This window comes from Tenrec ecaudatus, chromosome 16, assembly GCF_050624435.1.
Source record: "Tenrec ecaudatus isolate mTenEca1 chromosome 16, mTenEca1.hap1, whole genome shotgun sequence".
Lineage (NCBI taxonomy): Eukaryota > Metazoa > Chordata > Mammalia > Afrosoricida > Tenrecidae > Tenrec > Tenrec ecaudatus.
In genome coordinates, this window is record NC_134545.1 from 112,652,747 (window position 1) to 112,720,924 (window position 68,178).

General features: G+C 52.7%; 6 protein-coding genes across 6 annotated transcripts; 2 read left to right on the forward strand and 4 right to left on the reverse strand.

Moving 5' to 3' along the window:
* Positions 1–745: 745 nt before the first annotated feature.
* Positions 746–6,363, reverse strand: FUOM (fucose mutarotase). Its single transcript, XM_075534246.1, has 6 exons — positions 4,503–6,363; positions 3,932–4,000; positions 3,562–3,632; positions 3,377–3,475; positions 2,557–2,630; positions 746–2,292 (listed from the first exon to the last, which is right to left on the reverse strand). Exons 1-6 carry the CDS (start codon positions 4,585–4,587, stop codon positions 2,226–2,228), a joined length of 465 nt encoding a protein of 154 aa, XP_075390361.1. The 5' UTR covers positions 4,588–6,363; the 3' UTR covers positions 746–2,225.
* A 125-nt stretch (positions 6,364–6,488) lies between these two features.
* ECHS1 (enoyl-CoA hydratase, short chain 1) lies at positions 6,489–12,709 on the reverse strand. Its single transcript, XM_075534245.1, has 8 exons — positions 12,545–12,709; positions 11,632–11,829; positions 11,185–11,312; positions 10,546–10,645; positions 9,911–10,015; positions 8,706–8,825; positions 7,322–7,389; positions 6,489–6,634 (listed from the first exon to the last, which is right to left on the reverse strand). Exons 1-8 carry the CDS (start codon positions 12,630–12,632, stop codon positions 6,569–6,571), a joined length of 873 nt encoding a protein of 290 aa, XP_075390360.1. The 5' UTR covers positions 12,633–12,709; the 3' UTR covers positions 6,489–6,568.
* Positions 12,710–15,639: 2,930 nt separating this feature from the next.
* On the forward strand, positions 15,640–23,523 carry PAOX (polyamine oxidase). The gene is made up of 7 exons (XM_075534297.1): positions 15,640–15,893; positions 16,191–16,677; positions 17,515–17,714; positions 19,428–19,680; positions 20,044–20,156; positions 20,475–20,632; positions 23,178–23,523. Exons 1-7 carry the CDS (start codon positions 15,704–15,706, stop codon positions 23,316–23,318), a joined length of 1,542 nt encoding a protein of 513 aa, XP_075390412.1. The 5' UTR covers positions 15,640–15,703; the 3' UTR covers positions 23,319–23,523.
* A 2,275-nt stretch (positions 23,524–25,798) lies between these two features.
* Positions 25,799–34,626, forward strand: MTG1 (mitochondrial ribosome associated GTPase 1). The gene is made up of 11 exons (XM_075534375.1): positions 25,799–25,934; positions 27,254–27,318; positions 28,580–28,684; positions 29,402–29,482; positions 29,595–29,651; positions 29,817–29,907; positions 30,249–30,310; positions 30,566–30,662; positions 31,076–31,157; positions 33,815–33,927; positions 34,155–34,626. The coding sequence occupies exons 1-11, from the start codon at positions 25,823–25,825 to the stop codon at positions 34,286–34,288; spliced, it is 999 nt and encodes a 332-aa protein (XP_075390490.1). The 5' UTR covers positions 25,799–25,822; the 3' UTR covers positions 34,289–34,626.
* An 834-nt stretch (positions 34,627–35,460) lies between these two features.
* Positions 35,461–38,595, reverse strand: SPRN (shadow of prion protein). Its single transcript, XM_075534389.1, has 2 exons — positions 38,323–38,595; positions 35,461–37,676 (listed from the first exon to the last, which is right to left on the reverse strand). Exon 2 carries the CDS (start codon positions 37,658–37,660, stop codon positions 37,202–37,204), a length of 459 nt encoding a protein of 152 aa, XP_075390504.1. The 5' UTR covers positions 37,661–37,676; positions 38,323–38,595; the 3' UTR covers positions 35,461–37,201.
* A 16,247-nt stretch (positions 38,596–54,842) lies between these two features.
* LOC142428707 (olfactory receptor 226-like) lies at positions 54,843–55,778 on the reverse strand. The gene has a single exon (XM_075533493.1). The coding sequence runs from the start codon at positions 55,776–55,778 to the stop codon at positions 54,843–54,845; it is 936 nt and encodes a 311-aa protein (XP_075389608.1).
* Between the last annotated feature and the right edge of the window lie 12,400 nt (positions 55,779–68,178).

Below are 68,178 nucleotides of genomic sequence, written 5' to 3' on the forward strand. Positions count from 1 at the left end.
TGGCGTCCTGGTCTCGGGCTCAGCTGTTTTTCCAGCTGCTTCAGGGCCCAGAGGAGGACCGAGACCACATCTACCACTCTGAGGAGCGCTGACCGCCCTGCATGCCCCTCCTCCCTCAGAGGGCCTACCCACCATCTCTGTCCCCAAGAGAAAAAAATAAATAAATGTCTGAAGGCCGAAGGCCAAAGGCCATGTGTGGTGGTAGCCAGCCTGGCGCTGTCTGGGGGTGGGGATGGTACATGAGCCCACCCTCCTGGGGGCCATGGAGTGCTCCTGTAGGAGCAGAGAGGCCATGCTGGGTCCAAGGCCATTCACTGCCAGCTCCAGCAACCCCCCCCCCACCACTCTCCTGATGCTGAATGGGGCAGGGGTGTGAGTCTCTGGGGCCATGGCCAGCATCTGGTCACGAGGGTCCAGTTTGGGCTGAGAAACAGGGCTGGTACTGGGCCCACACTGCGGGGTCAGAGGAAGCAAGGATGTGGAGGAAGGAGGACCAGGCTGGAAGCCTGAAATTCACATCCCCATGATAGAGCAAGCCAGTCCCTAAAACTGCTACCCACCATGAGGGAGGGAGCTGTACCAGATACCATAACAGGGGCGCGTGCATGCGCACACACATCACCTCACAGGCTACAGAGGGACTGCAGTGTCTACTGGGCTCTCGCCCCCTGTTGGTGAAAATCTAAAATGCTGTATTTTAAAGACAATTTGGCATTTCTTAAAAAGTTAAGCACACATTTCTGGTTGTATCTGGTCGTTTTGTCCTCAGGGGAAGAGAGTATGTCCCTTCAAGATCTGTGTGTGAGCGTTGACAGCACTTTCACCTGTGAGAGCCCTTGCCCCCAGCCACCTGCCGCCCCCAGTGCATGCTGGGAGACTCAGGGAGTACAGGGTCCACCTCAGTGACCTCTCTGCCTGACAGTCCAGTTTAAAACACGGAAAACACAAACTACCTTATCGGAGCAGAAGCCACTGAGGAGATCTGGGGTGAGGAGACTTTTCTGCGGTGATGGGCTCATTCCCTCTCTAGCTGGGGAGGGTCTTCCCAGGTGCTGGTACACATCAAGGGTTAACACTTCCTCTCAATATGTGCAGTTCATGTATGGACACCTCCAAAGGCCCCCAGGTAGTTAGTGAATAGAGTCCTGGAAATGCCCAGATAGCGGTGCGAGGGCTGGTAGCTCAGTGAGGGAGGAGTCAGGAGTTGCTTCAGTGGGCACAGGAGCCCAGGGCCACAGGCAAGCACAGACCAGGGCCCTCTCTGAACTCCAAATCTCTGCCCACCATTCCATTTACTCTCCCGGCTCTGCTCCTTGCCCCCTCTTCCCCCAGAGTGTAGGTGTGGGTACAGCGGAGTGCAGCAGACCACCTTCTGGTGCCTCAGTGCTGCCAGGCTCTCCCTTCTGTCCTGGGGCCTCAGTCCTCTCTCCTCCCTGAAGGTGTGGCTATTGGGTGGTTTGAGGGGTCAGTGAGAGGTCCCATGGAGAGCAGCCTGGGTCCAGGACAGTGGCCCAGGGGGCATTCCTCAACACCCTAGCCCCATGGGCCCTTCCCACCTGGGTCTGGGCTCTGTGGGGAACACCCTCCTGTGCTTCCTTCTGTCCCCCAGGATGACCCTGGAGTTGGGCACCAAGTTCCTTTTGAAGATGGCGCAGTGCTCATGAGCCTCCAGCCCATGCTCCAAGCTGCACACCTGGGTGGCCAGCCGCCCTCTCCAGAAGCTCCCCAACACATAGGCACTCTGCTCCCAGTTCTTCCTTTGCAGCGTCCAGACTCCCAACTCCTACCCTATCTAGTCCTTATTGTCACCACCAAAGTGTCTGGGGCAGGGGAGGTGGGAGAAGGCAAGCACAAGCACCCCTCATCCAACTCAGGACCCAAACTAACCCCCAGCCCTCTTCCCTTGTGTCCCCCCCCCCAGAAGGTGGGGACCTTCTTTCTACCTGAACTGCCCAGCAGAGGATTTGCATGTGTGTGAGGGCTGTTTCTGTGCCTCTAGGGGCTGGCGGCAGAGCATCAAACAAGTCTCCTTAAGAACAAAGCTCTGGTCTAAGTTCAGACTCCACACAGGAAGCTGGGCCACCCCACCTTGCGTAGATCAGGAGGAGATGCCCCAGGTTCAGTGGCAAAACCCAGAGGTACAGCCCCCAGCTACCCTGTGGGCCCAGGCGGGGCAGATGGGCTGGGCTTGTCTCTGTAGGGCTCACAGGGCAGCATCCCCAGGTCTAGAGCAGTTCTTCAGGGGCCAGCACCCCTTTCTTCAGGATGATGTTCCCGTAGGGGGTAGTCTCACTGCAAGAAGGGCCAGGCAAGTGGAGTCTTCAGGGGCCCAGCTCAAAGGTGGGGCTACAGGAATGGCCTGTCAGGACCCTCCCTGGCAGGGGCAAATGCCCACTGCACGGACACTCGGGGACAAAACCCTCCTCCAATACTTGGCAAATCCTGTTCTCAGGAGGATGTTGTCCGAGCCCCCTACCACTCCCCCACCCTCATCCCTGGCCTGGGCTGCTCCTGAAGGGTGACCTTTGTGGAGGTGGGGCGGGACTTGGCACTCACCTGGTGGCCACCACAGCAAAGGCCTTTTTAGCTCGCTCGTAAAATGCGAACCGCTCCACGGGCTCCAGCGGCTTCTGGAAGACAACCACTGGAAGTGGGGAAGTGGCTGCCACCTCATGGGGGTCTGACTAGGTCACCCAGTCAGTTTTGTGTTTGCAAGCCTCCTCTAGCAGTTTGGGCTTGGGCCCTTCCTTCAGGCTGCAGGGCCAGTCCCCTGCACCAGGGTAGCTCCAGCAGGCTGGGCAGACTCAGGCCAGGGACAGGCTTCTACTCTTTCCTGGGTTCTCCCAGCACCAGTCTAGCTCCAGGGGCCTGGGGTGTGTGTGTGGGGGGTCCACTAAGGGGGCCTGGGGATCCAGGGGTCCAGGGACTCTGGGGTGCTATACAGGAAGTCAGGAGAGGAAGGGGCCCAATTCCTCTTAGAGCTGTGACTCTTTCTCCCCCCCTCCCCCAACACTCCAAAGGGCAGTCAGCAGACTGAGGCTCCCCACTGTCCACCTCCGCCCAACTGGAGACTACTCCCTATTTAAGAGAATAGGCAAGGTGGGGTGTGGGCCACAACCAGGGCTAGAGGGGTGTGTATGTATGTGGGTGTCCCAGGAACCTCCTCAGGTTCCACCTAGGGCCTGGCTAACTCTAAGGCGGGGCCCCACCCAGAAACCCCCAAACCAGGATCAGCAGAGCCTGGGTCCCCAGAGAGCAGCCCCTGGGGTTCATGAGGCAGTGAAGACCCTAGGGTGTATAGGCCACTCCCACCCTCCCGCCCACGTGGCTCCCCCTCCTCAGCCCCAGGTGGGTGCAGGTGCAGAGGGAGGCTCACAGTGCAGCCTGCCTGGCGCAGGAGGGCCATGTAGTCCTTCCATATTGGGGTATGGAGGCCCCTGTCCCGGTCACTTGGTACCAGCTCCATGACTGCAGCCTGGAGAGAGTGCGGACAGCTGTGCCCACTGGCACACACCTCCCCTTCCACAGCACGCAATATGGAAAGGAGGGCACTGGACTCACCGGACTTGCCACATAGGTGTCCAGTGGCAGCAGCTTCAGCACGGCTTCCAGGAGCTGTAGGGTGCCCAGGCCTGTGGGAGGGGTGGAGTCCTGCTAGGTCACTGCCCTGCCCAGTCACAGGGTGGTCCTAGGTTGGCCGAGGCACCCGGGCACACACTCCAGGGAGGCCAGTGTGAGACACAGTGGAAAGGTGGCCAGGTGACAAGGGATCTCGAGTCTGGGGCCAGGGTCAGCCACAGTCATCACAGCGACACTGTAGGTCTAGCCTGGATGGGAGGCCTGGGGCTCACCCCAGGGGTCATAGGGCTCTGGGTCATTGGGGATCCCCCCCAGACAGGACGGCGGGAGCTGTGGAGCAGGGGCAGCTCACCGTCGGCGCGGATCTCCGTGGGGCCGCACTGGCACAGGGCAGAGGTGGGAAAGTTGGCGTCTGCAAGAACTGACAGGGAAGGCGGGTCAGCCCACACTACTCAACACACCCGTGGTCAGAACCTGTCGCACGGGGCCTGGCCGACTGCGCTGCCATCTCCAGCATCTGTCACCGTCGGGTCGCATAACCTCCCGTCCCCAGCCAGGGCAGGGCGCCCACGGGGTTGGGAAGGCTGGCGCTGTTCCTGGCACTCCAGGACAGCAGGTGTGGGGGTGACTAGTTGGGGCCCCAGGGCCTGTTAAGCAGAGGAAGTCCTTCCTGGGACCAGGAGAGAATGCTGGCCCAGCACCCAGGTTTAGGGAGGGGACGGTGCATCTGCTCGCAGCCCCGCCTAGAGCACAGGTGCCCTTGTGACCGATGGGGTGTCTCTCAGAGCGAAAGGACAGGGCAGACAAAGGCTGTGGGCCAGGCAAGGGAGGGGCTGCGCTGCTCTCCAGGGATACCCCACACCCCCAAGGAGTAGGGGGTACCCTGCTGCCAGACATGCCAGGCACTGAGTGGTTGCCCTCACCGATCTCGTCTCCGTGCCTCATCCGTGCCAAGGCATAGAGCAGCTCCGGAGACAGCAGCGCAGGGACACCCTTCAGCACCACCATGGTTACGCAGGGCCAGAGCAAGGAGATCCAAGCAGGAAGTCCGGGAGTGGGCAGGGCTAGGCCAGAGGGGGCAGACCATGCTGGGCAGGGCTAGGGCTAGAACTGAGGACAGGGCTGGGCTAGGGCCTTGGCGAGTGGGGGGGGTCTTCTTGGTCTCGGGGAGTGGGGTTCTTCTGGGGTGGGGGGCTGGCCAGAGAACCCCACGGCCTTAGCAGTGCCTGGTAACTGTAAAGAAAGCCCCTCAGATGTAAGGCTGTTCCTGGGATACACCTCCCTGGAGGTTATGGGTAGTATCCACAGTGCTGTATTTCAGGCAGGAAACATGTGGAAACCGGCTTTTATATAAACAGATATGAAGCACCATGCACAGCCTCAAGGGCAAACCCAAGCCAGGTCAATTCCGAGAAGTTCAGCTGTGCAGGTTGGTGTGGACACTCCTGGCCTGCAGATCTCCTTCAGCTCTTGTCCCCAGGTAGGGTCTGGCTGGAGCAAGAGAGAAGGCCCCAGGCCCTCGTAGGCCTCGTGAAACTGGCCCTCCAGGCAGGCCCAAGACTCTTTTTGGCTACTGGCCAGTGCCTGCCCAAGGCCTAGATGTCCCCAAGCTGCCCCATCGATGCACCCAGTGAAAGGCTGGGATGCTCCAGCTCCTCCCTGGGTGCCTGGGCGTCAATTACAGAATCTACCCAGATGGTGCGCCATAGAGCACACTCATTCACTTAGCTTAAGACCCCTATAGCCACATCTGTCTCCCCTGGGCTTCTGCCCCTGGGGCAGGTCCACTGCCTGCTGTGCCTGCCTATCAAGCACCCTGTGCGCGTCCTGCAACCTCAACTCAGCCCACTGTCATGAAGTCCGATCTGATTGAGACATGTATGGGCAGCGGGTAGGTTTGAACCATGGACCTTGCCATTAGCAGCCAGCCCACTCGATAAGCCCCCAGTGCCACCAGGCCTCCTTCCCAGGCCTGCCAGGCACCTGTAGACAGACTCCCAACCCCTTGGTCTGAGCAGAGACCTGCAACTGTCCTCTTGGCCTGTACTTGTCTCCCAGGCCTCGAGAGGACACAGCCTCCAGCCAGAATGTGGAGCTCTACCAACTTTCCAACTGCCACTCGGTCTGCTTCTGGTTTCCAGACAAACGGTGCCCAGTTGGCTGCCCTTCCTACATGGATTCTTCTCCAGCTGCTGCGGGGCTGTGTGCTCCCTGCAAACACCCCGGCTCAATGCAGGACCTCAGGACATTAGCATCTGAGACTCCAGCTGTCACCTGGCTGGCCTCACCCCAAGAAGAGTCCTGGGGGCGGGGGTGGGTTTGTGTGTGTGTAGGGGCACACATGACATGACCTGGGCGGTCCCCAGTGCTGCAGGCCCACTCAGGACCTTCAGACATGCTTGGATTAAAGGCAAGCACTTATGGACAGTCATTCACTGTGGGGTCACCATTGTGGTCCCAGGGAAGCATGAGTCAGTCCAGGCGCCATGAGCTCCCTGGGTCATAACAGGGGTATTGTGAGGACGTGGGCAGATGTGGTTGTGGGACCTGCACGTGGGAGGCCGGTCACAGGCCGGCTGTGGGTGTGAGAAGCCCCGATGTGTGTGCCCATGGGGGGTATGGAGGGCTCACTCACGTGGGGCCCTTGCTCCGCTCTGGCTCACTCACAACAGAAAACCGGAAGAGCAGCACATGCAAGTTCAGTGAGACTTGCAGGCCACTCACCTCCTCCATGGGAGCCTGCCAGCGAGCGTCCCTCGGCACAGACTGGCTGGGCAGCTCTAGGTCACATGACCCCACGTGAACAACGTGCCGTGCGCACAAAGGCCCTGAAGTCAAGCACCGACATATGAGTACTCTGAGGCCTGGCGGCCCCACGGCGCAGCTGCACGCCAGAGAAACGGGGGGCGCATGGCTTGTCAGAGTTTATTTACTTCTGAGGCTGATAGGTGCCTCCCCTCCTTCCACTGAGATTCAAGGAGGTGATCTTCTACTTGTCTTTGAAGTTGGCTTTTCTCTTCTCCACGAAGGCGGTCATCCCTTCTCTGCGGTCATCCTGATGGGAGAGACACGGGAGCAAGGTTGATGTCCTCCCATCTGGTCTCTGTCCGCCCGACACAGGGCAGTGTCTGTGCCGCTGGGCCAGTTGTCAGCATGTGTCCTTTCTTTTGCACGCTGGCACACATGTACACACACGCTGTTTTCACTCTCCTCCAGAGCCCAAACCATATACTTTCAGTCCTGCTACCAGACACCAGAAGCTAGGCTACTGACAAAAGAACCAGGCTACAATGTTGAGAGGGCACTGGCAGGGTCTTGGGGCAGACTACTATGCTCTACGTTCAGTTATGTTAACATGTGGTCACTCACTGTCATCTCACAGTCACTGAGGCGATGCCGACTCACAGTGACCCTACAGGACAGGGTAGAACTGCCCCTGTGGGTTTTGGAGACAGTGAGCCCGCAAAGAATAGGAAGCCTGCCCTTCTCTGGCAGAGCAGCTGGTGGGTTAGAACTGCTGACCTTGTGGTTAGCAGTCCAATGCACGGCCTCTATGCTACCAAGGCTCCTTAAACAAGGGTGAAGAGCTCTGCATTTCAAACCCAGGAGCTTGCCCACGGCAGCCAGCTGTTGGGGTTCCCACGTGCGAGACCTGTGCTTCGGGGACCGGCTCAAGGGAGGAGGTGTTGCGGGCCGTGTCAGAGGGAATGCCAGGGGCTGTGTGGGAGTGCCGTTTACTCACAGTGGCAAAGGTTGAATAGAATAGCTTCTTCTCCAACTTGTTTCCTTCTGTTAGCGTCATTTCAAAAGCTGGGAGAGAAAAATCTGGGTGTTAGGAGCTGAGCTGGCAAAATGGGGGCTTTCTCACCCTCCTGCACCCACCACCTAATTCCACTAGGATCTGAAACATTACAGTAAGCCCATTCTTGCTCCATTTCCCTGCCTTCCTTGGTTTACACATCTTCCAACCCCCCCACCCCCCACCGAGACCGCCTCAGAACCAGCTGCTGGGGTGTCCTTGCCCACAGACGCCTGGCGGCTAACTGGTCAGGGTGGACCCTCATCCTGAGCACAAGAGGGTCCACAAACAGCATGTTTTTCATCCACATATAACTCCAGTGGCATGGAATTGAGCCACAAGGTGCTGACCAGCCCTGCACACAGGGCCTATGGAACACGCGGAGTGTGCAGGCCTGGGAGTCCTGGGAGTGCAGGGGTCAGGCTGGGCTGTGCAGGTCTGGGAGTCCTGAGAGTGCAGGGGTCAGGCTGGGCTGTGCAGGCCTGGGAGTCCTGGGAGTGCAGGGGTTAGGGCTGGGCTGTGCAGGCCTGGGAGTCCTGTGAGTGCAGGGGTCAGGCTGGGCTGTGCAGGTCTGGGAGTCCTGGGAGTGCAGGGGTCAGGGCTGGGCTGTGCAGGTCTGGGAGTCCTGGGAGTGCAGGGGTCAGGGCTGGGCTGTGCAGCTCTGGGAGCTCTGTTGGTGCAGGGGTTAGGGCTGGGCTGTGCGGGTCTGGGAGTCCTGGGAGTGCAGGGGTTTAGGGCTGGGCTGTGCATGTCTGGGAGTCCTGGGAGTGCAGGGGTTAGGGCTGGGCTGTTACCCACAGAGCCAGCAGTTTTAACCCATCTGCTGCTCCTCAGGAGAAGGAGAGGATGTCTGTCCCCTTTAAAAAGTGAGTCTGAAGCCCACAGGGACGGCTCTACTCTGTTCTTTGGGGACACTGTGAGTCGGAATCGGCTTGAGGGCAGTGGGTTTTGAATATGTGCAGGTCCCCTAGCGGAGCGACACCACAAACATTAGCTGTTCCAACTTCAGGCCCCAGAGGTGACAGAACTAGCCCAAGGACACACTCATGTTCCAAAGTCAGTGACTGGTCCATACACACCAGGATGACAGATTTTCGGTCATGGCACCAGAACGCACATAAGATGGGGGCCTGGGCAGATGGGAGCTGGGTAGGTCTGAGCTCTTGGCTGTCAGACAGAATGAAAAGTTTCCAGATGGACAGAGCTGACTGTCCCCACATGTTCACAGCATATGGGTTCAGGAGGCTGTTCTACTGGGACAGACCCTGGATGTGGCCCCAGTCTGGGCTGCAGCGTGGCCCCCCCCTCCCCACCCGCAGAACCCTACCTGCATGGACTGACTCCTTGGCCATTGCCACCACGATTTTAGAGTTGCTGGCGATTTTTTCTGCACACCGGATGGCTTCCTCAACCAGGGTCTCCACAGGGAAAACCTTGCTCACAAGACCTGGAACAGAGAAGGTTGGTGCCATGTGGCGGGACACAGGTGCCCTCCCGCTTCAAGGCGCCAGGGTCCTAGGAACCCCAGTTGGCCAGCCAGCAGGCCTGTGGCTGTCCTCTGCCATGGCCTTCACAAAACTCCCAGGACAAGGTGGGAGGTGATGATGGAGACCATGGTCCCTGTGGCGGCAGGTCTGATATAGAGCCTGCAAGAACTTCGAGCTGTTAGTGGGTCTGGGTGGTGCACCTTGTGGGTGTGACTTATAAACGAGGTGCTGACATTTCTGATTCAAGCGACTACAGATAGAAATTTAAAATGCCATTTTGAGTTAAACTAAGACATTCATTTGCACGTTTCTAAAAGCCCTGCCTCCTACACACCTTACTTTTAAGAACTTTTCTCGGTCAAAGTGCTCCTGTTTGGGAAAACTTAGGTGGCAGGGCTTCTGTCTCTCTCAGCCAGGCAGAGCTGCTGTCCTTTGGACCTGGGATCTCCATACCGGAGACAAAACGGGGCCAACAGGGATGATCAGCAGCAGAAGACCAAGGTGATAGGGTGCTTTGGGCATGGACAGGGGCTGGTTGACGGGTAGGGCACCTCAGGAAACTTACTGAGTAGCTAGAACTCAGGAACAGGCCAGGCCAGCCCAGGAGGACCATGGAGAGGCTGGCCATATGAAAGGTGGAGAAGAGGTTGTCTTGTCTGAAGAACTGTGTCTTGAGTCTTTCCTGGCCCTGAATTGTAACCTGTTACTTCTTTAATAAACACCTAACAGTGAGTGTGGCCCATGAGCTGTGTGTGGCTGCTTCAATGAAGCCAGCAAAGGAGCAGAGAATGGGAAGGGTGGTTGGTGTCAGAATTAGTGGTAAGGTTGGGCGGGGTGGGGTGGGGGGGGGCTGTGTGTCTAACTGCTGCCTTTTAAGAACCAGGCTGGGGCTGTCAATCTTGATTCTCCTTCCCCAGGAAAGTCAGCGAGAAGGTCTGATACTGCCCCCCACACCTTTCCTGCAGTGGTGTGCCTGCTGGTTCCTCTGCGGTGTGGGATGGGGTGAGCGAGTGACAGCAGCAGGCAGCCCTCAGCTCCTGCTCACCTGCCTGCTTGGCCTCCTGGGCTGAGATTCGGTCACCGGTGAGGATCATCTCCATGGCCAGCGACTTCCCAACCGCCCGAGTGAGCCTCTGTGTGCCCCCAGCACCTGCAAGGACCCCAAAATCAGTCAGTTTGAGATACAAGCTTGCCCTGGCCTGGCAGCTCTCCCACATTCAGCCACTTGTCCAGGCCCCACATCCACGCCTCTCCTTGGTTAGTCCATCTACTTTCTAGAAATGTCCAGCACTTGCTGTTCTGGGCCTCTTCCCAACAGCTCCTGGGCAGGGTCAGATTACACAAATGCTTGCTTGCTGTGCTTGGCCTCCAGCATCTGATCTCAGACGCCAAGGGCAGCAGGGGCAACCCTGAGAGAGGCTTGCTCCCGTCAGGGTGCCCCACACCTCTCCTGGCCCTTTGGAAAATGCCTCCAGGCTGGAGCCAGACTGCCCAGGTGGCACCTCCCCACTTTGCCCATCCCTTGACCCAGAGGGTGGCTGCTAAGAGTACCGGTCTCCACACTCAAGTCCTGAGTTAGAAGTCTATCCACTCACTGCTGACACAGTGCACCTGCAGGTGTCAGTGCGCGTGCGGGGGAGGCACCTGGAAGGCCCATGTTCAAAGCCAGCACCTGCTCACCTGGGATGGTTCCTAAGAGGATCTCAGGCTGCCCAAACTGCGCCTTCTCCCCTGCGTAGATGATGTCACACATCATGGCCAGCTCGCAGCCACCACCCAGCTGTGGACACAGAGCCCAGATAGAGAGCTGTTCTGTGAGCCCAACGATGTTGCTGGGATGAGACCCACAGACAGGCTGCCCACGGGGTGTGGCTCTCGCTCTGTGTCCCTCGGCTCTGAGGACTGAGTTCTGTCAAGTGAAGGGCTGGTTTGGAGCTCCCCTTCGTCCTCCCAAAGGGCTGGCTGCGTGCCAAGAACAGTTCATTTACCAACAGGAGGGATGTGGGCAAGTGCTTTTTGGACTGCAGCCCCGAGGACTTAAGCTCACAGGGGCACAAAGGGCTAAACATCATGAAGAGTTCGGACGGCATGGAACAGTGAATGCCTTGGGGAACTGGGACAGCCAGCATAGGGACCCGGAGGTGTACTTCCTGGCCTGGAAACCACACTCAAGAGTCAATAGAAACCTGGCACTTTATACACCCAGGCTCCTGGCCCAACCTGTGGGGGCAAGTAGGGTGCAGTGCAGAGGGGCACCTTACACACCCAGGCTCCAGGCTTGGCCTGTGGGGGTTGGGGGGGACACAGAGTGGCACTCACTGCATAGCCATTGACGGCTGCGATCACAGGCTTCCTGATGCAGGCTACTCGGTCCCAGTGGCTAAGGAATCCAGTGGAGTAACAGTCCTGGAATGTCCGGTTCTGCATCTCCTTGATGTCAGCTCCCGCTAGGAAGCAGGCACAGATACTCAGGAATCCCCAAGTGTAAGGCCCGCCTACCCCTCAACACCTGGTGGACAGGGTGTTAGGTGCATCAAGTGTATGCAGCAGTGCTGCTGGTGGAGGAGGCTGGCTGCATGCCCCGGGGGCATACGTGGCTATGGACACGCTCTTTCCCAGGCAGCAGTGTGCCTCAGCTGGCACTGGCCCCATGCACTTTCCCCTGGTACACCCAGGACCCCAGGCCATGCCTGGCTCCCAGAGGTGCCAGCCTGCCCTGCACCATTCTTTCCTGCCTACTGCCCATACCCCCTGTAGCCTCCCCACCTGCAAAGGCCTTCTCCCCGCCCGTGAGGACGATGGCCCCCACGGCCGGGTCCCCTTCAAACGTCTCCAGCGCCTGGTTCAGTTCCACCATGAGGCCGTCACACAGTGCGTTCAGCACCTTGGGTCGGTTCAGCCGGATTAGCCCCACACTGCCGCCCTTTCCAGTCTTCTCCGTGGTGATGTACTCCAAGTTGCCACCTGCCAAGACAAGGTAGAGAGCACTGCTCACATGGAACCCCTGCCTGCCCTCGTGGCAGTGGTGCTGCCTGGGGCCCAGTGTTTTTTGTGCCACTGGCTTCACCCAGGGCTGACTGACACAGAACAGTAGTCACCTGGCCCTCCTGCTACAAACTTGTCATACCATGTCACACAACCATGCACTCTCCTTCCAACGGACGTTGGTGAGGGCAGTCGGGTGGGGGGGGGCACAGAGTGGCAGGGCTAGCTCAAAGTGAGCTGAGCCATCCTGGAGGCTGGGGAGCGGCTTGGAGAGAGAGAAGGTAACAGTGGGCAGGCGGCAGCAGGTGGGGAAGGAGACAGGCTGAGAAGACATTCCCCGTCTGTATCCTAAGGCCAGGAGATGTCCACCGCCATTCCCCTAAGGGGCGGGGCTAAGGGGTCTTCCTGGCCGGGCTTCCCAAGGTCCCTCCAGCACGGCGTCCACGCTACAGGGACACTAGGGTGTGTGTGTGTGGGGGGGGTTGGCGGAAGCGCAGATCACGTGGGGGCGCTGCCGCAGGTCCATAAACGCTGAGGTGGCCACACGAGGGGGTGACCCCACCCGGGCCTCCCTTCCCACTGGGCTGGGGCGCTCTGGTGGCGGGCGCTGGAGGACGCCGGGGTTAAGGCGCGGTGCAGGCCAAAGTGAGCCCTGGGGTCAAATTGGCGGCCTGTGGCCGCCCGTCCCGCTCACCCGAGGCGAAGGAGCGGAGCATCGAGCAGCTGGCCCGGGGCCGCAGCGGGCCGCAGACGTGGGTCAAGAGGACACGCAGGGTGGCCATGGCACAGTCCCGAAGCCTAGCCGGCGCAGCACCTCCGCGCGGAGCCGCCCCTCGCCTGCGCCACTCCGGGCTCGCACCGCCCCCAGGCCGGCTATCGCGAGACCACGGGAGGGGCAGGGCCTTGCTGGGGGCGGGGCTACGCAGCACGGGTCAGGTCCAGGTTGGGGCCGCGGCAAGAGGGCCCAGAACGGGATCGAGGCTGGGGGTGTGGCTACGTGAGTCGGGCGTAGGATCTACACGGGGGAAGGGCTGCGAGGGTTTGGGAGAGCAATGGAACCTGGGGGCGGGGCTTCGAGGACCCGGAGCGGGATCGAATGTGGGCGGCGGGGTACTAGAGCTAGGGAGCTGGACCCAGGTTGGGGCGGGCCTGCAGGGGCCTAGGGTAGCCAGGTTCGGAGTCAGAATCGAGGTTGGGGTCGGCTTACGGGAGGCCGGGTACGGGATCGAGGCTGGGTGCGGAGCGGGTAAGGTCAAGGGCCTGGGACCAAGGTCGGGCTGGCGATTGCAGGTCAGGAGGCGGGAAGGAGGCCCCTCGATCATGTACGAAGGAGGGCAGGGCCAGGGTCAGAGGCGAGGAAAGTTGCCTTCGTACTAAAGGGTCTTAGGCTGTGGCCCAAAAGGCTCGGGCCAAGCCCACACCCTTCAGGGTTCACGATCCCCGAGGAATGTGAACGCAGAGACTGGGCAGGGGCCACAGTGTGGTCGCCAATCCTGTGGAGGGCAGGCGGGCAGAACTGCCATACAGTATTCCTAAGAAACCAGACTAGCTCAAGGCTGTTGGGAGTACCTGGGGCTCTTCAATCCAGAGCTCCTGTCCGCCCGCCTCCAGAGCACTCAGCCCCGGTTGAATGCGCCCTGGCCGTGCTGTCTGGTGTGAGTGCTAAGGCAAGGTCTGGGGTTCAAGCCACAGGCTCCTCTGGAGGAAATGGGGCGATTTGTTCCTGTAAGAGTTGAAATTGAGCTTGGGTTTTTGGCGTGGTGGTAAAAAAGGTTAAGAGGTTGGCAGTTGGAACCCACTGCCAGGGGAAGCCAGCCCCTAACACATCATTACGGGCCTGGTAGGCACAATTGTACAGCGATAATAAGTAAAGATTATAGTAAAGTCATAGATAGCATGAGAGATAGAAGAAAAATATAGAAATAAATGGACACATGGTAGCATGCTCACCTCAGCCCCGCTTGGTGGTCCACGTGGTAACCAAGGCTTTTATATCCTCTGGGGACATGCAAGCCCCTAATTACAGGTGAAGACATGTCACAGGAAGGGGTTGTGCTATAGGTAATGCAATAATGAGAGGGGGGTGGTCTAGGGGTATTCACACAATAGGAAGAGGAGGGATTGGGGGTATACATGTGGCAAGATGGGCAGATGCTAGATACAGAAGGCAGCCTAACTTTGGTTGTCACAGAGTCGGCTCAGCTGATATAGACCATTATCAGTAGGGTGTGAACTCCACCCACAGGAACCAAGCTAAAGGTTGCAAGCCTCAGTGAGAAATGGAGAAATAATCCATTGTCCCCAGCAGCAGGGAGCAAGACTACAGTTTGGCAGCGATTACCTTCTGGGAGGATGTCTATAAGCATCTGACCTCCCCCACAGCCCACCAGCTGCTCCCAGGAAGAAAAGTACCGGAAAGAGAAAAACCCACCCACTGGGCACTTGTACTCTCTGCCCTATATCTGAGCTAAGCCAGGACGAGAGTGCCTGCCTCCATGCACACCACCAGCAAACGAAATTCACAGCGACCCCACTGGACAGGTCCACGTGCCCCTGTGGGTTTCAGAGACTAACTCTTCACGAGAGAAGAAAGCGCCGTTTCCCCCTTGTAGTGGCCTGTGGTCCAGGGAATCCAAAGGCGCCTGATAATCCATAAACCTAAAGTTCCCAGCCTCAGGGGACGTCTAGTGCCCGGGGAGGTTCTCATTGGACGCTAGAGGTAGATAGAAATGGAAGAAACATTTGGGGGACGGACTGCGGGCAGAGGTACAGGTGCGCTTTGTCCACTCACAGTCCCGTCCTAGCCCGTGGCACTGTGAAGCGGCGTGGTGGGGTGTGCCTTCGCTCCAACAGAAACGTGCAGAAGAGGTTCAGGTATTTAGCCCACTAAGAACATTCAAAACTCAGATTTCTAAGTCCAAACCGAAGGGAATCTCTCAGAAAGCAAAGCAAAGGGAGACGGGAAGAAACCGCAGGTCCCGTGTGTGTCGTGCGTCCCAAGGGAAGAGTTCCCGTCAAGCCAGCTGCAGGCGGAAAAGTCGCCAAAGAACAGTTGCTCGCGCGGGCAGTGAAAATAGTCCTTGTAAGAAAGACGCGGTGTGAAACTATGATCTGCGCTGGAAACCTTCATTCGTCTAATTTATAGCGAAAAGTTAAAAAAACACAATGGCTAAAGGCTCCCCGGCGGCAAGCTGGAGGGTGCTGGGTGGGGGAGGGCGGGCGTGGGATCCCGGTCACCCACGACCCGGTTCCCTGGACCTCGTGCTGCGTATTACACCCGCCTCAGACCCGGGGGTGGTTTTGTCGTGCGTGTGGCCACTATGAGCTGAGGCCCAGTGCGGACACCTATACGCTGACCCGTGGAGACCCGCATGAATGCAGACGTTCAGACTCGCACAGAGGCATTGCCTGCACGGTGTCTCGCGACCCCGAGCCCTGCACCCGCCGGGCCTCGTGGGTCTCTCAGGGGCCTTAGAGCTTGGCGTCCTGACCCTCGGGTGCAGGAGTCCGGAGGTGAAGGCGCTGGCTCGGCTTATCTGAGCCCGTCTGTGGGAGGACCGGGGACGCCGGAACCACCTTCTCGCCGCGCCCCAAGTCCCCGCGCCCCGGCCGGAGCCACAGCCTCGTGACCCCTGCCCTCGGGCTGCGGCCTGGCCGCAGGGGAACGACTGGTGCCAGCGGCTTCCGCCGCGTTTCCCCGACCCGCCGGTCAGGTCAGCCGGGAGAGCCCCCACGTCCCAGCTGCCCCCGCCCCGTGTCCCTCTGGCCCCGCCCCAGGTGGCCCCTCCCCGCGTCCCTCCGACCCCGCCCCGCACGCCCTCGGCGGGCTTGGGACATCCAGAGGTGACACGCGATGCGGTCGAGTTCCAGCGGCGGCGTAGCGGAGGCCCCGGGCCGCGGGAAGCGGGTGCTGGTGGTGGGCGGCGGCATCGCGGGTCTGGCTGCAGCGCAGAGTCTCTGCCGCCACCCGGCCTTCTCGAACGTGCGGGTCCTGGAGGCCACCGCCCGCGCCGGCGGCCGCATCTGCTCGGAGAGAAAATTCGGTAACGGCCCTTCCCCGAATTCCGCCCGGAACCTAACTGGCGCTGGGCTTAGCCTGTGCCCCACCGCCAACCGGTGCAGCTGAGCTGCACCCCCAGCCCTGCGCCTTGACTTACTGGGTCCCCAAAACTCAGCTGCCCTACCTCCACATTAGCCGGGCCCTGGGGAAGAAGGGAACCCCGCCCCTCCGGCAGGGAGCTCAACTCTGCCCCCAGCACGCGGCCTGTCCTGGGAGATCTTGCGCCCAGGGGCCTACCTTCTTGGGGTAGGATCTCAGACGATGTCTTTGACCCTCACAGGTGGTGTGGTGGACATGGGTGCCCAGTGGATCCACGGGCCTTCCCAAGGCAACCCGATTTTCCAGCTGGCTGCCCAGTACGGGTTGCTGGGGGAGAAGGAGCTCTCGGAGGAGAGCCAGCAGTTGGAGGTGGGGGGCCACCCGGGCCTGCCCTCAGTGTCCTATACCAGCTCCGGCCGCAGCGTGAGCCCTGAGCTGGTGGTGGAGATGTCTGAGCTGTTCTATGCCCTGCTGGACCAAACCCGGGACTTCCTGTATTCGGCCCAGACCCCTATCCCCAGCGTAGGCCAGTTCCTCAAGCAGGAGCTCAGCAGGCATGTGGCCAACTGGCCTGAGGACCAGGACACCAGGAAGCTCAAGCTGGCCCTCCTCAATAGCCTCTTCAACCTCGAGTGCTGTGTGAGCGGCACCCACAGCATGGACCTGGTCGCTCTGGGGCCCTTTGGAGAATACACCATGTTTCCCGGGCAGGACTGCACCTTCAAGGGGTATATGCCTACCTGGGCCCTCACCCACCTCACGGAGCCACATTCTAGCAGCCAGGAACCCAGGCCTGCCACCACAGGCCAATCCTTCCTTCTCTAATCTACAGCTGCCCTCCTCTTTCATGTCCCCAGTGCTGCCCACCACCTCAACCTTGGTCCTGCTAACCTGGGCCCCTGGCTGTGGGGGCCTGTTGGACCGGAAGGCCACCCGTTCCCCCCCGCCCCTGCAGAGAAGCTTTCCCCTTCCCTGGTTTTGCTTTGGGAGGAGCAGTTTCCTTGGAGAGAAAGCAGCTCCTAGAAGGGATGGTGCTTTCCTCCCTCACTCCCGAGGTTGTTCATGTGCCAAGTGCCAGGTGAGGGGCTCCGGCCACAGAGCTGGCCAGACACACTACTCTCCTGAGATGGGGCGGCTGTCACAGGCCTCTGAGGGACCCTCCCGGTGGACTCCTGCCAGGCTGTCCCAGGTGACCCTGGTGTCTCACTGGGCCCTCTGCCAGCCCAAACCTCCCTCATTCTCTCAGAAACACCTTCATTAGCAACTCTAACCCTCTCGTTAGACGGCTTAACATTCTTGCAGTGCACACTGCACACCCAAGCTCAGGCCTGCAGAGGGAGTGTGGCCACCACTAGGTCCAGGCAGAGGTGGGGGGCAGTGAGGGGTGGCAGGGGGTGGCATGGCGTCTCCTCTTGGCAGAGCTGGGTGCTGCAGGTCAGGAGGATGTTGGGGTCCCTCTGAGCAGATGATTCTGACTTTTGAGCCTTTTGAGGGGATCTGCAGGTTTATTTCAGACAGCACCCCTTCACCTTCCCCCCAAACCCAGATGCCCTCCTGTGCCTCAGGGGCTACGAGGGACTTACCAGCCACCTGGCAGCCTCCTTGCCCAGGGACGTGCTGATCTTCAACAAGCCAGTGAAGACAATCCACTGGAACGGAGCCTTCCGGCAGGAGTCGCTTCCTGGGGAGACGCTGCCTGTGTTGGTGGAGTGTGAGGACGGGGACCACTTCCTGGCCCACCACGTCATCCTCACAGTGCCCCTGGGTAAGGCTGAGTCATGCTCATGAGTGCAGGCACATGTTTACCTGGAGGCTGCTGGCCCTGGTTTGTTAGCTCGTGGGGCTTGGCTCCTGTCTTCACCTTAGTGGCTCCCAGGTAGGCCTGGAACCGTTGTCCTTGAAGTGACCCTGACTCCGGGGCCTTAAGTGTGTCAGAGCGAAGCTGTGCAACAGATGCAGGACTTTGGGGGGCATGTCCAGAAGTGCACTGCCAGGCGGAACCCTGGGTGGGCTCACACCTCAGCTTCTGAGAGGCCAGGCAACAACCAGTCGCCCACCTGGAGGAGACTTCCGGACAGACGGAGCTTGCCCCCAGTGTAAGAGAGGGTGCAGGTGATTGTGTGCCTACTTAGAGGTCGTCAGAAAGGGAGGGCTTGTGGAGGTGGTCCACTCCCACAAGTGACAAAAAAAGGACCTGAGCAGCCAGGTGTCCAGGTGAGCACCGTGTTGGTCTGTGCATGGAGTTACATTACCCTGTCATTGCCAGAGCAGGTGCTTCTGTGGAAATCCAGGGGGCAGAGTTTAAAAAGCTGGGTAAACCTCAGGGTTGATAGGCCTGGGAGGGGCTGCTGCTGACCCTTGGCCCCTACAGGGTGTGGCACGACGCTGGGCCTGTCTGTGCACATTTTTTTTTAAGCAAAAAGGAAGAAATATATTGGAGCCCATACGGGGAAACTCTAGAGGGGCCCAGCATACCCTACTGTGTAGGCATGCTCAGGAAGGGTCATACCATTCACTGTACTCCCATGTCCCAGAGGGACTCCCCTTGAGCCGAGTCCCTAAGCCCCAGGACTGGCTGGGGGTGGGGACGGCCTGTGCACATTCTTGCTGGCCTGGTACAGAGCAGGTGAGAGTTAAGTTCCCAGGTTAGTAAAGCTAGACAGTGCCCAAGCCAACACTGGGATCTTGATCTGGCCACCCCAGAGGCCAGAGGTCTCTGGTCCACGTGAGGCGCCCCCCTCCTCACCCATGCACAGGGGCTTGTAGCCGGATGTGCTGAGCAGAACACCCTGCCATCTCTTGCGTCTGGTGAGCTTGGCTTTTTGTTTCGTGCCTTTCTGCGGCCATGCAGCTTTCTGATGCTACTGGAAGAAGCTGTCCAGCTTCACTGTTGATGGGAATGTGGGTGGGTTTCATTTCCTCCTTTCTCACGGCGTTTCCTGTGATTCACAAACACTGGGGAATGGACAGTGGGGTCAGTTTCTGCAGTGAAAGCGCGGCTGCAGCCGGACAGATGGGGCTGCACTACTCGGGGGTCCATACGATTCATCAGCGTTCTTGGAGCTTATGGTGATTGGCTTGTTAATACTTGTACTGCAAATGCTTCATCTTCTGGTTCGCTGATGTTTGTCTGCTTGTCAAACGGTTGCTAAGTAGCCTTTAGAGAAAAACTGTATGGTAACTGGGTGGCTTTTAGAGGCTGAGAGAGGACTCAGGGATGAGAAGCTGCTCTCTATCCTCGCCTGTCCAGTGGTGGCCAGGGTGTCTGTGGAGGCCCACAGCCGCAGCACTGACCTCTGGGATGCCCTCGCCGCTGCCTGCTTGGGGCCAAGGGGCCAGGAGTGAATGGTGGTCTTTGGAGGAAGGGGTTGGCCCTGAGCCTCTTCCTCCGGCCCCTTAGCTGGGTCATGGGTGGGGGCCATGTTGCTTGGGTTTAAGAGACTCTTGCCGATCAGTCATGTCCCGCTGTGGCTTGCAGGCTTTCTGAAAGAGCATCTGGACACCTTTTTCCAGCCACCGCTGCCTGCCGGGAAGGCGGACGCCATCAGGAAGCTGGGCTTCGGAACCAACAATAAAATCTTCCTTGAGTTTGAGCAGCCCTTCTGGGGTCCCGACTGCGAGAGTATGCAGCTGGTATGGGAGGGCTCATCGCCGCTGGAAGCTGCCGGGCCCCAGGCCCCCGACGCCTGGGTCAGGAAGCTCAGTGGCTTCCTGGTCCTTCCCTACTCTGGGTGCGTGCCCGCCCACATTTGCCCACAGGGACAGAGCAGGTGTTTGGGGGAGGGTTCTGCCCATGGGGGGACCAGGAGCACCCCAAAGCCCTTGTAACACCCCCCCATCTCTACCTTCCCCCGCCTCATGAGACGGTGGGAGGGCTCTGCAGGCCCATTAGGGTCTGAGGACTGGGGACATGTTGGGACATAGGAGGTATGTCAGTGTGTAGGCAGGTTGTGAGTTTCTGTCGGAAGCTGGGGCCTTAGAGCACGGAAGAGATGGGAACAGGAGTCTGTTCATAACTGGGGCGCGGGGGTTTGGGCAATACATAAACCTTGGTGGCCCCGTCCTAGCCAACCTCCCTCCCGCCACCCCTGCAGGTCCGGGCATGTCCTCTGTGGGTTCATCGCAGGGCTCGAGTCGGAGTTCATGGAAACCCTGTCTGACGACGAGGTCCTTCAGTCTCTCACCCAGGTCCTTCGGAGGGTGACAGGTATGCATCCCTGAGACCCCTGCCGGTGCCTGCGGGAAACACGGTCAGTGTGGCTCTGCTGTCCCCACAGAACCAACATAGTCATTCCTTAGCCAGACCTTGCAGAGAGAGCAGTTGGGGGCCCCAAAGCCCAGGGAGGATGTCAGCGTCCCCTAGTGTGCTCATTAGTCTGTGTCTGGCGTGTAGGTGAGCCCCTTCCCGCATGCTCGGGCTTGGCTTGCTTCCCTGGAAGAGAAACTGCTTAGCCCTCAGAGAATGGGGTGGCGAGCATGGCAGCAGGGGCATGTGCAGGCTTACCCAGTTCTCTCTTTGACTCAGGAGACCCCCAGCTCCCTGCCCCCCGCAGTGTGCTACGCTCTCGCTGGCACAGCGCCCCATACACCCGGGGCTCCTACAGCTACGTGGCCGTGGGCAGCACTGGCGAGGACATCGACCTGTTGGCCCAGCCCCTTCCTGCAGCCAGCGTGGACGCCCAGGTAAGACAACACCCCCAAACCCCCAACTAGAAAAGGCCTGTGAGCGAGGAGGCAAGGGAGCCACAGGGGGCTGGGATCATGACTCTGAGCCCAATTTCCTTTTAAAATTAAGTTTTAAAGTGTGTTGTATTTTCAGTATGTGATGCGAGGTCATGCTTAAAGAGCCAACAAGTTCACACTGCTTGTTGATAAAGCCCCATAGGCCTGGGGCCTCCCCAACTCCCAGCAGAAGCACCTATTATGTCAGCGGTCCTTACCTTTTACTTCACCGTCCCTCCCAGTGACACATTCATGCTGACACTTAAAACAAGACCGCACCACTTCAGCTCAACTTGAGCTATGCACGGCGTGGAGAGGAATGTGCCCCCCACAGCTGCCAGCTCACAGCAGGCCTGGTTTCTGGGGCCCAGACTGCTTTTAAGGGACCCCTTACATGATATGTCACCTGCAGGCAGGCTGGTGTGCATCTCCAAATGGTATGGGCAGCCTTTGAGGTAAAACCAGAAGCAGTCCCTGCAGTGTTGCTATTCTTACGCAGGAATGCACACATGCTGTCGGCAGCGCCCCCCACCCCCCACCCCCCACCCCCTAGCTGTCTGGTCCTCTGTTCAGTTTGCATCTTTGGCAACTTTGGTAGTTTTCAGAATCTTCTGCTGTAGGCGTTATTGACTGAGCTCTCTGTACGGAAGATAAGAGGTTGGAGCTTTCTACATTCTGTGACCCCAGCCTCCAACCCTCCCCCTCATCCTCCCCAGATGTTCTCCAGAGATGTGGTATTACTGCACCGCAGTGCTACATCACCTGAAAATACCGTTCATACCTGGGCTGGGAGGGGAAGTGGTGTTTCTTTTTGTGAAAGGAAGGGAGGAATTATCCGTGGGATGGAGTTTATTAGAATGAGCGTGCTTGTGAGTGTGAGTGCATGTATGTGTGTGAATATGAGTGTGGGAGTGGGAGTGAGTGAGCGTGAATGTGCACATATTTGTAGGATTGTGTGTGGACTAAATGTATGAGAATGAGTTGGAAGTGTGCCGGGTGTGAGTGCATGAGTGTGTGCACATCAGAACAGTCTGAGTGTGTGTGAGTGAGTATCTAAGCGAATGGGAATGTGTGTGAGTTTGGAGTTGTAAGTATGTGGGATGTGACCGTGGGGTTGTGTGTGGCTGTGAGTGTGTGGGGTTGAGTGGTTAAGCGAGTGTGAATGTGTGTGAGCATGGATTTGTGGGGTTGTGAGTGTGGGGTTTGTGTGGTTGTGTGTGTCTGAAAACATGTCCAATCTTGGCTGCTGTATAACAGGCCCCCATGCAGTGCTGCAGTGGGTGCTGTATTGAGTGATCGATTCTGCAGGTCAGACACGGCCCAGAGGGGGACCCCTCCTTCAGCTCCATGATGTCTGGGCTCAGCACCTGGGACCTGGAGCTGCTGGGGCTGGGGCAGTCAAGGGCGGGTCACAGGCTTCCTCACAGCAGGTGGCCACACATGGCTGCTGGGCCCACTGACCTGGCCCTGGAAGGTGAAACCTTGCTGTCTGCTCTTGCCACAGCTGCCCAGAGCCAGCCCTAACTGGAGGGCAGGAAAGTCATGGCTGTGAGGTGGACTGCAGTGCCCATGTGGAGACCTGGGGGGTCGGAGAATGCCCCCCAGGGCCTCTGAGGCTGTTGTGTCCCTGGAAGTCCACTGCTGCCTGGGTTTCCTACCGCCTACCTCTCTGGTGGCAAGAGAGGCCTTAGCCGCTGTGCCACCAGGCTGCCTGGGACACAGCTACACCAATCAAAAACCAAGCCCACTGGCGAGAGGGGCTCTCCGTCAGGGCAGAGCAGCTGCAGAGGGCACGGGGTTGCAGTCCTGGTGGAAGCTGGCTGCTGCTGCTTTCTCACGAGGAGCACCTGGGAGGAGGGGTGTCTGGGTAACAGCTAAACCAGTGGAGTGACCCGAGGAGGTGGTGACTTTTGAATCCACGTCGGTGGGTCACCTCAAGCAGGACAGCACAGCCCACGCCGAACTGGATGCCTCAAGGGCGGCCTCGGACAGCAGATAGCCACAGGGTGGTCAGTGGTTTTGAACCATCATGAGCAGCACAGTGGTGGGATCCCAGTGTTGGATTCATGGCCCCCAGGAGTCTGAAGCATACTGCATGGACTCTGGCAGTTCAAAGCCCCTTCCCTTGTCTACCCTGGGAGGGTTCTTAAGTGCTGGTGGGTCTGCCCTGTTCTTCCTCCATGAGGCCTTGGTGGGTGGGGCGGGGTGAGGTAGGGTGGGGTGAGGTAGGGTGGGGTGGAACGGGCCCACCTGGTCTTGAGGTTTTCTCTGGGGTGCTCTCCCTGGCCAGATCCTCTGCCCAAGCCTTTCGATGTGGAAACTTCAGTCCACTGCGTGGTCAAGTTTGCTCTGTGTGTGACTGCTGGCTCTTGTTCTCTGAGGCTTCCTGTCGGCTGTGGTATGGGAGAGCCTGCCTTTTGTTGCCTACTCCCTGCCCGGCAGGCCCCTCTGAAGCCCCTCTGGACAAGCTGGCACACCCCTTCAGACCCGGCCCCTCTCTCTGCAGCTCCAGATCCTGTTTGCCGGGGAAGCCACACACCGGACCTTTTACTCCACCACGCATGGGGCGCTGCTGTCGGGGCAGCGGGAGGCCGAGCGGCTCATCAACCTGTATCAGGCTGCAGAGGACCTGCCACCCCAAGCCTGAGCCCCTCCTAGGCCCCTTTTACTGGCACCCTGCTGAGGATGCCCAGTTTGAGATAGGGATCCCCTCCCCGCTCCCGCTAGACTCAGCTGCTCTCATTCCTCCTGCCTGTCTGGAAGCCGTGGACTGAGCCCAAGCACAGGCACAGGTCTCCTGGAGGTGGGGACACAAAAGCTGTGCAGACATAAAGATGCCAAACTGCCACCCACTCACTGTCTTCGGTCCTCATCTTGCCTGGAACCCCTTGGCCCCCCAGTCACCTCAGTGTGCAGTTATTCTCTCTCGGCCCTCCAAGACTCAGCCCCTCCCTTATGGGAAACCCAGGATTCTGGGTTCTTCCCTCTGGGTCCTGGGATTCCCCCCGCCCCTTGGCCATTCCCCACGTTCATGGAGTCCTTGTTGCTGCCCTGTGGCTGCTGGACAGATGCTAATGGAGACCCTGAACAAGGCAAGTGTGTGGGCCTGGGAGCAGTGAGGGCACTGAGCAGGGCACAGTGCTCAGCTCCCTGTTGGCTGCATCGACCCTTCAAGCTTCCAAGTCTGCCCTACCACTGCTCAGCAGGCTCCCATTCCTGGCTCCCAGCTGGTGCAGAGCCGGTTGGAATGAACTCCATGGTGGAATGCAACAAGCCTGATCTTTTCACAGCTCCCACGCAGCCTTGCAACCAAGAAGGGGCTACTTCTGGGGAATGCACTCCGCTCCGGCCCGGAACCTGGATCTCCCCTGAAGGCCATGAGGGGGTGGTGTGTGTGTGTGTGTGTGTGTGTGTGTGTGTGTGTGTGTGTGTCCAGGTCACTATGGCTACATAAGCTACACAGTGAGAGGCTTCTTCCTAGCCCCCTCCCCAGGCCCCTGCCCCCAGGCCCACACCCCTTTCCCCCGGCCAGTTTCTTCCTGTAGACTTAACCCAACCAAGAACTGTAGCATGCTCTTCTCATGGGACAAAAACCTGGAATTTAAGAGTTTTGTTTTCATTAAGGTGCCCTGCTGCCACAGTTGGTTAAGCTTTGGGCTGCTAACTCAAAAGTCAGAGGTTCTGACTCAGCCTCTCTTGGAAAATAGATGAGGCCGTAGAGATTTCTAAGGCTCAGGATCCCTCAGGAAGGGGCTGCTGTGTTCCATCTTGGGTGGCAGCAGTGGGCTTGGATCGGGTATTTTCATCCAGGGTCCCTGAGAAGGCAAACATCTAAACTCAAAGACCTCGACTGCAGGCTAGAGCACTGCTTAGGATGAGGGTTGTGTTGGTCCCTGTGCTTCTGGGAGGCTGTGCACAGAGGGAGCCTGCCAGGCCCAGGCCAGCCTTCCTAGCAGGGGAAGCCAGGCAGGGCTGGTGTCTGAGGTGGTTAGGTGTCCTCTTGCTGCCCTGGAAGCACCAGGGAGGACTCAACCCCAAGCCCGGGGAACTTGCAGGCACAAGAGACCACAGGTGCGATGAACGTGTACCCACCGAAAGCCTGACCTTGTTGCAGAAGTTCAGACCCACAGTGGTGCTGCCCAGTCATGTTGGGCTGCTGACCATGAGGTCGGCAGTTCAACCCTGCAAGGCTGTCAGCGGGAGAGAGATGAGGGCTTCTGCCCTTGAAAGGCTGACAGCCTTGGAACCCCGGAGCAAGGTGAGCCTCCGCTCTCAGAAAGAGACAGCATAGGTTCCTACCGACTACTTCTCAGGAAAAAAGATTTAGTGCCCCTCTGGCAATGGGAAACTTGAATCACAGACTATCATCCAGAATAAAGTGTAGGTTTGCATTTGCAGCCCCACTGGTGCACTGACTGCTGACATCACCCCCACCCGCTGCCCCCAGGAAACTGATCATGACTGAGGCCCTTAGTCATCCTGTGGGTCTGGGATCGAACCCGCCCACACGCCTGCTCACTGCTGCGGAGCAGATTCCCACGAACAATGACCCAAAAGAGGACTGCCTCAGTCGATTTCTGAGACTAAAAATGATTGCCAGTGGTTTGAACTGCCGACCTCGTGGTTAGCAGCCTCGTGTAGGTGCCTAGGCCACCAGGTGGCTCAGATTTCACCCAAATAGGTGTGCACACCTTAGAATGGCCAACTATTTGAGAGCAAAGGGACAGCACTTAGCCACGGTCCCAATTTAGGAGGGCCAGGACAGAGGCCCGGAAACAAGTGAAGGGAATCGCAATGAAGCAATGTATATGAGATGCTGGATGTAACCCGCAACCTTCACTCAATTCACAATGAAACGTTTGGATAGGGAGAGGAAAAGGAAGGAGGCTCCGCGAACCCAAAGGTTTTACGGTTCGATTCTGCCCTGTAAGGTCGTCGCGAGTCGGAGCTGGCACCGGTTGGGCGGACACCCAAGATCGCGCGGTGCGGTCCCCCTCTGGTCCCCCTGGACCCGGAGCGTGCGCATGCACACGTGCTCGCCGTCGCGCGGAACTTAGCGAGCCGGAACCCAAGTGGCCGGGGTCCAGGCGGCTGCGGAGGATGCGGTGGAACCGTCCGCCGGCGGCGCGGCATTTCCGGGACGGCGGCACCATGAGACTGTTCGCACGCGCGCTTTGCAGCGCCGCCCGGGCCGCCTGGCGGGAGAGCTTCCCCCTGGGCGGTCGCGACGTGGCTCGTTGGTTCCCGGGCCACATGGCCAAGGGTGAGGCTGGGGGGAGGCGACTGGGGCCCGGCGGCTGGAGCTCGCACCCCAGGGTCGCCTGTGATCGGCCGGGGCCCCGGCCGCCAGTCCGGAGGCTTATCCTCGTGCTGACCCCATTCCGCGCGCCCCCTGCCCGGATTCCCGGCGCCGGGGTTGGAGGGGACCCTCCGTCAGAGCGGCAGCCGTGCCCTCGAAGTCCGCCGGGGCTTCCATTCGACTGGCACAGCGGGGAAACCTGGGCCGCACCAATGCCCCTCCTTATACCTCGCCCAAGCCTCGGAGCCGTGCCCCCACACATGTGTGCCTCTAAATTAGGGCTGTTGGACCTGCGGCCCAGGGTATCGGGCTGTGCTGCGTCCTAGCAGCGAAGCGCGTCCCATTCCTTCCGCCCAGAATACGCTCCCAGATAGTCTTTGGGAGGGGTTAAATGAAAGAGTGGGTGTGAAAGTACTTTTCAAATCACAGATGACCCGTCACCACCGCAGTTCCTTTACAACATGTCTTGAGTCGTGTTTCTCTCCCGCCCACGGGTCTCTGGGCCACTGTCAAAACCTGGCGCCACAGACTCCCAGGGCTTTTGCTGGCCCCCCTTGTAGATGTCAGAGCCAGCAGCACAGACCAGCCACGTCTTTGATCACCGCTGGTGTGCAGTCGGTGTCCCACAGGGACAAGGCGCCCCGTGGTGGCGTCGGAGTAGAAGTGGCCTGAGGTCTGCCACTGGCTGGACGTGGTCTTATTGCAAACCCCAAACCCACTGCCTGCAAGTGGATTCTCACCCAAGTGACTGACCCTTTAGACTTTAGAGGGTTTCCTGGAAGCGGACAGCCTCCTCCATGTCTTTGGAGCAGCTGATGGGTTTGAACAGCCAAGCCTGACACTTGACCCAGAGCACCACCAGCACTGTTTATCCGCAGGTGGTGCTACAGCTGGGTACTAGGGGAGTATGCTGCTGTGTCCATGTTGGGGACCGGTGTGTTGAATGTTGGGGTTCCTGGTTAAGGCCATGTTTAGTGCTGGAGGAGGGTGTGGTTAGGACTTGCACCAGCCCCTCCTCTGCACAGCTGTACCCAGGGCTCAAGACCTTTGGAGGTTACCCAGTGCCAAGTGAGGGCTGGCTCTGCAAGTGGACGTTTTGACCCGAGACTAGCCCCTCCGCCCAGCAGAGGCAGTGTGCTGCTGTGGCGAAGGCAGCACTCGGTGTACAGCTGTGGCCACTTGGCGTTCCCCAGAGGTACCCTGTTAGTTATTTATGGCAGTCTTTCTGAGTCCAGTCTGCCGTCTTGGGCCCCTCCCTGATGCGTCTGTCTCCTACTTTCCAGGCCTGAAGAAGATGCAGAGCTGCCTGAAGATGGTGGACTGTATCATTGAGGTCCACGATGCCCGGATATCCTTTCACGGGGGCACCTTGTTTCTTCCTACCTGCTGTCTGGACCCCACTTGGTTCAGTGTCACCACAGAGCTCAGTCTCACCTGTGGCAGTTACTGGCATTTAAAGCAGTGGGTCTCACCTGAATGGTACATGCAATTTCCTGGGAGGTTTAAAAATCCTTGGGCCCCAATCCTGTCCAATTGAATCAGAATCTCAGGTGTGAGGTCTGGATGTCAGAGTAGTCTTAGCTCCCGTGGGTGCATCAGTAGTGCCCCCTGCCCCAGGGGCTTGAAGGGGCCTACGGATGCAGCTGATGCCCAACCAGGAGTACACGCTTCAGGCCCAGCTTTTGCCCCCCAGGTGATGCTCCCAACATGGTGGTGCTGGTGTTGGTTGAGCTGGGGAAAGATGGAAAAAAAAAAAAAAAGATGAACCCAGGCTAACCTGCAGCCCTCAGAGTGCCTGCAGTCAGGCCCTGAATGTCTTCGCCGCAACCATCCACTGGGCTCCTGCTAGCATTCACTGGCCTTTTAATTGTGAGTAAAATAAGATTACAGTGATCAGTATCCTCTAACCAGAGGGCATCTTTCTCCTGATGTTGCCTCTTCTCAGATAGGCCTTTTGAGAAGGCCTAAGTGTGATTCCTGGCCTGTTAGGTCCAAGGAGAGGCAGGGGGATGGAGGGGAGTCTTTGGTACCCTGAGCTAGCTCCAGACTGGTTGGTTTCAGGACAAGTGCATTTTTGTGGGGTGCTGCATCTTACAGGGTACCTGGAGTGGGCCTGCCAGAGGTTGGGCTCTGGGACCTAGCTAGAGAGAGAGGAGGGGACCCCAGCAAGGGACTGAGGATCCTCTGCCTATTATACTAGGTGGGACACCACCCCACCCCAGTGAGTCATTTGGATCAGGGGCTCCAGAGGGAGTGGACGCAGCCCTTGCTTTCTGCTTCAGAGCCTAGGGTGCCCAGCCTGAGCACATGCCGGCTAGCTGACCAGACTCTATTTGGGCAGTCTCCCTGAGCAGGAACCACTGCTGCCAACACTGCTGTTGGAACAACCCGGTGATGCCATTGCCCTGCCTGTCCTCCATGGCTCACAGGATGTAGCGTGTGGCCTCTGGTGTCTGGCCACCGAGAAGCCATGCCTTCCCCGGCACTGGATGCCTCTCACCTCAGGCTTGGTGGCCAGCGGCCTGTCAGAAGCCCCTGTCTGAGTACCCTGCAGGGCAAGCTGTGTGATTGGCCAGGAAGTTTCTGAGGTGTTTCCTTAATTCTGCAACATCCCCCTTTCTGGCCGCAACCCTGCGTTTAAGGAAGCCCTGGGCCTCAGGCCACACCTGCTTGTCCTCAACAAGATGGACTTGGCTGACCTCCGGGAGCAGCAGGTGTGGGCAGCTTCTGGGGTGCCGTCCCCTCTCCTGACCTGGCCTGGCAATGGTCAGCGTGGGTGTGTAGAGCTTTCCCTGCAAGGGCCCAGGACAAGCTCTGCCTTGAGGTCACCCTGGCCCCTGGGGTTCTGGGCACTGTGGGAGCTGCCAAGGCAGGGGTGGGATGGGGTGGGGTTTTAGAGTTACTGGATGTTAATGAGTTTGATAAGATCCCAGCCCAAGGGCTCTCGTTGAGGTGCTGGGCAAAGCCCATCTTAGTGAGAGATCCCCCTCTGGCCGCCATCCAGCGCAGGGCATTTCTTGGCTCTGAGCTCGGGAAATGCATTTGGAAGTGCTTGGTGTCCTCTTGTCTCAGGCCACATCCTTGGCGCAGAGCAGCCTTCGGCCCTGGCCTCTGGGCCATTTCCATGCACGCCCTTCCTGTGGCTGGACAACAGTTGGGGCAGCTGTCTCATGCCCTTTGGTGCTTATTGGGGTACGGTTACCAGAACCAAGTGATGCGGGCTTCCCAGGGACATGGCTGCTGGGATTGTGCTGCCACTCAAGTGTGTTTGAGGACTCATTGGCCTGTGTGCTCTTGGCTGCATTATGCTGAAGCTTTGGGTCTGGTTTGTGGGCCAGGGGACAGCATGGCATGGGCTGCACAGTCCCAAGGCTGTACAGTCTCCATGGTGTGATCTTGCATTTAAAATGGAAACACTTTATGTCTCTCAGAAAATTCTGCAGCACTTGGAAGGAGCAGGCTGGAGAAATGTCATTTTTACCAACTGTGTGAAGGACGAGAATATCGGGCAGGTAGGCGGTTCCTGCTCCATCTGTGGGCGCTGAAGGGCAGTGTGTGTCCTGTTGTCTTGGTGTGCCTGTTGTGTGTATGTCTCACTGCATGTGCATGTGCCTTTGCCTGCAGATCATCCCTGCAGTCACAGAACTGATCAGGAGCAGCTGCCGCTATCACCGAGGAGAGGTTGGATGGGGCAGACTGGGAGATGAGCGCTGTACCGATCACCTGTCCCTCCTGCTGGCCAAGGACCCTAGTGGGAAATGGGTGGGATGTCCCCTTCCCCACTGGGATTGGCAGGTCTTCTGGGAGGGCAGGGTCTGGGGGAGACTGTGAACCTGATCCCAACAGAATTTGGACTACTGCGTGATGGTGATTGGGGTCCCCAACGTGGGCAAGTCTTCCCTCATCAACGCCATTAGGAGGCTGCACCTCAGGAAAGGTATGAGTAGGTCAGGACAGAGGCTGGGCGTCCCCGTGTGTTGGGGGCGGTCCCAGTCTCTGCTCACTTCCTACCTGACTTGGGCTGTGTGGGACCCAGCACCATCTGCTGCAGGTTTTATAGGCACCTGCTTTTAAGAGCCAGGGGGGAAGTGGCTTTTCTGGACCTCTGACAGTTTCGCTTTCCCCTTCGTTTAAACCTCTTGGGTTTGCAGCATCTTGACATACCTGGCCTCTGGTTGCGAGGCACCTGGAGGGTACAGACTGGACCTTTCATGTGCTCCTGGCAGATTCTGCGGGGTCTGTGCTCGGGACACACCTGACTGTTCTTCTGTCTTGCAGGGAAAGCCACCAGGGTGGGTAGCATGCCTGGAGTCACCAGAGCTGTGATGTCCAGAATCCAGGTACAGCCCTTGGCAGGGCGGTGCTTTCTGGGGCTCCTTGGATGACACATCCCACCCCTTCTGCACTCCTCACTTGGGCACTGCTCACCTTGCCTACCCCTCAGCAGGCCTAGAGGCTGTCAGCTCCTCTTCCCCATCCAGGAGTCCAGCCCTGGTTTTCCTAGGTGTTGGCTGGTAACCCACCCTTTGTGGACCCTGAGCCTGGTGGCCACAGCAGGGCTGTGTCTAAAGTGCCTGTTCGGCCCTTCCGTGCAGGTATGTGAGCGGCCCCTGGTCTTCCTGCTGGACACCCCTGGGGTGCTGGCACCACGGATCGAGAGTGTGGAGACTGGTTTGAAGCTGGCCCTGTGTGGTGAGTTGCCCCCATTCGTCAGGGACCTGGACGGAGCTGACCCTCGCATTGGTGGTGGGGAGGGCTCAGCATAGCTCCTGGTAACCAGGTGCTGGGCCCCTTCAAACCCCGTGGGCCTCACATCACCTTGGGAGGGCTTCACCATCCTTCCTTTACAGAGAGGAGCAAGGGCAGGTGACAGCCCAGGGCCCTCCAGGACTTTATGCTATCTGTCTGCTCTGGCCACCAGTGTTAGGGCCGGGCTGAGGGGTGCACTGGGGCCATAGAACTGGGTCATATAGCCAGGCCGAAGGGTGTTCTGGGGTATAGAGCTGGGAAGAGGGGTATACTGGGCCATAGAGCTGGGCTGAGGGGTGAACTGGGGCACAGGGCTGGTGGCTGTGTGGCTTATCCAGGGATGACGGGCTTCCCAGGAACAGTGTTGGACCACTTGGTGGGCGAGGAGACCATCGCCGACTACCTACTCTACGTGCTCAACAGGCAGCAGCTCTTCCGGTGAGTGGCCGCAGGAATGAGTGCCCCTCCCTCCCCTCAGCTCGGCATTAGTGAGATTGGAGTGAAGCTCTGGTTGGTTCCGACGGGTCTGTGCCCATTTCCCCAGGCCAGAAGACCACCCCTATCACCCTGTCTCCCTGAAGGCTGCTCTCCCTCTTCCCCACCTCCTCCCTGTTGGCAAGTTTGCTTTTCTGTAAGTGGAATCTGTGTGTCCTCGTCTTGGCTGCCTCCGTCCACTCAGTGCCATGGTTTGAGGTCCCTCCGTGCGGTCTGCATGTCAACAGTGCACTGTCCTTCTCTGTGGGAGTTTGCCTCTCAAGTTCACTGTCCTTCCCTGTGAGGGTTTGGCTCTCAAGTTTTGGCTGTGTGAGCAAGGCTGTGAGCGGACTCACGGAGAAGGCTTGTGTGGACGTGTGTTCTCATTTGTTTTGGGAAACTAGCTGAGCATAGAGTGGCCAGGTCATATGGCAGGCCTCTGCTTCCCTTAAGGAACTGCACACAGTTTTCCTAAACGGTCGTCCGATTCTCCACTCCCATGGACAGAGAGTGAGCTTCAGTTCCTCCACGCCCCTGCCGACTCGGGTGAGGTCAGGCTCTGACTGCTGGCCTGTGCATCCTTGCTATGCAGTTCTCTCCTTTAGGGAATGACTGCTCAGACCTTTGCCCCACTTTTAAAAAACCAAGTTGTTTGTTTTCTTATTGAATTGTAGGAGGATTATTTTAAAAATGCTATAAAATAGTAGAAACCGTATTAAACAAGCATCAGAATGTGAAGCTGCTGGCTCTTGGTCCACATCTGGAGGTGGCGTTCCCATTTCTAAGCCAGCGGTTCTCAACCTGTGGGTCCCGACCCCTTTGTGGGGTAGAACGATCCTTTTGCAGGGGTTGCCTGATTCATAACCGTAGCAAAATGACAGTGATGAAGTAGCAACGAAAGTCATTTGATGGTTGGGGAGTCACCACCACATGAGGAACTGTATGAAAGGGTCGCGGCAGGAGGAAGGTTGAGGACCACTGCTCTGAGCTTCCCCAAAGGGCTTTGCACGCTCCAATTTGTGCTGTGTCGCAACAGCTGTTTTGGCGTCATTGAAGAACTCCTATTGCGTTCCCTTGAATGTTCTCTGAGCTTTGGGAACAAAGATGTCCGAAGGGGTGAAATGAGCACTGTCTGTGGGCAGGGTGCGAGTTTCTCAGGACACACATAGGACAGCCCTGCTTCCATCGAAGAGCAAGCAGGCGCCTTGCTGCCATGGTCAGTGGCTGCCTCGGCACAACGTTCCCGGCTGTTTCTCACCAGGGCACTTTTCTGTTTTCTTGAAGCCTCTGTGTCCTTTGAGACAATCTATCACGATATGATGACCACTTGGGGGCTTCCCCCACCCCCACACACATACACACAAGTTGCCGTTGCCTTCTAGGCTGACCTCTTATTTTCGTTCATGGACTTGCCCCAGTTATGATCTCTAGGCTTTTTGGTCTTCCCTCAGACCTGCTCTCTGAGTTGACTGATCCTTGTGTGATGTTCCCCCTCCCTTTTGAAGGCGCTCTGACAGACAAGACCGAGAACTTGTCTGCAGCTGTGTAGGATTGCAGACACATTTGTTTGGACTGGACATGGGCATGTATGAACTGGAGCCTTAAGAGCGATGCTTTTGAACTTGCCCTCCTGTGAGATCTTTAGTCTGGAGGCAACTCTTTATTCAGGAATGGTTTGCAAATAGTTTCTTTTTCATAGTTCTGCAGTGTCTCTGGAGCGAGCAGGCACAGGCCTGCCCCAGGTCTTTGACAGCTAATGCTTGCTGTCACAAAGCCTCATGGTGATGGCCAGGACAAACAGATCTGCCCCCCCTTCCAGCAGGACACCAGTATGAGGGGAAGGCTAGAGGCTGGTGGCTTTGGGATAAGGTCCTTGTTAGCAGGCTGGTCCTGGACCCAGGGTTTATAGGTGCAGGGACCCAGGTCCCAAGGCCCCTCACCAGCATTGTGCCAGGCTCTTCTTCTAGCTCTCTGCTTGCTTGTCAGAGGAGGGACCCCGAGAAATCCTAACCCTGTCCATTGTATTCTGCCTCACGAGCATCGGCCAGTTGGGGTTCACAGTACACAGGTACTTATATCCAATCACAGATGCGCCCCGAGTCTCATGGCCTAGCCAGGCTGACCCATATTGTGGGATTTTGCCTGTATGTAACACCTTTTGCTGAGTCATGGGGCCTGTCCTTGTCCTTTGTCTGATGTTCAGTCTCTAGAACGTTTGGTCTCCTCCCTTTTGGTTGGTTTGCATGTGAGAGGATGTCTGGTCCTGCCATTCTGTTTTTGTTCAAGCACAGTCTCCAATGGAAGTCTTCTGGCTGGGTCTTTGCGGGAAGCTGTTGGCAGGCCCTGGGGCATCTGGGACGGCGCCGGGTGCGTCATCGGGTGTCAAGCCGTGCGTCTCCTGGCTATGTGTCTAGTGGTGTCAGACCGGAAGTTCTGGGTGGTGATGTGTGGGTACTGGGTTCTCGGAGCCAGGCTGTGCGCCTGTCTTTCTTCAGGCTAGGTTCCACCTGTGTCCCCATGGGCTGAGGCACATGCCCAGGCCCCACCGGGGCAGTGTGCTGTGGGCACAGGCGGGGTCTGGGAAGGGCTATGGGGGTGGCCCTGATGTGGTCTGTGCGCAGGTATGTGCAGCACTACGGACTGGGCGGGGCCTGTGATGACATCGAGAGCGTGCTCAAGAGCGTGGCTGTGAAGCTGGGCAAGACCCAGAAGGTGAAGGTGCTCTCCGGCACTGGTGAGTGGGTGGGGGGACCTGGAAGGCCACGTGCCCCCTGATCCCCCATCAGACCCCTGGGTGGGGAGGACACTGAAATGCAGCGGCGCTGCCCCGGGAGATGGCTGGGGCCCAGAGAGGGCCTTGGCCCTGCCTCTCTCTGGCCTGGACAGTGGTGGTTTGGAGGTTGCACGTCTGGGCCTGGGGTTCTGGTTTTCTCACAGGTCCACCCCCACTGCCCTTCTCAGGGAACGTGAACGTCATACTGCCCAACTACATGGCGGCAGCCGGCGACTTCCTCCAGGCCTTCCGTAGGGGGCAGCTTGGCCCTGTGATGCTGGACGGAGACACCCTGGCCACCTGCACGGAGACCCACTCCTGATGCCCAGTGGAGCTGGTGCCCTGGACTTGCTTGGCTGGGAGGCTCTTGGCAGTTCAGCATCCAGGAAGTTCTGCTGGGCTGGTCACTGCTCTCCTGGTCACAATGACACTGGGGCCTGGACTCTGAGAACCCCGAAGGCACAGCAATGAGGCCAGGAGGCCTGGACTTCGGGGTGACCAGGGAACAGCAACTGACCTGGGGTCTTGGACCTTAAACAGCAGGAACAAAGACTGAGGGCATGTTTGGCCTCGGGAGACAGCAGCCCTGCCTAGTGGGGAGGTGTGCATGTCATCTCTTAATGGCTTTGTTGTCTGGAGTGAACAAAGGCTGATTACAAAGGTGCCCCTGGGCCATCTCTCTGCTGGTCCACACTGGGCACCCCTGGGCCATCTCTGCTGGTCCACACCGGGCACCCTAGGGCCATCTCTGCCAGCACCCCAGGGTCAGGGCCCTCCACTGTCTTTTTCCTGGTATGTGCTGCACACCCCAGGACTGGGCCCCTCTACCCTTGCTGGTCAATGCTTGGCACCCCAGGGCCAGCTGTCCCCCTTGTCTGCTGGTCTCCAAGCACCCTAGGGCCCTCTCTCTGCTGGCCCATAACAGATTCCCAGGGTCTGAACCCCCACCTCATCTCCCCGCTCAACCCAACTGTCCCTGCAGGCCTACACACAGGACACCTCAGGGCCAGACCTCCCCACTCCCATTTCTGCTGGTCCATGCTGTATATCCCAGCACCCCTTGCCCCCAGCGCGCACGCGCGCACACACACACACACACACACACTCTCTCTCTCTCTCTCTCTCTCTCTCTCTGCTGATCTACACACAGGATCCTTCAAGGCCAGGCTCCTTTCATCCCTTCTGGTCCACACACTGGACACCCCAGGACCAGTTTCCCCCTCACCCCCAACTGCTTGCCTTTCAGCGTTGGACCCCCAAGGTCTGACCTCTCCCCTCCCCTGTTCTCTGCTGATCCACAAACCGAACTGGCCTCCCCCACCCGGGGCTGGCTCCTCCCAATCTGCTGATCCACATGGTGGACACTCCCAGGGCCACCCCCCTCCCCCCCTGCTATCACTGCTGATGCATACACGGAGCATCCCAGGGCTCACGCCTACCTCTGCTGGTTGACACTGACCCCCTAGAGCCCCACAAGTGATGGAGGCTCTGGTCACCAGCTGAGTGTTTATTCTCACAACGGGCAGAGGTGCACGCAGACATTAATGGGTTTGGTAGTCATGGCAGGATCAAGGGCCAGCTGGAGGCCACCCACAGGGCACTGCAAGGGCACTGGCTGCTGGCAGGAGCAGTACGGTCTTTGTGCTTTACTGTGTTGAGGCAGAGAGTCACAGATGTACTTCTGCCCCCATCCTGTGTGGCAGTCCTGTCCATTGCCTGCTACCAGCATGCCTTCTGGAAAGGGGAGTGGTGGGGTGGGGCATGGGAGGAGGAGCCTGTCCTAGCCATGGGGTCCACTGAGCACCAGCTTTGCTGCGTGGGTACCCTCTGGCTCCCCGTCTGGCCCTGCCCCTGTGGCTTCCCCAGCAAGCTCCTTGGCTGGCTCCCACATGGAGTGGGCCATTTGCTGGCTGGAGCCTGACGCGCTGGCGCAGTCTCATGAAGTTGGGTTGGTGTGTGATGTGCAATTTGGGTGCAAAGGCTCTGCCTTCTGCAGCTTGGTCAGTATATGGGCAGGCCTTCAGGCCTGCTGGAGGCTGAGCTATCCCCAGGGCCTTCCCTTAGCCCTCTTGGGGAGGCAGTCACTGCTGGGCAACTCAGTTCCCCTGGTTGGGAGCAGGCTGAGGAGCTGAGTCAGAAGGACCTTGGCAGTGTTCAAGCCAGCAGGGGCTGGTGGCTTTGTACCCCGCCTTTGGGGAGAGATGGGTCTGCCCCCGCCCACAAACAGCCCAACCGTTGAAGCTGTGGGAAAACACAGGTGGGGGGGGGGGCTTCGCCCCTGAGGGGTGCTGGTGTCCACTGACTGAGTCAAAGGCACAGGCCTTGGTCAAGGAGGGCCAGAGCACCGCCGGGCGCTTCCAGGAGGCTGCCATCACAGCTCAGGTGGAGCAGGCTGGCAGAGCTGGGCGCTGGAGGACTTGGGGAAGTGCCCCAGGCTTCGGCTGGCTTTGTAGCTGAGGCACTGATCAGAGGAGGATGTGCTGAAGACCGATTCCACCTGTTCCTCTGTGCCCTCTGGTGTCCAGTTGAGCTGCAGGGGTCCTAAGGGCTTCGCCTGCTCCAGCCTTCCACTGCCCCCATAGGCTGAATGGCCTGTGGCCGGTACACACTGTTGGTGTCCAGTTGTTTGGAGTTCTGGGCTTCCTTGAGAACCTTGGTACCCCTGCACTGCCACCCTGCCCTCTGCTTGGCTTGAGGGGAGGCTGCTAGCCAGGACTCCTGGACTTCTCTCTCAGCCTGTGCCCAAGAAGGCCTCCTAAAGGACTGGCTGTCCCAGAGATCAGGTGAGGATCCTGGAGTGTGAACCTCAAGTGTGAAATGCCTTGTTTCACATTGCTGTGAAGTGGCTCAAAGGGAAGGGAAACCCTTCAGTCAGACTAATGGGCACTGGTCTCACAGGGGGTCTTTGCAGGAGGACCCTATGGCAGGCTGGCCCTGGCAGGGGCAGTGGCAACACTAAGGGACACCCTGGGCAGCTGTGCTCTTGGAAAGAGTGGAGGGCTTGGCCAGGGGACCCACAAGCCAGGGGCAGGCGGTATCCTCCATCCCACCGCTGGTAAGTTGGAGAGGATAGGATGGGTCAAGGCTTAGGCAAGGGAGCCTATGTCTCCGGAAGTGCCTGGACCCCCTGACTGCCTTCTGGGCTCCCAGACCATCGAGGGGAGTGTGTGCTCAGGGTCTGGCAGCTTCCGCCAGGGTCCCTGGGGCAGATGGGGCGAGCCCAGGGCAGCAGGGATTAGGGACACAACAGCCCCAGGGAGCTGAGGGCACTGCCCAGCAGCAGGCAGAGGTGCGGGCAGGTGCGCGCGGGCCCCACGGCCGATGTCCACGCACGGTAGCTGTAGACCACAGCGCCAGTCCCGTTGCCGTCAGGCGTCCAGTCCTTGCTGTCCACCGGGCCCCACTCTCCGGGCCTCGCGGCCCGCCACCTCCCCGAGCCTGTGGCCAGCCCCGCGGCTGCGCCGGCCGCGGCCCCGGCTGCTGCCCCAGCGGCCGCCACGCGCAGGGAGGAGCCCGCGCCGCCGTAGCGGGGCGCCGGCCTCACGCGTACCCGGGAGGTCCCGCGGGCGCCACCGCGCATCGAGCCCCGCGCGCTGCCTCGCGCGCCACCCCTGCCGCCCTTGGCAGTGCAGCCGTCGCTCAGGAACGCTGCGGCCAGCAACAGAGCCCAGCACGTCGCAGCCGTCCAGTTCATCTTCGTGGGGCCGAGGCTGCAGGGAGGGGACAGGGCAGCGGCTCAGCAGTAGGCGGACAGGGAAGGGCCTGCGCCTAGGAGGGCCGCGGACAGCGGGCTCTGCACCTCAGAACGAGGAAGGTCAACGGTTTTCTGGGGGAGACAACTCTTGCTCGGAAGGGCGCTCAAGAGTGGGGTGCGGGTGGTAGGGCTTCGACGTGGGCCTCGGTGGTGGCGTGAAGGGGTTGCATCCTGGAAGGGCTGGGGCCTGGGACAGGTATTCTTTATCGCGGGTGCCTGCCAAGGCCTTGGTGGGGCGGGGTGGGGGTGGGGGGCAAGGACGCGAAGCCACCCCGGGTCGCCCGGCTACAGGCCGTGGAGGGAGGACTCATGCTTGGAGGATGAGGCTGCGGGTTCGTGACCCACCGGGGACCGTGCTGGAACTGAACTCGCAGTCAGAGCCCCGGGGTCTGGCCTCGTAGGGGGCGGGGGAGGACGCCGGGCTGGCTACACTCCGCTGGCCCCGCCCCGCCCTATCGCGGCCCGCCCTTCCCCTCCCCCTCTAGGTCCACACCCCGTCCCCACCTCCAACCCCCACTCCTGGCCACGCGCTCCTCCCCCACTCCTGCCACCCGCTCAGCAGCGCTTTCTGGCTAGGGGCGGTGGGGGTGGGGGGCGCTCACCTTCCGGGTCCGCAAAGCCTCCCTCCTTGGCCCCGCGCGGCACCTGCCCAGGTCCCGCCGCCCTGGCCTTACCCGCCACGGGCTCGGGCTCTGGAAGGACAGCCAGTCGAGAGGCCGCTCCAAGGACCCGCCGCCAACTGGAAGGCGCCTCTGAGCCGGAGCCGCTGCACCCGGATCTTGCGTGCGGCCTCGCCCTAAGACTGGGGGCGGGCAGACATGGAGGCTCGTCCCCAGGGAAACCAACTGGGAGGGAGGAGATGCAGGCGGGCACGGAGTGGGGCGCAGCCCTGTCACCTCCCAGCGCCTGCTTCAGTGCGCCCCTTGCACCCGCCCTGCAGTGAGTCTAACCCCCGCCCCAAGACCCGCTCCCTCTCCTCTCACCCCTCCCACTTCTGTGATGAACAGTAGCCCACCGCCGGGCCTCACACCCTCTCTCTAGCCTGGTGGAAGCCAACTGTCCCATTCCAGGGGCCACAACATGTCCTATGAAGGCCCTGGGCTCTGGTTTGGCTCCCCGGAAGGGGACAGGCCAAAATCCATCCATCGGTCTGCTGTGGAGACTGAGGAGCACTTCTTGAAACCGTCCTGTCCCACCTTCCAAGCTGAGCCTGCTTTCTCCTTCCATCCGTGGGCATAAGGCCTTCTCTCAGTCACCCCACCAGGGCCTCGGTCTTCTTCACCCACCCTGCTCAAATATTGCGCACCATGGGATTCCAACGCGGCTTCTGTCCGATTCTCCTGACCCCAGAGACTATCCTCCTGCCTACCTGGGTCTCACCCAGGGCCTGCTAGTCCCTCAGCTGGGCCCAAAGTCACTGGTGGTGTCCAGCCAAGACCTCAGCTGGGGACATTGGGCTTCAGGGACATGTCATCCCAGAGCTGAGCACTGCTGCTGCCCAAGTATGTGATAGGGCCATCAGAAGAATGAGAGCAAATATGGGCATTTCTGTCTTCGAGGTAGGAATTCTGGGAAAGTTGGAAGAGATTTAGAAACGATTTCTTAAATTCTAAGAACATTTGAGAACTGGTGGAGAAAGTCGCTTTGCATTTTAGCCTTTCTGAGGGAAACTTGACAGCAAGGGTTTGGCCTAGTGGTTTTGCACTGGGCTGCTAGCCTCAAAGTCAGCAATTTGAAACTACCAGCTGTGCCACCGGAGAAAGAGGAGGCATGGTACTCTTGAAGGGCTACAGTCTCGAGGAGGAGGAAGAGGAGGATGAGAAGGAGGTAGAGTTACAATCTCAGAAACTCACAGGGAAAGTTCTACCCTGTCCTATAGGGTCACTGTGGTTCGGCATCTGTTCGATGGCAGTGAGACTGGTTTTTGGTTTGACAGATTAGGGTTGGAAGCAACTGTCAGTGAAAAATGGCAAGCACACCTTCTGGCTCCAGCCAGCAGGCTGGGCCCCTCCACCAGCTCCCCACCATCCCTAGAGCAGACACAAAAAAGAAATGAAAAAGGCACAACTCTCAGTGAGAATGAGGGGCTTTCAGGCGACAGGGGACTTGAGCCTGCTTCTGGAAGCTGGAAAAGAGAGCGGCATCTTGGTCCCTCAGTGCTGACGTAGCGGAATATCAGAAGTGGGAGCTCTTAAAGAGCAAATGAAGTGCATTTGCTCACAGTTCAGGAGGCCAGAAGTCTGCATTCAGGCCGAGGCTGTAGGGGAAGGACCTTCTCATCTTTTGCCGCTTCCAGTAGAGGCTGGCGAACACTGGCTGTAGACAGACATGCACATAATGTCTTTCTCCTCCATGGGTATCTGTGTTGACTCTGCTTTTCACATACTCAGAAGTGAATGGGTTTAGAACCTACCCTTGCTCTGATCCAAACATACCCTATGTGTCTCTCTGACATCATCCTTGGCTTATGGTCAGCCCCTGGAGTTTGCTTGAGACAGACCCCTCCCTTGGTTCTGTGAAGGGACAAGTCATCCTGGGCCTCTCTGACTCTATTCCAGCTGACCATAGAGGCTGAGAATGGAGTCAGTATCTGGGGCAGAGCTGAGAGAGGCAAAGAAGTGGGTCCTGGTGACTCAGTTTGACCCATTGGGTCAGGATGTCCAAAGTCAGTTCTCTCAGACCCTCCAGTTTATGAGAGCTAGACTTCCTCTTGCATTGAGCCTGTTGGAGTTGTGCTTCCTGTCACTGTACTTGGAAGGATCCCATCCCAACCAGCTGTTCCATGCCCACTTTTCTAAAGGAATGGGTCTGAGAAGAAGGAATACCGTATATACTCAAGTAGAAGCCGAGGTTTTCAGCACATTTAAAAAATCATTTTATTGGGGGCTCATACAACTCTTATCAAATCCATCCATCCATCCATTGTGTCAAGCACATTTGTATATTTGTTGCCATCATCATTATCAAAACATTTGCTTTCTACTTGAGCCCTTGGTATCAGCTCCTCATTTCCCCCAACTCCTCATCCCTCCCTCATGAACCCTTGATAATTTATAAATTATTACCATTTTGCCATGTCTTACACTGTCTGATGTCTCCTTCACCCACTTTTCTGTTGTTACATGTAGAGGGGGTTATATATAGATCCTTGTAATCAGTTCCCCCTTTCTACCCCACTTTCCCTCCACCCTTTTGGTATGGCCACTGTCACTACTGGTCCTTTCAGCACATTTTTAATGCAGTTTTTGTGGTAAAGTTGGTGCCTTGGCTGATATTCCGGTCGGCTTATACTTGAGTATATATGGTAAGTAGGCTCCAAGAAAGGATGCTTGAAAAGAATCCCTTACCCACTGTATTTGCAAGAAACAAAAACAAAAAAACCCCAACTAAACACACCACTGAAGAATCAATTCTGACTCGCAGTGAGACTCTGTAGGACAGAGTAGAACTCCTTCATAGGGTTTCTGAGGCTTTGACTTGGGTGCAGACAAATTCACATTTCTTTTGAAGAAAACAAAACAAAGACAACTACATAAGGATCAAGAGAAAAGCTCAGGAAAATTCTCTGGGGAGGAGCAAAAGGGTGACAATTATGAGAGCAGAGAGCTAGAGGGTCAACCAAGGTGGCAGGACAGAGAGGCAGAGGACATGAAACGAGAGAAATGGGGCCCTTAGTGGATAGGGTGAGACCACACCAACTTTAGCTGTAGAGGGGTGATTCCCTGCCTTTCCCCACAATTCCTTGCACTCTTCTTCTCCAGCCTTGTCTTGGCACTATGGCTTCCACAAAGAAGGGCGGTGAGAAGAAGGGCCATTTGGCTGTCAACGAGGTCGTGACCCGAGAGGACACCATGAACATTCACAAGAGCATCCATGGTGTGGGCTTCCAGAAGCATGCCCCTTGGGCGCTCAAGGTGATTCGGATGTTTTCTTTGAGGGAAATGGGGACACCAGATGAAAGAATTGACACCGGCTCTACAGAGCCATCTGGACCAGGGAAATCAGGAGCGCTCCATACTGTACCCACGTACGGTTGTCCAGGAAACGTCATGCAGCTGAAGATTCATTAAACAAGCTCCACAGATTGGTTACCTACGTGCCTGTCACCACGTTCCAAAACCTATAGACAGTCAATGTGGATGAAAACTAGTGGCTGATTATCTAATAATGGTTATGAAACTGCCACAAAACTTAGGTTATATGATGTTTAAATGTAGATGTGAACATTCTAAATATGTTACTAGCAAGCTGAGTCCAACAGGGTACTGAGTACATCAGAAGCTTGGGGAGGTGGGGGGTGTTGTTGCTTATGGCGGGCCAATTTTATGTTTTGGGGGGGGGATGAGAAAATTTTGGAAATATATGATGGTGATCGTTGCACATGTGAGTGTAATTCATGTTACTGAATTGTACACTTAAAAATGACTAAAATGGCCAGTTTCATTTTTGCTTCTGAAGAGCGGGAAGTCTAAAAGGCGGTAGTTAAACTGGAGCCACCTTTGCAAGGTCCTTGGGCAAAGCTATCTCCAGGGCCGGAGTAACTTTGGAGAGATGCTGTCTCCTGTGATCTGTGAGGCAGAGGTGACCAAGAGGGCAAGGAAACAGAGTGCCCCGGAAACAAGCTTTACTTTGAGCCTCTCAAGATAAAAATTCTGCTAACACTACACTGCAAACCAGTAGATATCTTGTAATCCCAGCTCTTTCACTAGCCGGTTACTTCACCAAATCAACGATTATTATGGCAGCCAGCAGTTTCCTGCATTCTTGGAACAGGAGGAACGCCTCCCTGGCTAATCCAGCCTCCCAGGCTTTTGGGAAATGTGTCTATGGGAAAGAAAGCATAAATAGTTTTGTCAGAAAATGTTTGGGAAAAACTGAAAGCGTGCCCCCTATGAACATGACCACTCTGGACCACTCTGCAGGCTCGACAGAGTGCTGGAAGTCTCAGCCACAGCTGGTAGACAACCAAAAGAAACCCAAGGAACCTCAATGAGCACCGAGGAAGCGAAGCTCTCACTATTCCCAGATTATGGGAATTATATGTAGAACCTCTCCCTCCCTCCCTCAAGAATTGACCCCAAAATTGTTAGAAATGATTGAAAGATTCAGCAACATGGCAGGATACAAGATTAACACACAGAAATTAGTAGATTCCTATATTAGTGACGAGAGCTCTGAAAAGTCAAGAAAACAATACCATGTACAAGAGCTGCCCCAAAGGTGAACCCTTAGAAGTAAACCTAATCGCAGACACAACAAAACTGCAGAACATTATTACAAAAGCCTAAAAGAGACCTACAGAAATGGGAGAATATTTTATGTTTCCGAATAGGAAGGCTTAACATTGTGAAAATGTTAATACTATCCAAAGGTATCTATAAATACAATGAAATTCCGATTCAGATCCCAACTCCATTCTTTAAAGAAAAGAGGGAGGGGGATGAATTAGTAACTTTATATAGAGAGGAAAGAGACCCAGAATAAGCAAATAACTTATTAAGAAGAAGAACAAGATAGGAGGCCTCTCACTACCGACTTTAAAATCGAAACACTACCACAGCAGTCAAAACAGCCTGGTGCTGGCACAATGACACTGGTACATAGACCAATGGAGCAGCATCGAACCCCTCAGAAGAAGTACATCCACCCACAGACAAATGATCTTTGACAAAGGACCAACCATCACGAAATGGGCGAGTCTCTTTAACAAAGGATGCTGGTGAAATCGGATCTCCCTTTTCAGAAGAATGAAATGACCCAGGCCTCACTCCATGTACACAAACTGACCCAAGTTGGATCAAAAGCCTGAAGATAAATCCCAGAGCCAGAAAGGCCTCAAATAAGAAAATAGGGCCAGACTTAAGGCAGGGCATAAACACTATCCAACAATGATGGAAGCACACACAGTATAAGGCAAACTAGATGATAGGTATCTACTGAAAATATGACAGTTATGTACATCAAAAGACTGCATCAAAAGAATTAAAAAAGAGCCCAAGGACTGGGAAAATATAGTTTAGCCACAACACAGTGGACAAGGCAGTGGTGGGATTCAACCAGTTCACACCAGTTTGGAAGAACTGATATCTAATTTTTTTTGTTGAGTTTGGTGAACTGTTTAAAATGGCACTTGTGATCAGGGTTCTTTCTAAGTTTCCCAATGTGAAAATCACAAATTTACATTCATTACTATTTTTTAATGTTCATCTGCATTATTCTCATATCCGCAGTGCTCTTTTTTATAACGGTTTAGTTTTTGTACCTTAATTATTTTCTTGCTTAAGAATTAGCTGTATGAAATAATAAACTACTTTTTTTTTTTACTTAACATGGTCATTAGGGCAGCGAACTGGGTTCTTAAATTACTCGAATCCCACCACTAGGACAAAGGTCTAATCTTTAAAATCTATGGAAAACTGCAATACCTCAAGAAGAAAAAAGAAGAATAGCCCAATTAAAAAGTGGGCAAAGGATATGAATAGAAAATTCACCAGGGATGACACTTGAATGACTAACAAACATATGGAAAAATGCTCATGACTATTTATTTACCAGGAGATGCAAATCTGAGAAACAATGAGATACCCCTGTACACTGACAATGACAGCCCAATTTGAAAACAAATCTGGAGAGGGTATGGAGAGATTAGAGCACTCATACACTGCCGGTGGTTCTATAAATATGTTCAGCCATTGTGGAAAGCGATATGGTGCTACCACACACAATTGGGAATAGAAATGACATATGATCCCAAAATGTTGCTGAAGAAGTAAGGTTCACAGCATGAGCACACATATGGACTCCCGTGTTTATTGCAGTGCTGTTCGCTGTTCACAGCAAAAAGTTGGGCACAGCCCAAGTACCTGTCATAGAAGACTGGATAAAGACATTTTGGTAACACACCTAATAGGATACTATGCATCATTAACAAACAACGATGAAGCCATGACATGTATGACCTGGAGAACATGGGTAGTGAAATGAGTCTGTCACAAAAGGACAAGAACGGTTTGAGATCAGTATTGTAAGGATAAAAATCAAGAAAACTGCTTGCATACCAAAGGGAGCAGACTTTGGAGGTTACCAAGCCTTGGAGGACAAGGAAGGAAAGATGAAGCAACAGACGAGAGTGCTGACTGGTGTTGGCTTGGGTGAAAGAGAGGATGGAGGTTTCCAGGAGGGAAGACAAAAATCAGGGGGTGGGTTAGGGTGGCATACGGGAGGGGTGCTGGTGAGTGGTTTAAGCTGTTGAATGTAGAGTTGATGGTCTGAAACACCCCCCCCCACCCAATTCACAATACAAAAATCACTAAAAGAAAAAAGACATGAACATCATGATCAATTAACATATGGCATGGTTTTACTTTGAAAAACATGTCAAAAGGTAAAGACAAAACATTTGATTACCATCAACACTGAACCGGGAGAAAAATATTAAGAAAACTGGATGAAAAGTGACCTTTCAACCCCCCAAAACTGTTTTTTTCATAACCCTGTAGCAGACATGGCACTTAATGGAGAGCCTTGAAGGTATTTCCTTAAAAACATACGAGCAAGAAAAGATGGCCTATATTACCATTCCTGTTTAATGGAATATTGGCAGGAGTGCCAACTGGAACAGCAGGAAAATGTGTAGGGAAGGTAGTAGGCTCTGCAGACTGGCAACCCTGATGTGCAGTCCTACTCGCAGAGGCTCAGCACCCAACAAGGTCCTCACAGCTGAGTCGGGTGTGTGGGTGGGGACCCCTCACAGCTGAGTCGGGTGTGTGGGTGGGGACCCTGGAGAGCTGTCACAGTTAGGCCCCTTCCTTTGCCATTTTTTCCTCCTTGGTTTAGGGACTTGGTGCTGGGGGTGCTGGTGCCATTCAAAGACCACAGGACCCTGAGTAAGGGGACTGAGATGGGTGCGGGGAGGAAGGACCAGCCCCAGTTCCTGGTGGTGTAGCTAGATGGCCCTGGCAACTTTTTGATCTTCGCCCCTATGTACTTAAGCTATAATAACCTGGATGTTCTGCGACAAGATCATGAATTTTGGTAGATAAGTGTACACAACAAAAGTAGGAAATGTTTAATTGTACTAAAAATACAATTAAAAGCACAGACTAGGAATGGCTAGAAGGACAACTGGGGTCTTAAAAGCATGAGAACCGTTATCTAAAGGACAACCATTAGTCTCTCCCCGCGCAGAGAAAAAAAGAGTGAAGAAAATAGACATAGGGAACAATTAGTCCAGTGGCATGAAGGAGAACATGAATAACCTTGAGACCAGAAGCAATAGATGGTGCCTGGTTACCACTACCAACTGCTCTGACAAAGAAAACATTGGGTCATGGGTGGGGTGGGGCCAAATTGTGGAACCAAACTCAAAGTCATAAGAGAAACCAGGCTTACTGGTCAAAAAGAGGCAGGCCCTTGAGACTGTGTCCATTAGTTACTCTTCATGCTTGGGAATGACACACCCATGTGGGACAGTAATCAACCATCTACGATCAGAAGGCAGCACTTACCCAACATCGACGTTCAGAGGGCTAAGAGGCAAGGAGGAACAGGTGCAGGAAGTACAGGGAGGAAGCAGGATAAATGATGGTACATTAAGGGGATTGCAGTGGATGAGTTGAAATAAAATGTGTAGGAATTGTTGACTGTAAAACCGATCATCTCTTCTGCCAACCGTCACCCAATTGATGACAGAAAGTTAAAAATAGATAAAAGACCCCAGGGATTAAAACAAGGAAGTGAGTAGGGGGAGACTTACCAGCCTGCTTGTGTAGCTGTGATGACCTGGATGATCGGTGAGAAGATAGAGAATTTCAGTGGAAAATAGGACACACACACATGAAATAAGAACAGTTTAATCGGATGAAAAAGACAACAAAAAACAGATCAGAGGTCGTCAGAAAGAGAAGTAGTGACCTGAAACAAGAGAAGAAAGTATTCAGATGAAATCACAGAGAAACAAAGAGGCAGAATGCACAGAAGAGTGTGCCATGAGCCATGAGGGGATGATGTAAAAAGCCCAGTCTACATAGAACACAAGAACTCAAGGGAAGGAGAGAACACAATGTAGATGCAATAATTAAATTAAAGACACAGTTTTCCAAAACAGATGAATGAAAATAAGCTAAGCTTTCTAGAACCATTACAAACTCAAAGCTCAATGAATACAAAGCAGAGAAGAGGTAACCGAATGCAGTGCGAGAATCTTGAAAGTTTTTAGAAACGGGAGAAACAATACTACCTACAAAAGAATCAAGATCGGCCGCCCCTCCCCCAAGTAGAATTTATTTTAGAGGACCACACTGAAGCTGCAGCTTGGGAGAGGGACATATCTGATCAGAGCACACACGGTAGCAAATGAATGGGGAGAAAGAGAGAGTGGAGCACATCCTGGCCCACCAGGCCTGGAGGACAATATCCCTGCTCTGAACAGCCAATGTGCAGAGTGGACAATATGGTGATCCCACTATGAGACACGATGTCCCTCGCTGAGCCATGGCCCTACAGGGGACAACACTGGAGACTCAGTGTTGGGATTGGTTGGGGCTGACATTGGGACACCGACGCAAAACACTAAAGGGTGTGGCAGAGCAATGGGGGGAGCAGAGCAGGAAGCTCCCGAAGGAGTGCAAAGGATAGACTCTGGGGCCAGAGCGTGGCACCCCATCGGACTTGACCAGAGGATACACCTAGAGGTAAAAAAATCAGACAGTGATCTATTTACAGGTTTTTCTTACATTTTTACTTTTTTCTTTTCTTAAAAAAAATCAATTTAGGAGTGTTTTCCAAACACTGAAAGTAGACTTTGGGGCCAGGGCGTGGTGCCCCAACAGACTGGACTGGAAAACGCTCCTAAGGGCCAGCAAACGATCCCTGAACTAACTACAAGCTTTTCTCTTGTGAACTGTTTTGTTCTGTTCTTTGTCAGTGGTTTGTTTTTGTTGTTTTGTTGTCTGGTTGTATACTGTTGCTTTGTTTTCCTCTGTCTTGTTTTCGTGCATGTTAGTGACTCCACAGGTCTGTCTGAATAGGACAGGCTGGATGAACTATCTGGAGGAAAAACAACGGGACCGACAGTTCCGGGGGGTCTTGGGGTGGGGGGAGTAGGGGGGTAAGGAAGTGGTGTTAACAAACCCAGGGACAAGGGAAAAACATGGGACCCCAAATGGTAGAGAAGGGGGAGTGGCAGGCATGGTGGGAAATGATCAAGGGTAAGGTTGCTTAGAGAAGAGGTATACTCTAGCCCAGGTGGCGATGAAGCATGGTAGTAGGGCAGGAGGAAAGTCAAGGGAGATGGAGGAAAGAGCTAGGAGTCAAAGGGCATTCATGGAGGTCTAGACAAAGACATGTACATGCAAATATATATAGGAGGATGGGAAATAGATCTATGTGTCTATATTTATAGGTCAAGTATTAAGGTGGCGGAAGGACCTTGGGCCTCTACTCAAACACTCCCTCAATGCATGAATACCTTCTTTTATTAAATTGGAACTCTATGATGCTCACTCTCCCGACACAACGGCTGGAGCCAAAGTGGGTGAACAAGTAAATGTGGTGAAGAAAGCTGATGGTGCCCGGCTATCAAAAGAGATAGTGACTGGGGTCTTAAAGGCTTGAAGATAAACAAGCGGCCATCTAGCTCAGAAGCAACAAAGTCCACATGGAAGAACACACCAGCCTGTGTGATCGAGTGGTCCGAAAGGGATCAGTTACCAGGCATCAAAGAACAAAAAATCATATCATTGACTGCACACCTCCATGATAGGATCGCTGAAGACAAATGGGTGCATAAGCAAATGTGGTGAAGAAAGCTGATGGTGCTCGGCTATCAAAAGAGATAGTGTCTGGGGTCTTAAAGGCTTGAAGGTGAACAAGCGGCCATCTAGCTCAGAAGCAAAAAAGCCCACATGGAAGAAGCACACCGGCCAGTGCGATCACGAGGTGCCAAGGGACCAGGTATAAGGCATCATGCAAAAAAAAAACCAACACAACGATATAAGCGTGTGTATGTATGTGTATATATGTGTATATGTATATGTATATATATACCATATTAAATGAAGGGGGAAGTGCAGAGTGGAGACCCAAGGCCCAAGTGTCGGCCAATGGAGATCCCCTCATAGAGGCGTTTAGGAGAGGAGATGGGTTAATTAGGGTGCGAGGTAGTACCGATGAAGAACACAGTTTTCCCCCAGATCCTGGATGCTTCCTCCCCCCAACTACCATGATCCGAATTCTACCTTGCAGGCCTGGATAGGACAGAGGCTGTACACTGGTACATATGAGGGCTGGAGGTACAGGGAATCCAGGGTGGATGATACCTTCAGGACCAAGGGTGTGAGGGACGATGCTGGGAGCGTGGAGGGTGAGTGGGTTGGAAAGGGGGAACTGATTACAAGGATCCACATGTGACCTCTTCCCTGGGAGAGGGACAGCAGAGAAGGGGGGAAGGGAGACTCCGGATAGGGCAAGATATGACAAAATAATGAGGTATAAATTACCAAGGGCACATGAGGGAGGGGGGAAAGGGGAGGGAGGGGAAAAAAAAGAGGACCTGATGCAAGGGGCTTAAGTGGAGAGCAAATGCCTTGAGAATGATTGGGGTAGGGAATGTATGGATGTGCTTTATACAATTGATGTATGTATATGTATGGATTGTGGTAAGAGTTGTTGGAGTCCCTAATAAAATGTAAAAGAAGAAAAGAGAAAAAAATGATTAGGGCAAAGACTGTACAGATGTGCTTTATACAGTTGATGTATGTATATGTATGAACTGTGAAAAGAATTGTATCAGCCCCAATAAACTGTTAAAAAAAAAAAAAAAAGAAAAGAGGAGAAAAAAATGATTAGGGCAAAGACTGTACAGATGTGCTTTATACAATTGATGTATGTATATGTATGAACTGTGATAAGAATTGTATGAGCCCCTAATAAATTGTTAAAATTAAAAAAATAAATAAATAAATAAAAGAAAGAAAAAAATCAATTTAGGAGTGTTTTCCAAACACTCCTAAGGGCCAACTAGTGATCGTTGAACTAACTTCAAGCTTTTCTTTTGTGAAGTGTTTTGTTTTGTTCTTTGTCAGTTTTTTTTTGTTTTGTTGTCTGGTTGTATACTGTTGCTTTGTTTTCCTCTGTCTTGTTTTCATGCATATTAGTGTCTCCACAGTTTTGTCTGAATAGGACAGGCTGGATGAACTATCTGGAGGAAAAACAATGGGACCGACAGTTCCGGGGGGGACTTGGGGTGGGGGGAGTAGGGGGGTAAGGAAGTGGTGTTAACAAACACAGGGACAAGGGTACAACATGGGAGCCAAAATGGTAGTGAGGGGGGAGTGGCAGGCCTGGTGGGGAATGATGAAGGGTAAGGTTGTGTAGAGAAGAGGTATAGCTGTAGCCCAGGTGGGGACGGAGCATGGTAGTAGGGCAGGAAGAAAGTCAAGGGAGATGGAGGAAAGAGCTAGGAGTCAGGGGCATTTATGGAGGTCTAGACAAAGATATGTACATGCAAATATATATATGAGGATGGGGAAATAGATCTATGTGTCTATATTTATTGCATGAATACTTTCTTTTATTAAATTTGCACTCTATGATGCTCACCCTCCCGACACAACTGCTGAAGCCAAAGTGGGTGAACAAGTAAATGTGGTGAAGAAAGTTGATGGTGCCCGGCTATCAAAAGAGATAGTGACTGGGGTCTTAAAGGCTTGAAGACAAACAAGCGGCCATCTAGCTCAGAAGCAACAAAGTCCACATGGAAGAACACACCAGCCTGTGTGATCGCGTGGTACCGAAGGGATCAGTTATCAGGCATCAAAAACAAAAAATCATATCATTGGCTGCACACCTCCATGATACGATCGCCGAAGACAAACAGGTGCATAAGCAAATGTGGCGAAGAAAGCTGATGGTGTCCGGCTATCGAAAGAGATAGTGTCTGGGGTCTTAAAGGCTTGAAGGTGAACAAGTGGCCATCTAACTCAGAAGCAATAAAGCCCACATGGAAGAAGCACACCAGCCTGTGCGATCATGAGGAGCCAAAGGGACCAGGTATAAGGCATCATGCCAAAAAAAAAAAAAAAGGAATATATATGTATATGTGTGTGTGTGTATATCTATATACCATATATATAAACACTATGATATATATACCATAGTGAATGAAGGGGGAAGTGCAGAGTGGAGACCCAAGGCCCATGTGTCGGCCACTGGATATCCCCTCATAGAGGGGTTTAGGAGAGGAGATGGGTCAGTCAGGGTGGGATGTAGTACCGACGAAGAACACAGCTTTCCCCCAGATCCTGGATGCTTCCTCCCCCCAACTACCATGATCCGAATTCTACCTTGCAGGACTGGATAGGGCAGAGGTTGTACACTGGTGCATATGGGAGCTGGAGGCACAGGAAATCCAGGGTGGACGATACCTTCAGGACCAGGGATGTGAGGGGGGATGCTGGGAGAGTGGAGGGTGAGTGGGTTGGATAGGGGAACTGATTACAAGGATCCACATGTGACCTCCTCCCTGGGAGATGGACGGCAGAGAAGGGGCAGAAGGGAGGTTCTGGATAGTGCAAGATATGCTAAAATAACAATCTATAAATTATCAAGGGCTCATGAGGGAGGGGGAAATGGGGAGGGAGGGAAAAAAAAAAGAGGACCTGATGCAAAGGGCTTAAGTGGAGAGCAAATGCTTTGAAAATGATTAGGGCAAAGAATATATGGATGTGCTTTATACACTTGATGTAAGTATATGTATGGATTGTGATATCAGTTGTATGAGCCCCTAATAAAATGTAAAAGAAAAAAAGGAAGAAAATGATTAGGGCAAAGCATGTACAGATGTGCTTTATACAATTGATGTATGTATATGTATGAATTTTGATACGAGTTGTATGAGCCCCTAATAAAATGTTTTTAAAAAATTTTAAAAAATCAATTTATTCTTTTCTGGGTCATTGTTTTTCTTATTTGTTGTCATTGTTGTGTTCTCTTTTGTCGCTTTGTCTTGCCATGCCTTGCTTGTTGTTGGTGCACATTATTATCTCTGCAGATCTACCTAGATAAGATAAGCTAGATGAACAATCTGGAGGAGAAAACAATGGAAACAATGGTTCTGGGAGATGTGGGAGAGTGGGAGGCAGGGGAAAGGAAGTGGTGTTGAACAACCCAGGGACAAGAGAGCAACAAGTGATTCAAAATTAATGACTAGGAGGGTGTGAGAGGCCTGGTAGGGATTCATCAAGGGCAAATGAAGGCTAAGCATGATAGAGTAAGAACTCGGAGGCAAAGGGTATTCATAGAGGTCTAAATACAGGCATGTACATATGTAAATATATTTATATACGATGGTGGGGAAATAAATCTACAGGCATATATTTATAGGTTTAGTATTAAGGCAGCAGATGGACATTGGGTCTCCACTCAAGTACTCACTCAATGCAAGAACACTTTGTTCTATTAAATTGACATTCCAGGATGCACACCATCCCGACACGATCGCTGGAGACAAATGTGTGCATAAGCAAAGGTGGTAAAGAAAGCTAATGGTGCTTGGCTATCAAAAGATATAGCATCAGTGGTCTTAAAGGCTTGTGGATAAACAAGCACCCATCTAGCTCAGAAGCAACAAAACCCACATGGAAGAACTACACCAGCCTGTGTGACCACGAGGTGTAGAAGGAACCAGATATCAGGCATCGAAGGACAAAAAAATCATATAATTGTAAATGAGGGTGAGTGCAGAGTGGAGACCCAAAGTCCATATGTAGGCAACTGGACACCCACTTACAGAAGGGTCTTGGGGAGGAGACGAGCCAGTTAGGGTGCAGGGTAGCAATGATGAAACATACAATTTTCCTCTAGTTCCTAAATGCTTCCTCTCCCCATTATCACGACCCCAATTCTACCTTACAAATCTGGCTAGACCAGAGGATGTACATTGGTACAGACAGGAAGTGGAAACACAGGGAATCCAGGAGAGATGATCCCTTCAGGACCAGTGGTGATACCTGGAGGGTGGTGGGAAGGTAGGGTGGAAAGGGGGAACCAATTACAAGGATCTACATATAACCTCCTCCCTGGGAGATGGACAACAGAAAAGTGGGTGAAGGGTGATGTTGTACAGTGTAAGATATGACAAAATAATAATAATTTATAAATTATCCAGGGCTCATGAGGGAGGGGGAGCAGGAAGGGAGGGAGAAAATGAGGAGCTGATACCAAGGGCTCAAGTAGAAAGCAAATGTTTTGAGAATGCTAATGGCAACAAATGTACAAATGTGCTTGACACAATGTATGTATGTATGGATTGTGATAAGAATTGTATGAGCCCCCAATAAAGTGATGGAAAAAAAGAATAAAGATCAGACTACAGGTGTCTGTTCACCTGGAAAAGCAGAAATGTGGCACCAAGAGTGGCAGCTCCAAGAGCAGAGAGCTGGCTATGGAAGGGCAGTCAGAAGCTAAGAAGGAATCGATTAGCAAGGAGCACAAAGGAAATATATAAATACTCCAAATGAAATGGAAGCTGATGTTGTCAGAGAAGAGGAAGAATCACAGAGATACACCAATTAGGGAGATATGACTGATGATTTTCCAAAATTGATCTAAAAATCACCAGCTCCATGATCAAAAGGCATTACAACCCAGAGGGGAGGGCCCCAGCTGAGCAGGCAGGAAACCAAACAACATGAAAATCTTGCAAAAGAGCACATTTCCCACATGGGGATGAACTCTGATGGCCCCTGACTGCCCACAGGCTACTGGCAGGGTGGGGACAGTAGATTAGTAACTGACACCAAAGGAGCACACACACCTGGCAGCAAGGAGGGGCACAGACAAGGCAGACTTCAAGCATAAAGATTAAGGAAGGACATTGCTCAGGTAAAGAGCAAGAGTGCTTCAAGGCGTAAGGTTTAGCCCACCAAGAGGATACAGCAGTCCTACCTGTGCATGCACTGGATGCCAAACACTCAAAATGTGGCAGGGGAATTGTATGGAAGAATGGAGCTACAGCTCAAATCAGTTACGTAGATTTAACATCCACGCACCAAGGAACCTAATGAATTTAGCAATAATCCATATAGCTGTGCATCCAAGGAGCCCTGGTGGTGTAGTGGTCACACATTGGGCTGCTAACCACAAGGTCAGCAGTTCAAAGCCACCAGTTACTCCTTGAGAGAAAGATGAGGCTTTCTACTCCTGGAAAGATGTACAATCTCAGAAACCCCTAGGATCAGGTGTACTCTGTCCCGTAGGGACACCACGAGTCACAAAGCACTCGATGGCACTGCGTGTGGGAATTTGGTATATGCAACGTCACATGGTCACATATTGCACTGGGTGAGTGTGACAAAGAAATAGGATGGCAGGGAGCAAAAGCAATAAAATGAACGGGCAAAGGACCTCACCACGACCAACAACCATGACCCATCGTGAAGGGAAACATTCAATTCACTCAATTATATGCCCCCAAGCTCCAGAAAACAAAGACAAGGCAGAGAAAGTACATGAAGAAAGTCCACTAAAAAGCGGGTGGCAGCGAGGAGAGAAGTTCCTGTGAGCTGAAGACGGAGGAGATTGTACCTGAGGCCAGTTAGGGGCGACCAGTGAACCGAGACTGGACAAACAGGGCCTCTGTCATGTTCTGGAGCCCCTGGAGAGCATTAGGGAGTTGGGGAGCTGTCCCGCCCCGTGGTGCTGAAGCTCCTCAGTGACGTGTTTGCCAGTTGAGGAGCAGTCCCTGTTCTGGTGCTGATCTTTCCAGGATACATGTCTGGGAGACTTGGTGCTGACCACATCTCTGCTGCTGTGGTTCCTGGACTTCCGATGGCCCTGGGCATCTGGGATCTCAGGGTCAGGGCCGCAGTTGACGTATCAGGTCTCTCTTTTCAGCCTGTTGCTCCCCTTCTGCACATCTACCGGCCCTCTCCTGCCCATTTTGGGGTTCTTGCACCTTAGTCTCAGTTGAAATGTGAACTTGCCGGCTGTGCTGGTGACTAGTTCACTAATCTGGAAGTGGGTCAGGACTGCTAGCCAAGCTGCCTGTGTGTTTCCTGGAGGGACGCTGAGGAGATAAGGGGGTTCAGAGTGCTTCTTTTTGCAAAGGGACCCCATCTGGTGCTCAGGAGGTTCCAGGACTCTGGAGGATTTTGACCAGGGCCTCCCTGATGTCTCGGTTCCTCAGGCAGTAGATGATGGGGTTTATTAGCGGGGTCACTACGGAATAGATCACGGACAGCAGCTTGTTGGGGTCAAAGGAACTGACATCATGAGGACAGGCATACATGAAGATGGTGGTGGTGTAGAAGATTGCCACCACCACCAGGTGGGAGGCACAGGTGGAGAAGGCCTTCCTGCGGCCAGCACCACCTGGAATCCTCAGAACCGTGGCCAGGATATGGGCATAGGAGACCATGGTCAATAGCAGAGAGGTCAGGAGCACAGCCAGGGCTGCCACGAAGTTCAGCGCCTCAATGGTGGTGGTATCTGAGCAGGAGAGTTGCAGCAGGGGGGGTAGGTCACAGAAGAAGTGGTTGATGACATTGGAGCCACAGAAGCTGAGGCGGGATATGAGAACCAAGGATACAAATGAGGCCAGGAAGCCACCAAGCCAGGCGCTGAGGGCCAGATACAGGCACAGCCTTGTGTCCATGATGGCTGGGTAGCGCAATGGTTGACAGATGGCCAGGTACCGGTCGCAGGCCATGGAGGACAGGAGGAAGCATTCAGAGGAGCCCAGTGAATGGAACAGAAATAACTGTGTGAGACAGCATGAGAAGGAGATTGTTTTTGCCTGCACCAGACCTGCCAGCAGCTTAGGCACAGTTACTGAGGTGTATAACATTTCCAGCACTGAGAGGTTGGCCAGGAAGAAGTACATTGGTGTGTGCAGCTGATGGCTGGTTTGGATGACCACTACAATGACCAGGTTCTCCAGGATGGTCACCACATAGATGGTTAGAAAGGACCCAAACAGCAGCCCACGAAGGTGGGAAAGCTCTGGAAAGCCCAGCAAGACAAACTCTGTCACCACAAGTGTTTTGTTGGAGTAGCTCATGGTCTGCTCTGCCTGGGAGACCACTTCTGTGGACCCTGTAATGCAGAGACACACGTGTGTGTGTGTGATGGGCCAATCACTCGGTGTTACTGAGAATATCATGCAGGTGGATGGATACAATGCATCCCCTTTGGGATCTTTAAGCTAGGGACCTTCTACACTTACTATGGCCATCTGATGACCAAGGTAGCTCTTGATGCTCTTGGGGTTGACTAGACTCATGGACAGGGAGAAGGTATGGATAGATCAAATTTTATTGTTGGCCTTCAGTCCTCCAGCTCTCCTGGGACAGGAGCTCATTCTGGAAGCAGTGGAAGTCCCACTGTGGCCTCTAAAGGATCATGCATGCTGTGCCCTTTGGTTACAAGGAACAGGTGCTGGACACTGTCATGGTCAATTCTGGAGGGCACAGAGGGACACGAAAATGTGTTCACAGTGGGATGCTTGGAGACAACAGAATGGCATTGGAGGGGAGCTTTAACCCAGGTTCAGGAAGGACTGTACTGCAGTGTAGCAGTGAACAGCCATCTGGCTTAGGGGGAGCTCGCCCTGGATAGACATGCACAGACAGGGAGCAAGGCCTGAGGACTGCTCCTCAAAGTCCGTCTCAGCAGCCCTCCTCCCAGGTGATGTGAAACAAGTCACCTGAGAACACCAAGGGCTGGACCTGGCCTGGGTCTGCAGAGCCAGGCATGGAGCTGAGCTGGCGGGTCCAACTCAGCCTCCCAGATACCACCAGCCAGGACAGAAGCAAAGGGCGGGTTACCTGTGGGTCTGACCTCTGCTGTGGATCCAGGACTTAGATGTGCTGCTCAGGGGTGGGGGCTCTGGGAGCGGGTTTCCTCCTGCTGTCCAACCAGGTGGAAGTCATTGAGGAAGCTCCAAGTCTTGTTCTCAAAGCCTTTCTCTGACCCTGTGACTGAAGATCAAGGTTTTGGCAAGCCATGCCTCCAGTCTCAGAATGTGTGGGGTATCTTCATGTGTCTTGGGTTTGGGGGGTGCTTGCACCATATTTAAATGTGTCCCTGTCATTTTCAACCCCTAGATGATTTGCATTGACCTTGTTAAGGGATTTTCCTTTCCTCTCCCCTTCATTAGTATAAGAGAATCTAATTGTGGAGGTTTTCTCTGAGGGATTTGTGGAGGAACTTCTCATGGGTATGTAAGGAGTGGAAGTAGGGATTGTAGTCAGCTCAGAGACGTTTTTACTCCTCTGAAATAGAAAACAGTCTTTACTCATTATCTGTTCTCTAGCTACCTGGTCCCAGGTGATTCCTATCCAGCGAGCAGTTCCAGCCTCAAGACCTTACCGCTGAGGTTCCATTTTGAAATTGCTTTAATCCAAGTGATTTTTTCTTGTTTCCCCTTCTCTGTAACATTCAATTATTTAAAAACAATTCAGTGAACTGATAACCTTGTGGTTAGCAGCCCATCTCCTAACCCGTTCATGTATAACCAGGGCTTATAGATGGTAATTGATGTATGACACAAGCTGAGGTAGCCTTTATGATGACACATTTATGTATTGTCTTATAGTTGGCCACTGTCTTTGTTCTGATTGATGATATTGAGCTCCTTCATTGTCTCTACAGATTTGACTGCTGTATTCCATTCAGCACTGTCCATGTCTATAGTCTCCATACATGTTGTTGAAAAATGGCATTTTCAATAAGTAATTACACTTCCAAAATTTTATCATGCCATCTCTGGCATAATTTCTTTCTTTCTTTTTAAAAAAATAATCATTTTATTAGGGGTTCATACAGCTCTTATCACAATCCATACATACATCAATTGTGTAAAGCACATTTGTACATTCATTGCTCTCATCATTCTCAAAACATTTGCTCTTCACGTAAGCCCCTGGCAACAGCTCCTCATTTTCCCCTCCCTCCCCGCTCTCCTCTCCCCCATGAATCCTTGATAATTTATAAATTATTATTTTGTTATATCTTGCACTGTATAACGTCTACCTTCACCCACTTTTCTGTTGTCTGTCCCCCAGGGAGGAGGTTATAGGTAGATCTTGGTAATCAGTTCCCCCTTTCCACCCCTCATTCCCTCCACCCTCCTGGTATTGCCACTCTCACCACTTGTCTTGAAGGGATCATCCTCCCTGGATTCCCTGTGTTTCCAGTTCCTATCTGTACCAGTGTACATCTTCTGGTCTAGCTGGATTTGTAAGGTAGAATTGGAATCCTGATAGTGGGCAGGGGAGGGAGGGGGGAGGAAGCATTTAGGAAGTAGAAGAAAGTTGTATGTTTCATCATTTATACACTGCACCCTGACTGACTTGTCTGCTCCCTGTGCTCCTAACGTAAGGGGATGTCCAGTTGCCTACAGATGGGCTTGGGTCTCCACCCCGGCACTCCTCTTCATTCACAATGATATGATTTTTTGTTCTGATGATGCCTGATACCTGATCCCTTCGACACCTTGTGATCACACAGGCTTGTGTGCTTCTTCCATGTGGGCGTTGTTGCTTCTGAACTAGAGGGCTGCTTGTTTACCTTCAAGTCTTTAAGACTCCAGAGGCTATCTCTTTTGATAGCCAGCCACCATCAGCTTTCTTCGCCACATTTGCTTATGAACCCATTTGTCTTCAGTGACTGTATCAGGGAGGTGAGCACACAGTGATATGACTTTTTGTTCTTTGATGCCTGATAACAGAACCCTTTGGCACCTCGTGATCACGCAGGCTGGTGTCCTTCCATGTGGGCTTTTTTGCTTCTGAGCTAGATGGGGCTGCTTGTTTATCTGCAAGCATTTAAGACCCCAGATACTATATCTTTTGACAGCCGAGCACCTTCAGCTTTCTTCACTACATTTGCTTATGCACTGGCTTTGTCTTCAGCTATTGTGTCGGGAAGGTGAGCTTCATGGAATGCTCTGGCATAATTTCTATCATTTCTATCACCAAGGATATATTGTCCAACTATGTAAAGGATTATAATAAAATATGCAAAGAACTAGAAGTAAAAAATTAAAAGGGAAGAACATGTTTGGAATATCTCAAGTGGAAAGCACTGAAGAGAAAAAATTAAAACCTTGAGTTGTAACAGTGAAGTATTCTATGTGCAAGATATTAAATGACACAGGAAGCATCAATGGAAGGTAATGCATACACTGAGTCACTGTACCAAAAAGAATCGGTAGCATTCACCCATGTAAAGAGGTAGTATGTGATCAAGAACCAGTGGTATTAAAGGCGAAAGCCCAAGCTGTATTGAAAGTATTAGCAAAACCCAAGGCTCCAGTAATTGATCTGGTATCAATTAAGATGGTTTAACAAAACGGATGCAACACAGAAAGATCTCAGTAATCTATGTCATGAGATCCAGAAAACAGTTACCTGGTCAACCTTCTAGAAGACATCCACATTTGTGCCCCTTACTGAGGAAGGAGATCCAATAGAATGTGGAACTTATGGAACAATATCATTACTTTTTTTAATGCTAGCCAAGAGAACTCTGAAAAGGAAATCAGGAAAACAATGCCATTTACAATCCTCACCCAAAAGATGAAACAACTAGGAATATATCTAACCAGAGAAACAAAGCAAAACAAAAACAGAACTCACTGCCTTGGAGTCTATTCTAACTCACTGGAGACTCTATAGGAAAGAGTAACACTGTCCCTGAGGGTTTCTGAGACTGTAACTCTTTTGTAGTTTGATTTCTTAATAGTCACTTCCTGGGGTATCGATTGTAGATCTCAGTAAAATGAAATACTCGACAACTTCAATCTTTTCTCTTTTTATCTATTGGTTGATTTGTGAAGATTTCCCCCACTTTATATCGAGTTGTAATCTATACTGGAGGCTGTAGTCTTATCTTTAGCAGGAAGTGCTTTAAGTTCTCTCAGATTTCAGCAAGCAAGGCTGTGTCACCTGCATATCACAGATTGCTAACGGGTATTTCTCTAATCTTGATGCACGTTCTTCATATACCAAGCTTCTTGAATTATTTGCATACAAATAGAATAAATATTGTGAAAGAATACAACCCCTGACATACATTTTCCCTGATTTAAAATCACCCAGTATCCTGTTGCTCTTTTCTTACGGTTGGCTCTTGGCTCGCATGAGTGCAATGAAGTGCTCGGGAATTTCCATTCTTCACAGTGCTATCCGTAGTTTGTTATGGTCCTTACCGTTGAATGTCCTTACAGTCTTTGGATGTGATATTAAAGTTGTTAGTGAACAACTTATGCCTTCTGTTAAGTCTTTCTTTGGAATGGGCACAGATATGGATCTTTTCCAGTCAATTGGTCATGCAGCTATTTCCCAGGGTTCTTGGTATAGATTGGGGAGTACTTCCATCCCTGCCTCAGATGTTTGTTGAAGCATTTCATCTGGCATTCTTGAAGTCTTGTTCTTCACTAATGCCTTCAGTGCAGCTTAGGCTTCTTCCTTCAGTACAATTGGTTCTTGATTGTATGTTACCCCTTGAAATGGATGCATATTGACTAATTATTTTTGGCATTGTGACTTTGTATAGTCTTTTACTCTTTTGATGCTTCCTGCATAATTCAACATTTTGTCTGTACAATAAAAAACAAAACAAAACACCAAAACATAAACCCATTTGCCATGAAGTCAAATCCCATCCAAAGCAACTCTAGGGAAGAGTTGAACTGCCTCTGTGGGTTTCTTAGATGAAATCTCTATGGGAGTAGAATGCCTCACTTTTCTTCTGTAGAGCAGCTGGTGGTTTCGAATTGCTGATCTTGAGGTTAGCAGCCCACCTTGTAACCCATTACACCACCAGGGCTCCTTGCCTATATGACATATGAAATTACATGTGACCCAGCAATCTCATTGCTTGATGTATATTCTAGAGAAATAAGAGGAATGACACGAAGAGATAAATCAACACCCAGGTTCATTGCAGTGGTACTCACAATAGTAAAAAAATGGAACCAATCTACATGCCAACAATGAATGGGTGACTACACAATCTACTATGCATATGCACAATGGCAGACTAAGCAATGTTAAAGAATTGTAGTGAATCTGTGAAGGACTTCATACTGTGAGTTAACCTGGAGGACATTATGCTGAGTGGAAATGCCAATTGCAAAGGACAAATATTGTACGAATCCACTGTTGTAAAAGGGCAAGAAAATGCAAAAAAAAGTCTTCATTTTACTGTCATTTTTAAGTTATTTCCCTGTGCAAACAATTATAGGTTGGCATTCCTCCCCTTCCCCCCCGCTGAATTAAAATGATATTGCTTGACGGTTTTCTCCCTATCATGGTTTCTTGTGGTAAGCAGAAGGATTTCTCCCAAGCTGTCTCCCCCAAATATATGCCAAACAGCTGCTTGGGAATGACCATACTTGGAGGGCATCAGAAGTAGGTCAGGGGTCATTCTCCCTAAGAGCTATCAGCCATCTAGAGCAAGCAGTCACCATTGTTTATCCCACAACAAATAGGGCCCACTCCCTTCTGATAAGGATAGTAGTTGTCTGTTTCCTTGTAGGAGACCTGTCCAAGGGTGACCAAGGTTAGGCCACCATCACGAATCTTGGATCTGCCCATCTTGCCAGATGTATACCCCCAATCCCTCCTCTTCCTATTGCGTGTACGTCCCTAGACCACCCCTTCTCATTACTGTATTATCTATAGCACAACCCCTTCCTTGATGTATGTCCTCACCTGTAATTAGGGGGCTTGCCTCTCCCCAGAGAAGATAAAAGCCTGCGCTAGCATTAAAGCTCTCCCTCTCCCTCCACGTGGACCATCAAGCGGGGCTGAGGTGAGTATGCTACTATGAATCGTGTCTGACTCCATTTATTTCAATACTTCACTTCTATCTCTCATGCTCTCTATAACTTTACTATGATCTTTACTTATTATCGCTGTACAATTGCGCCTACTGGACCCGTAACGATGTGTTAGGGGCTGGCTTCCCTGACAGTTTCTGAGCATACACCAGTTCTTATGTTTATCCGAGCTCTTCTGAACACACTCCTTTGATTACTTTTAAGATGCTCTTTTCCCCCCGCTGGTTTGGAGCAATTTAATTGGGATATACCTTGGTGTAGTTGACAGATGTTCTGTGCTTGACTCATTGGCTTGAGGCGGTCTTCATATTCCAACAAATATTTTTTGTGCTTTATCCTGGGACACAGTTATATGACTTGAAAGCATCTTGGATCCTTTCTAGTCTTCTTTTTCATATTTATTATGCAGGTCTGGGTCAATGCTCAGTCCAGGACTACTTGTTCCCCAAGAGGATATAAGAACCTTCTGTGAACTCTACTCAAAGCCTTTTGAGTTAGGACATTTCTCAGCCTGACTATGGAGAACAGGTACAATTCCTAGTCCTGTGTTAATTCCAGGTACAATTATAAAAACCCTCTTGGTGATTCTGTCCCCTAGGTGTTCTGAACTTGGGTAGTTTTCTCACCTGCCAGCATGTTCTATTTAAAGTCTGGGGTGAATCAGAACCCTCTGGTGGAGGCTGGAGGGCAGCCCCTCTGCAGATCTCTGGAGTCCGTATCCTTTTCTTCCTGTCCTGCCTGCCCTCGACTGTATTCTGCTGAAAACTCCAGTTGCTTTGTCCTCCTCAACTCTCCACTCTGGGCTGGCCTGTTTTCTTCTGCCTGTGCAGCAGCTGGGAAATATTTCTGAGGCAAAAAGTTGGTTTCACCTAATTTGTTTCCCTTCTCTCAGGGTCCACGGTCTGATGGTCAGAGTTTGGACAACCAAATGTTCACAGGTTTGGTCCCCTTTCTTTCAGGGGAGAAGGTATAGCCAATCACTGTTATTCCATATTCACAGAAAGTGGCAGTCTTTAAATTTTAATTACTCCTTTGACATATAGGTTCTTTAAAAGGGTGTCCTTTAAGAATCCAGATTTTAAAAAATCATTTTATTGGGGGCTCATGCAACTCTTATCACAATCCATACATCCATATATTGTGTCAAGCACATGTGTATATTGCCATCATCATTCTCAAAACATTTGCTTTCTGCTTGAACCCTTGGTATCAGCTCTTCATTTTTCCTCTCCCTCCCCATGCCCCCCTGATAATTTATAAATTATTATCATTTTGTCATATCTTACACTGTCCGATGTCTCCCTTAACCCACTTTTCTGTTGTTCATCCCTCAGGGCCTCAGGGAGGAGGTTATATGTATATTCTTGTAATCGGTTCCCCCTTTCCACCCTACCCTTCCTCCACCCTCCCAGTATCGCCACTCTCACCACTGGTGTTGAAGAGATCATCTCTCCTGGATTTCCTGTGTTTCCAGTTCCTATCTGTAGCAGGTACATCCTCTGGTCTAGTCCAATTTGTAAGGTAGGATTGGGATCATGATAGTGGGGGGAAGAAACATTTAAGAACTAGAGGAAAGTTGTATGTTTCATCATTGCTACACTGTACCCTCACTGAATTGTCTCTTCCCTGAAACCCTTCTGTAAGGGGGTGTCCAGTTGCCTACAGATGGGCTTTGGGTCCCTACTCCGTACTCCCCCTCATTCACATTGATATGATGTTTGTTCTTTGATGCCTGATACCTCATCCCTTCGACACCTCGTGATCTCACAGGCTGGTGCGCTTCTTCCATGTGGGCTTTCTTGCTTCTGAGCTAGATGGCTGCTTGTTTACCTTCAAGCCTGTAAGACCACAGACATTATATCTTTTGATAGCTGGGCACCATCAGCTTTCTTCGCCACATTTGCTTATGCACCCATTTTTCTTCAGCGATCATTTAAGGGAGGTGAACACAAAATGATATGATTTTTTTTAATGTCTGATAACTGATTCCTTCGGCAACTTGTAATCACACAGGTTGGTGTGCTTCTTCCATGTGGGCTTTGTTGCTTCTGAGCTAGATGGCTGCTTGTTTACCTTCCAGTCTTTAAGACCCTATACACTATATCTTTCGATAGCGGAACTCCATCAGCTTTCTTCACCACATTTGCTTATGCACCCACTTTGTCTTCAGTGATCATGCAGGGAAGGTGAGCATCATGGAATACCATGGAATACCAGTTTAATAGAACAAAGTTTTCTTGCATTGAGGGAGTTCTTGAATGGAGGCCCAATGCCCATCGGCTACTTAAATACTAAACCTATAAATATATGCACATAAATCTATTTCCCCATCCTCCTATCTAAATATATTTACATATGCACATGCCTGCATTTAGACTGCTGTAAATGCCCTTTGCCTCCTACCTCCTACCTCCTACCTCTTTCCTCTATTTCCTTTTACTTTCCTCCTGTCCCACTATCATGCTCAACCTTCATTTGGGTTATAGTAATTCCTCTGGGTTACAGTACCCTTGGTCATGCCCTTCCAGGCCTCCTATATCCTCCTCACCACTGATTTGGATCACTTTTGTTCCTTTGTCCCTGGGTTTGTTAACACCACTTTCTTTCCCCCCACCTACCCCACTCCCACGTCCCCCGGAACTGTTGGTCCCGTTTTTCCCTCTTCTAGATTGCTCATGCAGCCTATCTTATTTAGATAGATCTGCAGAGATAATAACATGCACAAAAACAAGACAGAGAAAAATCAAGTAGCAAAAGAAAACAAAACAACAACAGAAACCAATGACAAAAAACAAGCAAATAAAAATCACACAACACAACAACAAAAAAGAAAAGCTTGTAGCTAGTTCAAGGACTGTTTGTTGGCTTTTAGGAGTGTTTTTTCTTTGAGTCTGATGGGGAGCCAAGCCCTGGCCCCAAACTCTATTTTTGGTATTCCCTGGGGACTTCATTGTTCCGTTCCCCTTGCTGTTCTGTTGCACACCCTTAGTGTTTTGCCTTGGTGTGGTGGGATCAGATCAGGCATAATTCTTACACTGTGTCTCCAATGTTGTCCTCTGTAGATCTATGGGTCAGTGAGGGATGTTGTGTTTCATAGTGGGGCCGGCCATATGGTCTTCTCTGTGGATTGGCTGCTCTGAGTGGGAGTATCATCCTCAAGGCTTGGTGGGCCAGGATGTCCTCCATTCTCTCTTCTTCCCCCTTCATTTTCTCCCGTGTGCTCTGATCAGATGTGTCCCTCTCCCTGAGCTGCAGCTTAAGTGTTGTCCTCTGAAATAAATTCTTCTGGGGGGCAGGGAAGGTCAGCTGCCCAAGTAGTTTTGATTGGGGCCAGCCCCTCAGACCTCTCCTCTGGTTCCCTAGTCCCTGCTGGCATGTTGCATTCACATCTTGGAGCAGCGGTTTGAAGTCTGGTCCCTCTTTCCCTGTGGAGATATAAGTAATAACCTCCCCTTGGGTGGTTAGTGCCCTGTGCCCCCACTACCCATTTATTTTTATTTTTTCCTCCCTCCACCCTCCTTTTTAGTTGGCTACCATATGTATCCCTGGATTTGATCTGGCCCCTACCATATTACCTGGTCCTTGCCCCAGGAAAGTTTGTATACAGTAGCTTTTTCCCTAGGCCCTTTTGCATTAAAAAAAAACTTACCTCAGTGGACTCATGTTGTACTTGTCCTTTTGTGCTTGGCTTATTTCACTTAGTATGATTTCCTCCAGTTCTTCCCATGTGGCGATGTGCTTCATCATTGCTTTTTAGTGATGTGTCGCACTCCATTGTATGTATATACCACAGTTTTTTAATCCACTTGTCAGTTGATGGAAATTTGGGTTGTTTCCAACTTCTTGCAATTGTGAACTGTGCCGCGATGAACATTGGAGCACAGTAGGGGGTTGAACATTATATGCCCAGTAGGGGATTGTTGGGTCATGTGGTAGTTCGACTTCCACCTGTTTTAGATATCACCAGATCTATTTCCATAGTGGCTGTACATACCTACAGGTCCATTAGCAGTGGATAAGAGTTCCTGTCTTTCCACAGCCCCTCCAACGCTTGTTTTCTGATTTTTTGAATTGGGCTACCTTTGAGGGTGGTATTGCATTGTTGTTTTAATTTGCATTTCTCTTATGGCTAAATATTGGGTTCGCATATGTTTATTGGCCATTCAATTTCTGTCCCTGTGAAACTTCTGTTCAGGTCCTTTGCTCATTTCCTTAGTGAGCAATTAGTTTTTTTCTTTTTGGAAGCTAGCAGAGTATTGTAGATTTTAGTAATAAGGCCTTTGTCTGATGTGTCATTCCTAAAGATATTTCCCCAGTCTGTGGACTCTCTTATTACTCTCTTGGTGAATTCTTTCGACGTACACAAGTGTTTTATCTTTAGTATATCCCATTTGTCAATTTGTGCCTCCTCTGTGCTTGTGTCCTTCCCTATTTCTGATAGCCTGTGCATTCCCTGTGTCAAAGTTCCCAAGTTGGTCCCAATTTCCTCATTGATGGGCTTAATAGTTTGGGGTTTTACTTGAAGGTCTGTGATCCACTTTGAGTTCATTCTTGTGTATGGAGTGAGATAAGGGTCTTGCTTCATTTTTCTGCAGCTGGATATCCATTTTTTCCAGCACCACTTGTTGAAGAGGGCATCTGCTTCCCATTTGATATTTTGGGGGCCCTTATCAAAGATCAGTTATCAGTATGCTAATGACTTTATTTCTGGGTTTTCAGTTCTTTTCCATTGGTCTGAGTATCTGTCATTATCCCAATACCATGTGATTTTGACAATTGTGGCTGTATAATATGTGCTAAAGTCAGGTAAAGCAAGCCCTCCCACTGTGCCCTTCTTGAAGAGTTCTCTGCTAATTCTGGGCTTCTTCCCTCTCCATATGAAGTTGGTAATCAGTTTTTCCATTTCTTTGACGAAAGATGAGGGTAATTGAATTTGGATTGCATTAAACTTTTATCATGGCTTGGGCAGAACTGACATTTTGAGTATATTGAATCTTCCAATCCACGAGCATGGGATATTCTCCAAGTTGTTGAGGTCGCTTTGGTTTCTTGTAATAGTGTTCTGTAGTTTTCCCCATATAAATATTTTGTTCTTTTAGTCAGGTATATCCCTAGATATTTCAATATGTATTTGGCTATTTTGAATGGTACCCCCCTTTTGATCTCCTCTTCTGTGGTCTTATTTGATGTGTATAGCAGTCCAATGGACTTCTGTTTGTTGATCTTGTATCATGCCACTCTGCCAAACTCCTCTATTGCTTCTAGTACTCCCCTTGTGGAACTTTTGGGATTTTCCATATATAAAATCATATCATCTACAAATAATGATATTTCACCTCTTCCTTCCCCAGACGAATACCTTTGATGTCTCTTCTTTGCCTTATGCTGTTAGCTAAAACCTCCAGCACAATACTAAATAAGAGTGGGGACAAGGGGCATCCTTGTCTGGTCCCCTTTTTCAGTGAGATTGTATTAATCTTTTATCCATTGACTACCACGTTGGCTGTTGGTTTTTCATATATAGCTTGTATTGTCTTGAAGAACTTTCCTTCCATTCCTATCTTTTCAAGTGTCTTAAACAGGAATTGGTGTTGGCATTGTTGAATGCTTTTTCTGCATCTATTGATAGTATCACGTGGTTCTTATAGTTTTCTGTGTCAATGTGGCGAATAATACTAATGGTCTTTTGTATGTTGAACCATGCCTGCATCCCTTGTATGAATCCTACTTGGTCATCATGGTGAATTATTTATTTTATATATGTTTGTATCCTGTTGTCTAGTATTTAGTTAAGGATTTTTTGCACCAATGTTCATTAGGGATATTGATCTGTAGTTCTGGATTCTTGTGGGATCAATGCCCGGTTTTGGTATCAGAGTTATACTAGCTTCATAGAAGGAATTCGGGGGTTTGCTATCTTTTCCTTTGTATGGGAGAGTTTGTGCAAGATTGGTGTTAATTCTTCCCCAAATGCTTGGTAGAATTCTCCAGGGAAGCCATGTGGTTCAGGGGATTTTTTTTGTTGGTAAGCCCTTGATAACCTTTTCTATTTCTTCTATTGCTATGGGTCTGTTGAGATTCTTGATGTCCACTGAGGATAGTCTTGGGAGGGATTGTTTTTCGAAGAATTTGTCCATGTCTTCCAAATTGTTGAATTAATTGAAGTACAATCTCCGTAGTACTGTGGAACTATCCTTTTGATTTTATTAGGGTCTGTTGTAATGTCCCCTCTTTCATCCCTTATTCTTGCTATTGAAATTTGTTCCCTCCTTTCTTTGGTTAGGCTTGTCAGTGGTCTATCGATTCTGTTTATCCTTTCAAAGAACCACATTTTAGCAGTATTACTTTTCCCATAGTTTTCTTATTTTCCCTCTCCTGAATCTCAGCACTGATTTTATAATTTCTTTCTTTTGCTATTAGTGGGATTGTCCTTCTGACTCGGCTCTAGTTGTAAAATTTGTGCCAGCATATCCATCACGAGTCTCTTCCTTTTTCACGTGCGCATGTATTGCTCTGAACATTCCTCTGATGACTGCCTTTGCTCTGTCCCATAAGTTTTGGTCCATCGTGTGCTGATTCTCATTGGTTTCTAGAAATCTCCTAATTTCATCTT

Bases quoted from the DNA above. Each gene is read 5' to 3' on its own strand.
- MTG1 (XM_075534375.1), top strand. From the start codon at position 25,823: ATGAGACTGTTCGCACGCGCGCTTTGCAGCGCCGCCCGGGCCGCCTGG. The intron at 27,319-28,579 runs ATATCCTTTCAC...TAATTCTGCAAC, and splicing joins TTGAGGTCCACGATGCCCGG to ATCCCCCTTTCTGGCCGCAA. The intron at 30,663-31,075 runs GTGAGTTGCCCC...CGGGCTTCCCAG, and splicing joins TTTGAAGCTGGCCCTGTGTG to GAACAGTGTTGGACCACTTG.
- FUOM (XM_075534246.1), bottom strand. From the start codon at position 4,587: ATGGTGGTGCTGAAGGGTGTCCCTGCGCTGCTGTCTCCGGAGCTGCTC. The intron at 4,001-4,502 runs GTGAGGGCAACC...CTTCCCTGTCAG, and splicing joins GAGGCACGGAGACGAGATCG to TTCTTGCAGACGCCAACTTT. The intron at 3,476-3,561 runs GTGAGTCCAGTG...CACTCTCTCCAG, and splicing joins ACACCTATGTGGCAAGTCCG to GCTGCAGTCATGGAGCTGGT.
- PAOX (XM_075534297.1), top strand. From the start codon at position 15,704: ATGCGGTCGAGTTCCAGCGGCGGCGTAGCGGAGGCCCCGGGCCGCGGG. The intron at 15,894-16,190 runs GTAACGGCCCTT...TGACCCTCACAG, and splicing joins CTGCTCGGAGAGAAAATTCG to GTGGTGTGGTGGACATGGGT. The intron at 20,157-20,474 runs GTATGCATCCCT...TCTTTGACTCAG, and splicing joins GGTCCTTCGGAGGGTGACAG to GAGACCCCCAGCTCCCTGCC.
- SPRN (XM_075534389.1), bottom strand. From the start codon at position 37,660: ATGAACTGGACGGCTGCGACGTGCTGGGCTCTGTTGCTGGCCGCAGCG.
- ECHS1 (XM_075534245.1), bottom strand. From the start codon at position 12,632: ATGGCCACCCTGCGTGTCCTCTTGACCCACGTCTGCGGCCCGCTGCGG. The intron at 8,826-9,910 runs GTGAGCAGGAGC...TCTCTGTTCCAG, and splicing joins CCAGGAGGCCAAGCAGGCAG to GTCTTGTGAGCAAGGTTTTC. The intron at 6,635-7,321 runs GTGAGTAAACGG...CTCTCCCATCAG, and splicing joins TCTATTCAACCTTTGCCACT to GATGACCGCAGAGAAGGGAT.
- LOC142428707 (XM_075533493.1), bottom strand. From the start codon at position 55,778: ATGAGCTACTCCAACAAAACACTTGTGGTGACAGAGTTTGTCTTGCTG.